The sequence below is a fragment of the Tachysurus fulvidraco genome, chromosome 18 (assembly GCF_022655615.1).
Source record: "Tachysurus fulvidraco isolate hzauxx_2018 chromosome 18, HZAU_PFXX_2.0, whole genome shotgun sequence".
Lineage (NCBI taxonomy): Eukaryota > Metazoa > Chordata > Actinopteri > Siluriformes > Bagridae > Tachysurus > Tachysurus fulvidraco.
In genome coordinates, this window is record NC_062535.1 from 20,905,629 (window position 1) to 20,977,717 (window position 72,089).

Here is a 72,089-nt window from a genome sequence, read left to right on the forward strand (position 1 = left end):
TAGATGAAAAATTTTCGGTGGATTTTTAGTGAATAAATCTAGTCCTAGAAAAAACTAAGAAGTCAGTACTGCTCAGATATGATGTATTTGCTACTATTGTTATTTGTGTGTGTTTTGTAGAGTAATGCCGTGATTTCAAGGTATCTTGTTGTGGCTAATCACACTCTTGGAACTGCTGAAATAAATGCAGTTGGTTCCAGCATCTGTTCGTTAGATGTCAGTTTACTGAAAACTATCACAGCTGAGAGCTTGATGTAAGTATACATGTATAAGTACAGTCACAAATATACAGACACAGTACATTTAAGGTACAATTTTAGGGAGCAATTTTAAGGTACAAATTTAGGGAGCACTGATTTGAGATTTGAATGATTGAAATCTCTGGCAATAATAAATAGCCTGTTGGGGTGAGCATTCTGCAGATTGCTAATAGCCCCACAGAGTTCACATAGTGCCTCCTTGGCATTAGTGCTGTAATGTACACTCCAACAATGAAAATATCTAACCTATATATAAAACCTACTCTTAATAACAGGAAAATGTCTTTTTTTAAAATATAAGTAATATTAATCTTAAATGTTTGTATTGTTAATGTTAATTTTAATGTTAAATGTTAATATTATACTTTTGGTATTATGATTCTTATGTTCCATAAAGCTGTTTTGAGACAATGCTTTGGTCCAGAAGAGTTTAAGTGGTTTTTCAGTGCTGAAGCACTGTGAAAAGGTTAGCCACAGAACTGTTCCTGATAAAGCAATGATAGAAATTAGCAAACCTCAGCAACCTTTGCAGCCCCTTGTTGGTGTTTGGTGTAGGCCACACAGTAACTGCTTTAACCTTGGTTTTGTCCATAGCAACTCCTTGTTGGCTGATTATATAAACCATGAATGCTTTTGACTCCTGGTGGAACTCACATTTCTCAACTTTAACATGCAACTGATGGTGTAGCAAGCAAGAGAGAACAGTGCGAACTTGAAGTATGTGAGCTTCCAGTGTTTTAGAACATTTGAGGATGTCATCAATGTAGACGATTACATGCTGGTTGAGCACATCTCTGAAGATTTCATTGATGAAAGCTTGAAAGACTGCTGGCATATGACAGTATGGCATAGCCAAATATTTGAAGTGCCCCATAGTGATGTGGAAGGCTGTTTCCATCCATCCATCCATTTTCTACTGCTTATCCGGGGCCGGGTCACGGGGGCAGCAGTCTAAGCAGGGACACCCAGACTTCCCTCTCCCCAGACACTTCCTCCAGCTCTTCCCGGGGGAATACCGAGGCATTCCCAGGCCGGCCGAGAGACATAGTCCCTCCGGCATGTCCTAGGTCTTCCCTGGGGCCTCCTCCCGGTTGGACATGCCCAGAACACCTCCCCAGGGAGCCATCCAGGAGGCATCCGAAACAGATGCCCGAGCCACCTCAGCTGACCCCTCTCGATGTGGAGGAGCAGCGGCTCTACTCTGAGCTCCTCCCGAGTGACTGAGCTCCTCACCCTATCTCTAAGGGAGCGCCCAGCCACCCTGCGGAGGAAACTCATTTCGGCCGCCTGTATCCGGGATCTCGTCCTTTCGGTCATGACCCAAAGCTCATGACCATAGGTGAGGGTAGGAACGTAGATCGACTGGTAAATAGAGAGCTTCGCCTTACGGCTCAGCTCTTTCTTCACCACAACAGATTGGTATATCAACCGCATCACTGCAGAAAATACACCGATCCGCTTGTTGATCTCCCGCTCCATCCTTCCCTCACTCGTGAACAGGACCCCAAGATACTTAAACTCCTCCACTTGAGGCAGGAGCTCTCCACCAACCTGCAGGGGGCAAGCCACCCTTTTCCGAGGACTGAGAACCATAGCCACGGCTTGGAGGTGCTGATTCTCATCCCGCCTCTTCACACTCGGCCGCAAACCATCCCAGTGCATGCTGAAGGTGACGAAATCCTGTAGTCCCCAAACCAAACTCCCTCCGGCCCCCGACTGCGCCTAGAAATCCTGTCCATTTAAATAATGAACAGGACCGGTGACAAAGGGCAGCCCTGTCAGAGTCCAACATGTACTGGGAACAAGTCTGACTTACTGCCGGCAATGTGAACCAAACTCCTGCTCTGGTCATATAGGGACCGGACAGCCCTTAGCAGAGGGCCGGAGACCCCATACTCCCAGAGCACCCCCCACAGGTCAACACGAGGGACACAGTCGAATGCCTTCTCCAGATCCACAAAACACATGTGGACTGATTAGGCAAACTCCCATAAACCCTCCAGCAACCTGGTGAGGGTATAGAGATGGTCCAGTGTTCCACGACCAGGACAAAACCCGCATTGTTCCTCCTGAATCCGAGGTTCGACTATCGGCCGATTTCTCCTCTCCAGTACCCTCGCATAGACTTTTCCGGGGAGGCTGAGGAGTGTGATCCCCCTGTAGTTGGAACACACCCTCCGGTCCCCTTTCTTAAACAGAGGGACCACCACCCCACCACCCGGTCAGCACAACCTATTTGCGAAATTATAAAATTCGCTCAAAAGAAAAAAAAAAGAGAATGCAAACAAAAACAAACAAACAAACAACAACGAAAAAAAAACAGTTGATATAGGGACCACATGTAAGTCTAACAGAATTGCAGCAAGGTTTTAAACAAAAAATAATATTATTTTCAAATAATTTTCAAAAATGCACTCTTTATGAAAAAAGATAAAGTACTATAAAAACATTATATGCTGTGTCATTTTACCAGGCCAAGGATATAACTCCAGAGATTAAGAAACTTTAAATTAACATGATGTTTTTGCTACCCCTGCATCTTTGTATTCGGTCTTGGAAAAAAAAAAAGAAAAAAGGTATTTTGTAATTTCCTAACTTCTTTTTTTTCCACTGTGCAGGATGGCAAATGCTCCGGATCTGTCCTTATGTTCTATTGAACAGAAATCTGCTCTGTACATCATTGGCAAGTCCTCATTCAGTGGACAAAACAGTACTGCGAAAATATATTACCAACTCATAACGCCCTACCTGGGTAAGAATGCCAAACACTATGATTAAATGCTCATTCCCTTAACAAGATAAACAAAAAATAAATAAATAAATAAATAAATAAATAAATAAATAAATAAATAAATAAATAAATAAATAAAAAACTCAGTCAATATTCCTGGACATCTACAAAGAAATTATATACTGGCCTACAACAGGAAAATCATAAGTTATATTAATCAAATAAATAATAATTCCTTATGCTGCCATAGCAATTCATGGCAAGGAATCTAAAGGAGCAAAATGTAGCAGTACTCTCTAGGTGGGAGGGCATCTACCATTTAGAGCTAGGCTAGCCAATCACAGGTAACTGTAAGATCCTGTATGTGAAGGAAGGCAGAGAGTGCTCTCCGGGAAGTGTGTTGCCATGTGATTCAGCATAAGCAGTAAAAAAGATGCTTTTTTCTGTCATGATGTGTCTTGGAGGAAACATGCTACACTTCACCAAAAAGAACTGGCTAAGTACTGTATGGGCATTGGTGAAATTAAGAGGAAATGGGATCAACATGAAAAAATTTAATAATGAATAATAATAGTATAGAACATAGAATAATAGTTGAATAGTACAAATAAAAATGTTTTTGCACAATTTACTCAGACTTACCAATTTAATATATATCTGTGTGTATAGGTGGTGCTCCTGTACAGGATATACACGATCTTTCTACCAAGAATGTTAACATGGACATCACAACCTTCATGAATCTAAACCCTGCTGTTTTTATGGTATGAAATATTAATATAGCCGATTAAGCAGATCCTCTCACAAGTAGTGCTGTCATTTTAACTATAAAGTCAAACTTAATAGCTGAGAATTTCATGCAAAATATAAGGAGAAAATGTTAAAAAATATATTTGATAAGAGGGTTATTATTTCAATCCCTGCCACCAAGAGCCTTTTACTCTCAACTTCTTGGTTGTATAAATGAGATAAAGGGTTTCAAAGGGTGTGTGCCAGTTGCCGTAAATGTAAAATGTAAATGTGTTGTTTTTGTGTATCTCAGTCCTTAAATGTGAGTGAAGTGCAAGGTCTACTTGGAATGAATTTGGCTGACCTGAAGCTGTTTGAGAACTCCTCAGCTGTTCAGTCCTGGGTTGTAAGGCAATACCAGTCTCATTTGAATACCCTGAACATTGGCCTCGTTGGGGGCAAAATCCCCTCTGTAACATCTCAACCAAACATCACTACTGTCACCAGCAGCCAGATGAACCAAACAACTTTAGCCAATAGCACAACTCAGGGTAAGAACAATGTTTACAACACAGTACACTGCTAACTTAAACCAAAGTATCTTATAACCAGTGTAGTGTTCAATTCAACATTTATTGCATTTTGTATCGTAATATATGATGTATTTCATTACGGATCCATTACTGTTTCACCTAATAACTAATAGATTATTTCCAAATGGGACTGTCAGAACAATACAATGCACAAATGTTACTCCTAGAAACCTGGAAATTTTATGTGACAGCCAACGAACTATCAGCTAAAGTTCAGGTTTACATAACATACCAGAGTCAGGAGCCTAAATTTAGCAATGTTCTAACCTTGAACATCAAAAAATTAAATGGTACAGTAAGCATTTTAGCAAAAGAAGAGATGGTTTTGTAGTAATGCCACACCATGAAAAGTGGAAGGGGAACAAATGAAAGACTAAAAAAAGGACTGAATGAATGATTTACTGGTAGTAATATCAAAACAAGATTATACTTAGTCCTAGTGTAATGAATACAACAGATGTTTAAGAAATGTCATCAAAAATTTTTGTCTGATTGTTTGTCTTTGTGTTTGTTTTTCAGCATCAGGAGCTCCTATGTTTCATGCTGGAACATGGTCTCTCTCTTTGTGTGTAGTACTCCTGACTATTGCACACACTGTTCAAACAAAATAATATCAACATTTAACTACTAAGTGCTATCTCATGTAATTTATATTATTCACCAAGTATGTGTTGTCTCAGAACTGCCGAGTATTAATTATTAATATATTAGTATTTATAGTAGTATAATATTATGCATTAATATAGTGTTAGTAATTATTATGACATAGACCGACATTTCTGCTATACATTTTCTGGAGATGTTTGTTTATGATGTCTATGTTTGTTCTATTATTTCACATACAAATTTTGGGGTAAAACTATTGTCATTCTTTATCTTCTAAATAATTGCTCTTTTGAATAATATATTTGTAAGAGTCATTTTTCATATTCATAGTTCTCTCAACATGAATTTAATAATTGTATGTAATCAAGAATAAAGAATTTCTAAATTTCTATTGAGCATTGATAAAGTTCTTCCAGAGATGGATTGGGCAGCTGTTACCTCCTGTCATAGAGGTAAGGCTCTGAGCTGTGCAGCTTTTAAATCAGACAGTGATGGAGGTGTGAGGATGGTACTGTACTTGTAGAAGATGCTAATGTTTGTAAAGACACCAACAGAAATTTTACTCTCTCCACCTCTGTCTCTATTGACTTATGTGCAATGCTGAGCACTTCTCCCTCTTCCTCTGTGGTTTGAAAAGCTGATGTTTAAATCTCCAACCAGCAGAATCTTCAAACGATGGCTAAAGACCTACTTCTTCCTGAAACACTTGAACAGGCACTTTTTTCCTTGTTTGTGTTTGTTTGATTTCTCTTTTAATATGCTCATAAAACAATCAAAAACCTTGAACAGAGTATTGGGTTGATGGTTTCTTAACATAGTGAACCATTGTTAATGTATTAACAAAAGTCAGTAGAGACATTTAACTATTATATATCGCTCTGGATAAGGCTGTCTACCAAATGCTGTTAATGTTTACAATCTGTAAATGTAAATGGTTCAACAATAGTCTCTCTTAAATTTGGACACGTGAAAAGTGGGGTTGATCTTTTAATTATCTCAAAATTATGAGATAATTTTTCATGAATAAAAAAAATCTACTCTGTTTTTCTGAAGTAAAGACTTAATTATCTCAAAATTATGAGATACATTTTTCATGAATAAAATTTTTTGGCTCTGTTTTTCTGAATTAACGACTTAATTATCTAAAAATTATGGCGGTCAGACGTCAGAGCGGGACAACAAATATAGCAGGCAGGTGTGTTTTGAGTAGTAGTAGGCTGACTTTGAAGATGCTTTCGGGTGTGGCAAAACGTAAAAAAAAAAAAAAGAAGAAGAACAAAAGAAGAGACAGCGGGGGGCTTTGCAAAAGTTTCTGTCGGGCAGCCGTCTGACAGCTGTGAACGCGGTGGAAGATGCGGCGGGAAATGCGGCGGAAGACGCGGTGGAAGATGCGGCTGGAAATGAAGCGGGAAATGCGGTGGAGGACGCGGTGGAAGATACGGCGGGAAATGCGCGGGAGACGTGGTGGAAGATGCGGCAGGAAATGTGGCGGAAGACGCGGTGGAAGATGCGGCAGGAAATGCAGAGGAAGACGCGGTGGAAGATGCGGCGGAAGACGCGGTGGAAGATGCGGCAGAAGACACTGTGGCGCCCGTGCCGTCAACAGAACAACAAACTGATGGAAGAACAGCAGCCAGCCAGAAGTGAGCCCAATATCGTTTTGCAGCCGCCTCTAGACCCAGAAAGGGTATTAACAAGCTACCCAGTCCCAATGGATGAGGATAATTTAAAAGCATTTAATAGAGCCGTGTAATGATGTATAAATAATGAATATCAAAAAATTTATATTTACTGTTTAATATACAAAATAGACTGTTTAATATACAACATAACCAATTTATAACTAAAGACTGGGCTATGTAAAATGTGAATTAACTTTTATTAGTAACTTTGGTCGGATAAGCGGTAGAAAATGAATGAGTGAGTGAGTAGTAACTTTGGTAAGTTTCAGATTTCAATTCATAAATAACATCGATGGAGAGGGGCCCAAAAAATGCAGCCTGCCTAGTGTAGTCCATTTATTTAATCCGGCTCTGTCTATAACACAAAAATAAAACGAGACATCGGTTACAGTTAGACTAAAAAAACAACAACACAATCATTTCTTTTCTTTCCAATATACTTTTAAAGGTCTCATAAGAGACCATCAAAAATTGCAACGGCTGACTCAAGTCATCCATGCGGGGTATTGGGTAAAGTTTTCAACCAGCAATGATCGCGCCTCGGATTGACCTCATAAGTTACGATATTGCCTCTGCGCAGGAATAAAGACGACGGTCACAACCACATATGCCAACAAGCAGAAAGCAGACGATCAAGGATGGTTAAGTCCAAAAACATCACCCAAGTGCTATTATATCAATCACAGATCTAAGACAAGAACGAAAATCCTGCCAGTATTTGAGTGAAAGAACACATGGTTAAGAATTTCCCACTAACAAGATGTCAAGAAAGGTACATCAAATGGCATTAAATTAAAACACTTACAAAAAAAATTGATAAAATTTGCCATTTGATATCTTGGAATTGAGGGAATATTTATTTCAAAACTTCTCTAAAACTATATAGAACATTTGGTTGGAAGAAAACTACGGAAGCGTATTGCATTCACTTGAGAAAAAAAAATCTACTCTGTTTTTCTGAATTAACGACTTAATTATCTCAGAATTATGAGAATTTTTCATGAATAAACATTTTTTGCTCTGTTTTTCTGAATTAACGACTTGCCAAATGATGCCAAATGATGTCTGCTAACTTTTCGCGTTACGACGTAAAACGAGGTTAGAATAGCTGTTTATAAATGTATGTTAACGATAATGTTACGGGCATATTTTTACCAAATACGTTAACTTAAGTTACACCATCAACTGCAGTTGATAGGCTAACTTATGTAACGTTAAGCTAATATTTACCATTAGTCAGCAAAAGGAACCTTAACTTTTAAGGTTGAGGGGATAATAACGTGTGATTTTTACGAGGAATATTACGTTAACCACTTTTCTTTCAGTTTGTTGGCTAAGATAAGTAAACCACGCTATTTGCTGTAACTTTAGAGCTTAATTTGTAAATCAAGAGGTCCTCGAACACAGCGAGCTCGGCTGCTGTCAGGGGGAGTGAAAAAGTCACGTCAGAAATCCCCAGTGCATGCAGCACGTTCGACGTCGCGACATTACATAACAGTAAACAAACATTCAGAACTTTGCCAGTTTCAAAGCCAGCAGGGATACTATTCCGATTAAGTTTTGCACAGACGTTTAGTATAGTGTTCAGCGTGCTACACCAATAATAATGTTGAATATATTCTGACATTGCTTCGGTTTCTTTAGTTGTGCCCTCTCTTTTGGTTTGTCACTATGCATATGTGTCCTGTAATTGTTTTATTTGTTGATATTTTTCTAAACTGTGTACTTGATGCATTTAATAATTTAGTAACAAAGCTAGCTTTTTGAAGCTTTCCAAAACGTTATATATTTTTCAGAAATTAGATTGTGCAGTGATCACAGATAAATGAGTACATAGCCTGTGTCTCAACACTTTTGACCTTCTTGAGTCTAGCCTTCTCTACAATTTGAGTAATGTTACTGTTTAAGGTGAGCACATTCAAATGCTTAAGACAGTTGTCTTAGTAATAAGAAGTGATAAGAAAGGCCTGTAGTTGCCTACCTATACAGTTGATGCATGAATCATCAATTTTTAGCAAGGTTATCACACTCTTGGCCAAAATACATTTTTGAGATATTTAAAGCAATTACACTTTTGAGTGTACAGTCCTAAATCTGTTTATATTTATGGTGCAACACATATTTACATAAATGCTGCCTTTTTCTGACATTTGTTCAGGGCCAGCTATGGCTACGTCTTCAAATACCCCCCTCCCACAAGATGATGGTCTGTGGATGTTTCTTCAGAGCCGAGGGATTCCTCAGAAAAATATTCAGAAAATGCAGCAAGATCTTGTAGGTGACAGCACATTCTTTCCTGCGATATATTAATTTTAATTGTTTTACATTTTACTGAATCTGCAGATTATACAAGTAATCATCATAAATCGTAACCCTATCACATTTAGTGCCAGTGCTTCTGATTTCTTTTTTATGCCAAGCACACCTGTCTCTCCCAACAATGCATTCATTTCTTCCCTATTCTAGTCCTGTAAAATAAAGTTTATAAGTATCTTTAGGAGTCAATTCACACTATATTTTGGTCTCTACCCTACATAAACAAGTAACAGTAGTTGTGCAGTAGCATCACCATTATACATTCAGGCAAAGTGCTGACTTGTATGTTTGAAATTATAAATAAATGCACAAACTAAATATTGTGCCCTAACAATTACTGCTGTCCATTTTGTTGTGATTTGATATTGTTTTAAAAGGATGGAGTAATGTTTAGATGCCAGCACAGGCCTTGGTTGGGAGCTGAAGTATGGAATCAATATGGAATAGCAATATTATGGAGTACATAATAGCAGTAATATAAGGGAGACACAGCATTTCTGGATGGGCAAATTCTGTGTGTGTTCCAGAGGTGAACAACATCCTGCAGTTCTATCTAAATATAAAGAAAAAGAGTGGGAAAGTAAGAAAATTAGTCCACACCATTGCAATACCACCTGCAGGCAAAATAAATGCTTATGGTCCAGTATGATACAGTAGAGCCGTTTCTCAAACAGTTTCATGCATGTTAAATTCTATATTTGAAAACAATAAAACTCTTTATGACTTGGCCCCCTTTTTGCAGGTTTTTCGCCTACATGACCTACCCAACAAAAAGTGGTACAGCTCCCATATACTTTAATACACAGGGGTGAGCCTGATCTCATTGGAAAGAAGAGATTCTCTAGTTTCAGAAACTAGTTCAGATTGATTCTAGGCCTTACTGGCACAAAGTATTAGAGGCTAGAATGGAAGGTTTTCATTTCCGCCTGAGCTGTTTACCTGATAAACTGATTAATCTTATTTTTCTGGAACATGTTAGGGACCAAATAACAACTGAGGGTCATAGCCACATGTCTTGGCTTTCACCAAAAAAAATTTCAAGTCAAAAGACCCAAAAATGGCTTCAATAAAAAAAAAATGGCCTAAAACAAGCAGAGACTCTCTGTCTACTACTCTGGTGTGAAAACAGGCCTGTAACTTGACACCCTGAGCTGTGAGAGTGACAAAAGGTCAGGGATTACGCAAGAATTCTTCTGCGCAGCTTTTTCACGCAGATCCAGGCACGTGGAGACGTGGAGACATGCTGCATATCGTTGGAATTGTCTCCTTATTGGCTAAAGAGCTGTAGAGGTCCGGCACCATTTCATTGCTATTGGAAGGAGCAATTGTCAGTCAAAAGCGGGTTCCCAAAAATTACGTCATGACATCATTGGCTTCTCAGCCATCTATCTCTGCAATACAAGCACCGATTGGCTCAAGTGAGGGCTTGTTTGATTCGTTAGGCCCTGGGCTATAAACATTTATAAACATTTATGACATAAATTTAGAATTTTTGAATACCCCAATGAGAAGTTAGAGCGGAAAAACAAGATGGTGGCGCACTACTATTTCCAGTTTTCGGAACACAAACGGAATATTTGCGGCGCGACCCAAGCGTTTTGGATTAAAATGCTTACAGATTTCAGTTCCTTGGACCTGTGGGGATTTTTGTGGAATATTTGTTTTGGAATATATTACCCCAGTGAAGAAAGGGAAGCATCTAAAGGTAAGGGAAAAAACGGTCTAGCGCCACCTAGGTCAGTTTTCTCCAAAAAATTTTTTGTGTGTGGGCTTAAAAAAATATTGAGAGTATAAACTTTAACAGGTAAATAGGTTTTTTCATGTTTTTAGAGGATTTAATGCTTTAAAGCTGAAATGACACTTTCTAAGAGTTTCCGCTACTGGCTTTGTGTTTCAAAGTGGGACAATTAGAAATGAGGTACCCAAGCTCATGAAAATAATAACACTCACGGCTTTCCTTACCGTCTATACTTCCCATTTTCTTATGCACCATAGCAGTATACTCAACAGTACACACTCGACTAGGAACATTATATTTTACAGGTGAAAATGCTACCCTGTGTGTAAGTACAAACTCATCTGAAAATATTGTGACTTCAGAAAGTGACGACACTTTCTGTTCATTTAAATACACGACAATTTTCTCTGACAGACAATTCTTGAATTCCTCCCGCAGTATTAACTCTTTAAGTTGCTCAAACGTGTCTATTTTATTTGTGGTACACCATCTATCAAACAAGTTCACTTTGTCTTTAGTGAATTCAACGAATGTTTGGTTAGGGGTTTTCACAAGATTTCAAAACTTTTTGTTTCAGGGACTAATTCATATGCACGCAATACCACATTTTTCATTACATCATAGTCTAAGCTCTGTTCAAGCATCAACGTGGATCAGACTTCTTGAGCTCTACCTATGAGTTTGCATTGCAGCAACAGGGGCCAAACATTACGTGGCCATTTCAATGTTGCAGCAATCTGCTCAAACACAGTGAAATAAGTATCTACTTCACTTTATACTTTTTATTTATCTACCTCCTTTTGGTTTTATTTTTATCCTTAATTCCATTCCTTTTCATGCTTGAATACTGGACAGACGTAAAAAAGCATTTCACTGCATGTTGCATGTATGTATGTGTATGTGACAAATAAAATCTGATTTGACTTGATTTGATTCCTTAGCCATCAGTGTAGCTTTAGGATGATGTTGTTTCATGTATCAACCATCTCTTTCCCTTTGAACTTTAGGCAAAAAATTCATTTCAAACCTCTTGGGTCTTTTTATGTTTCTCAGAGACTTTTGTCCTCTTCCTTTTCCAAAATGTATGGATACCTCCAAACATCCAGCTTGTTGCAGTTTTGATCAGTAATTACGCATTTTGCACCTGAGGCTATCATACCACACATTCAACCCTTATAGGAGTCAGGATGGGTATGGCAGAGTTTACTGAAGTCATAGTGACAATTAATTAAAAATGTCTTATTTAGTCTCCTTTTATATAATTCAAAACACATTCTTTGAAAATTGGCACATTATAAAAAAAACATTCTCACCTATCCTTGCTTATATGGCTTGCTTATATTTAAAAGTAGACAAATTCCATGTGACTTGGACAATGATATGGATTATTCTTGATTCTATCAATGCTTACATATGATGCTGTGAGTACATTTGTTGAAAGCAAAATATACACCACCTTCTCTGTCTGGATCAATTGCTTGAATAAGGATGGCAAATGAACATGTTAAGCTATCAGTCTATGATGCCAAACAGCCACAGCTTGTGGAACATTTTTGAAATTTCTGGTGTCAGAAATTAAGCTTTCCTTCAAAACACATAGGTGCATTTTGGATTAACTGTAGAATATTTATTTAAGATGCAGGACAACCACCTAATAATGCATTTCAATAGTCCAGTCTGGAGGTCATGAATGCATGAACTACAGTAGCTTCTCAGCATCAGATAGAGACAGGATGTTTCTCAGCTTGGCAATATTTCTAAGGTGGAAGATGACTGTGTTTGTAATATGGGCGATATGATTTTAAAAAAAGTTGCCGTCTAATGAACACTCAGGTCTTTCACTATTGAGCTAGGAGTTACAGTACATCCCTCTAAATGGAAGTAAGAGCTTCTATGTACTGGTTTTCAGACAGATAAATAGTATTTCTGTCTTATAAAAATTTAAATTACAGGTCAACTGGGTATCGTCAGCATAACAATATATAACATAAAATAGTACCTTGTACTTGTACATGTGTAATGACAATAAAGTTGAATCTAATCTAATCTTATCCCATGCCCTCAAATGATGTTTCCCAAGAGAAGCCTGTGTATTGAGAAAAGCAGAGGTAATAAAACTGACCGCTGAAGGACTCCAGATTTAACTGGCATTAAAATCTACAAAATGGTATCGATCACAAAGTTGGATCTAAACCATCTTATTGTCAAACTGATAAATATGTATGCAGTTGGGTGGTTTTCTGGGTCCATTTGTGCTAGGACAACCACAAAGAGAAATACGTGTTTGGTGTAGTCTGGGTAGGCTAGTGCTGTACTATCAATAGTGTTTTTAGGACGACAAGTATGTCATCATCCACGCTCATGCAGACCACTTGATTCCCTTCTTACACAGATGAGTCATTGTTGCATATTTACCTGTGTCGGAACTCAGAGCCGGTCTCCAAGTCGACACATCACAGGGTGATCTCCACACTTAGACTTTTTGGTTACTAAAGACTGTTTTAGTTAAACTTAACTGTTAACTCTATAATTACTACAAAAATACTGAGAAAACTCCTCAGACCTGGATGAGAACGACTTCTTTATTGTGGTCAATCAGCCAACAAATTATAAGAGAAATTGCCAAATTAAAAGTAACAAAGTTGCCAAATTAAAAGTAACAAATGAAAACCCCCAAAAAGAGCATGTCATGCAAAATCAATCAAGATAAACAAGAACTCTCGCGACGTCCTTGCTAAAATAAAAACACCCACCTTGACCCACGGGCACGCGCCCGCGCGAACGCACACACACACACACACCTTCGCCCCCGAAGAACCTAAAAAAACCTCAGATATCTTCTCAATATATACCCTGGCGCTCCTAAGAGCCCAGGTGCCATATCACCTTATTTACCGGCCTTACCTCCTATGTTTTCTAAATACACTGACCCAATTTCCCCTTATTTCCCATTACCTTTCACCCATATGCCCATTTATGGATTTTCCTCCACTTATTTTTCATGACCTTAGACTAAACACCTGGGCCTTCTTCAGTCTGCACAACAAGTTTATGAGCACCACATGCCCATTTATGGATTTTCCTCCCTTTAGTTCTCAGGGCCTAGGTCTGTGGACCACTGTTTTTTTCATTCTACATAACATGTTATTGCTATGGACCAAGGTCTGAGAACCATGGTGTTCTTCATTTTCCATAACAATTTATGAGCTAAGGTCTGGGAACCATGGTCTTTTCCCTTCTACATAACAAGTTGTTATTACAAATGTGCTCAGACTGACTAGGCCTGACAGCCCCGAATCTGGTTGCAATAAACATCTTTGGCCTACAACATCACCTACATATGTCTATGACAGCAATTGTAATATTTTGCAAGACCTAATACTTTACTTTGGTTATAGTATTGTAAGGAATAATATTTTAATTATTTCTACAAAGATTTTTTTGCAACACCTGTCCACTGTCTTCAGAAGGTCATCATTCCTAGAAAAGAGAGTACAACAACATGTACCAGTCTTTTTTGCATGCTAGCTGATTTCTTATTTTTGTAAGTCTGTAAGGTGGGGGGAAGCAAGGCACACGGCAAAGGCAGGTGGGGGGAGCAAGGCACATGGCAAAGGCAGGTGGGGGGAGCAAGGCACACGGCAAAGGCTGGTGGGGGGAGCAAGGCACACGGCAAAGGCAGGTGGGGGGAGCAAGGCACATGGTGGCGCAGCCAGAGAGGGCCGAGTGACGTCCACAGCCGAGCTGACGGGCCGCGCGACGTCCACAGCCGAGCTGACGGGCCGAGCGACGTCCACAGCCGAGCTGACGGGCCGAGCGACGTCCACAGCCGAGCTGATGGGCCGAGCGACGTCCACAGCCGAGCTGACGGGCCGAGCGACGTCCACAGCCGAGCTGACGGGCCGAGCAACATCCACAGTTGACGGGCCGAGCGCTACCCCTGACACACTGCGGCCAGTCCCACCTCTCAGGAACCAGGAACGGGGAGGGAGGGCGGGGAAGAAAAAAAAATCCACAAAACAGAAAATGCATAGGGGCAAAAATACGGGCCTGCAACACCCCCCATGGACAGGAAGTGGGGCAACGTCCTCCATGGAAAACAAATGTGAAGTGACGCCCCACACCAGACAAATGCAGGGCAATGTCACAGGGCACCGAAAAAACAAAACAAAACTCAGGCTGATGACATGACCTGCAACCAGGAAGTGAGGCGGCGCCCCCCCGCGGAGAAACCAGATGCGGAGCGGCGTCCCTCACTGAAAAAATGCAGACCGATGTCACCAAAGCCGTGAAGTCCAGGGGGAAAAAAGTCACATAAGAAAAAAAAATACTCCCAATCGGCCGGTCCAGGTTAGCTCTATCCTGGTTCGGCGGAATCTTCTGTCATGAACGCGGGATGAAAACGGACCCAAATGCAGGATAGCAAAACAAACAGGGTTTAATAACAAAGGAAACACAAAACTAGAGACAGGACAAGACAACAGTAGATTCTGTGCTGCACAAGGCAACATGCACAGTTAAATACAGTACACAGGGTAACAGGTGTGTAGACAGGGAGGAGCAGACGAAGGCGGGGCAGACATGTGATGAGAAACGTAAACAAATGCACGTGGGCAAAGTCCGGGCTGAGTCCTGACACATATGGGTTTTCTTTACAAGCAACACAACAAATCAAAATCTCTTAGAATCAGAAAGAAACTTTCTTTGTAAATCTGTCAGAAGAAATGCAGATTCTTCTGCCTTCTAGGTAGAAGCCACTTACTATACAACCGCCTAGGCAGCACACTAGCAACCACCTTGAAAAAACAAGCAACCATATAGCGAATAACTGGAAAAACTTCACCACCTAAAAACACAATTGTCTGATACTGATACTCCAGCCAGGCAACCATTTGAAATACCATAGATATCACCTAACACCACCCTGGTAACAACATTACATCTCAACCACACAACAACTACTCAATAATTTAACTATTGTAAAAAGAAATTAACATTAAAATTTAATGTATTACATAAACATTAATAACTAACCATAATCTTTAATATTTTAGTTGTGTTTAGTTAGCACATCCCATTATTCATGTTTTTTTCTTCCTCGTTTGGACAATTTCATCACAGTCTTGCCATCACAGTTATTTTAGACTCTATTAAGGTATACACGATTCCAAAACAATAAGCTAACTACAGCATAGTATCCATCTGGAATTTTGCTACTTTTACCATCTTTAGCAAACCCATACCAAGCACATAAAATAACATCAAGCAACACAATGTTAAATACTGTAGTTAACACTGTAATTAGCTCAGGCTGACCTTCAAATGAATTGCAATATTGAAATGTTTGTCATGCATGCAGTAATCTAATATTACTCAACATTTCAATGATACTATTTGGCTGTAGATGGGAGATATTAACAGATTAGTCATATGATGTTTAAGAAATGCCAAAGTAGCATTCATATGGCATTTGGAATTTAGTAGAATTTAGTGAAAGTTGAAAGCAAAATCTTCTAAGCAAGCTCAGTCTTGTGGTGCTCTGCTTTGAAGAGTTAACTGTAGATTTGATTTGCTGAATTTGTGTTCAGGAATAACTGTAGTCTAATTATATATGTAAACATATAATATATGATCATTTTCTCATGCTTGATGCTTATAACTTGTATATATATTTTTTGTCTTTAGCATGTCTCAGTGAGTATTAATAATGTATGTTATTTCTACAGTTCCCATATTGTCATATGGCTGTATATAATACTTATACTGAACTGTCAAATGTATGACTGACTGATGGGCCTTGACTTAAATCCACCTTACATTTTGGAATATACAGTACATTTTTAATAGCACACATTTTCTTAAAGCAATAAGCATGGACCGGGAGCCCTTCTCTAACCTGCCATTGCATCATCACCCAGCTTTTCTGACTACACTGATGTATTAAGAGCTTAATGTCTAATCCTCTATAATATGTTCCCAGTTCTCATTAAAAACTTTGTGCTTGTTGTGAACATAGAGCTGAGTGCTGAATTTCATTTTTTCTCTTTCTAAGTAGCATTTATCTTTTTCAGTGACATCTCTGAAATGGAGGACAAGATAGGCAGTCTCTTTAAGAAGGTACTTGATTTTTTCTAAGTAGAGTTTTAATTTGTCATTACAGTAGATCATATTTTATTCATACGTTCCAGTTCTTAAACTGTTCTTTAAGAACTATATTTTTAATATGATTCTTAATATGCTTCTGTTTTGTTATACTAGGTGAACAATGTGTGTCTTTGTTTTGAAGAGTTGTCAGTTGTAAGTCAGACTGATGAACGCTTGGTGATATGCTCAGAGTAGTTGGATTCTCTAGGGACTCATTTTGTTCTGTGCAAACATGGAATAATTTTGAAATGTCTTACTGCAATGTTCACAGATCAATATCATGAATATTAAGCTCTAATAGTTTTCTTAACAAATGTACTACATTGCATGTACATTGTATTGCAAATGCATAATAAATGTAGATATTTACATTTCTACATAAAATATGTACATAAATTATGGATTAATAAAATTAATTTCTGTGTTGTAAATTCTAACCCATTATTTATGGTCTCAATAACTAAAAGACAATACCTGTAATCAAGAATTAATATTACCTCATTATGTAACAACAAAGTATGCATTAAGCTGTGTGCTATATTGGTGTTCTGTGCTGTTTGCATTTGCTAATCCTATCCTTGGTGGTGATACTTATGGAAGAGACTTCATAAGGAAACATTTTCATTACAAAGAATATCTGCAGGGTCCTAGGGTATGTGTTGTGCTTTGTCCTGTTCAGCCGAGTCCACAGGTTTAAGGGACATATATTATATATATAGTTATATATATATATATATATATATATATATATATATATATATATATATATAGATATATATCTGACAGAATTAAGTACACCCCTCACAATTTTGTAAATATTTTATTATATCTTTTCAACACTGAAGAAATGACACTGTACAACAATGTAAGGTGGTGAGTGTAAAGCTTGTATAACAGTGTAAATTTGCTGTCCCCTCAAAATAACTCAACACACAGCCATTATTGTCTAAACTGCTGGCCATTAATGTATAAACCTGTCTTGGAAAACCTCTGTTTGATTCTGGCCACTGTACTGTAACTCAGTTTCAGGCTGTTACTGATCTTCTAGGCCATCATTGTGGAGAACAACAATTCTAATTCTCAAATCCTCAGAGAGTTCTTGCATGCACTGCAGTGGTCAGTATGAGAGAATTGTACTCAAATCATCAAATTTAACTGATCTCATACAAGATACACAAATTTGTATGGTTCTGTCAAGCAGACAAAATTAAATATGAATATTACAATTGGCTTTGCATGGTTAAATGACATACAGCTGTTAACACTTAAAGTGTACTTACTTTTGTTGCCAGCTATTTTAACAATGATGACTGTATGTTATTTTTATAGGACAGTGAATCTACACTGCTATACAAGCAGCACTTTGACTATTCTAAAATATATCCAAATTTCATGTGTATAGTATTGTCCCTTGAGATGATACAGTATATTAAATTGGTTGCTAATATATAGAAAGCATAAAAATATATACACACAGTCATCGCAGGGTGAATCGCACTTTTAGACTTTTAGCCGAATATTGAATATTGAATACTGTTTAAATTAACTATTTAAGTATTTACTATAAAATTAACTATTTACATTAACTATTAAACAATTTATCTAAACTAAACTTTACTGTTACACTATAATTGATACAAATTAAACAATGAGAAGACTTTCCAAACCTGGATGAGCATGAGCAAACTTCTTTATTGCCACCACTCAGCCAACAATTCCATTGACCTCAAGGAAAAATCTCTAAGTCAAAAGTAATTAAACAAAAGGACCAAACACATAGAATTCTGTTATTTATTCTCTAAATGTGTTACAGGAATTTGTAAGTGTATGGGTGCGGGATCCCCAGTTTCACAAAGAGGATTTCTGGCACACACGTATCGACTACGAGATCTGTCTTCATGTAAGGCCAATCCACCCACATAAGCATCCACACCTATAGTGAAGATGCAGACTTTCATGTGATCGGACATTGTGTAAAGCACTATATAACATTTCACTGAATATTTTTTTCTAATTTTTGCTTTCTATAAGACATCCTAAAGTACCTCCTATGTAAAATTAATTAATATAAAACTTTTAATGGACAAATTAAAATAACTAAAAATAATTTTTACTTACAGACATATCCCTAATGAAAATGGAATGTACAAGAATACTTTGGATAATAATAGAGGAGGATTTCTGTTTCTTCTGCAGACATATCAGCCAATCAGCTACTTACTGTAACTTATATAAGTTACATATTTGTAATATGAACTTAAATCCTAAGTCAGGTTGTCTAGACTTTTACATAGTCTCAGTCAGACATTTTACTGGGTTTTGGGGATACAGAGTACAAATCTGGCATTCCAATGTTCCAGAAATTGTTTTTTTAAATAAAGACATGCAATCACACTAAATAAGTAAGGAATGAAAATAAAAACAGAGATGTTGATTATTTTTCAGTGACAGCACATTCTGAAGTGTCTTATTCCTTACGTGTACCACAACCATTTGCTGGTTTTTGTTTCGTAAAGAACATGTTATAGATTCATTTTTCAAATCAGACTGATCTGGTTGGTAAAAATGTATTACCGTGGTCATCACTTTGGTCAAGATCATGGTGCACACATATTACAAATTATGCACAGACATTAAAAATTGTACCACAGAGCTTTACCATTTGATAATTTGATGCAAATTGGAAAGTGTCCTGGCACAGCTCTCTTGCTGTTGAACATTTAAGTTTGTTTCTGGTCATCTGATTTCTAAGATCAAGAATATCATCCTCTGTTTCTAAAACCTGAATATCATTTAAACAAATGTCTTGTTCAACATTTTCACAAATTAGTAGTTCACCAATGGTACCCATGGCTACTGTTTGAGGCTTGGTGAACTATTGTAGCTAGCTTGCTATTATTGCTACATACAGTAATCTGATCGGATTACAGCATAATAACTGAAATCTTTTAAGCACAAACAGTATTCTATTGCAAACTTTAATTTCCCTTTCAAGTTATTCTAATCAGTATATCCCTATTGTCGTCTTGCCCCGTCCCAACTTCCCTGAGTTGGGGATGCTGTGCTGGCATGAGTTTTAATTATGTAAAATTTTGTCAAAATATAAATTTAAAAATGGCCCATTTGGTGTGAGATCTAATCAAAATTATGAACTCATTCCAACCTCATCAGAGGTCCACCACCTGCTATATCCCAATTTAGCCTCTATAAGTCCGAAGAAAATCCTAGAAGAAAATGGGGATTTGAGCTTATATTGTTTACTTTTGTATTTACATGGGTCCTGGGGTGCGATGGGATAGGGGTGGGATGGGGGGTAGTTTTGGGAGGGTACTATTTTAAAAAGGTTATCTTTCCTTCTGTTGTGTTGTATTTTTGTGTGTTCTATTAAAATAAAAACAGTGAATTACAAAAAAAAAAAAAAACCTGTCACAGTAATGAAGTGGACATTAAAAATGACTTTCATAACACTAACACTAAAACAGTACATATTGTAGCAGAAAATTGGTAGTTAAACCAAATATTTCTGTAAAAAAACAATACATGTCAATACATAGTACATAATACCATTAATGTTTAGACATGCTATTTGGTGAATAGTACAGTTTGAGCTTTGGGCATTGGGCTTTGAAGTCTCAAATTGTTTTAATTGAATAAATATTGCCCAGCTATTCACAGCTATCGGATTAATCTCATTTCTGAAAACACGTAATTCTCTTTAATGGTTCTTTACTGATGTCTGTCTAAGCAGTGTATTTTTTATGTTCTGTTTCTTGTGTGTAGACCAATAGCATGTGTTTCCAGAAAAAGACCTCTTGTGTGAGAAGACGATACAGCGAGTTTGTGTGGCTACGTCAAAGATTGAAGGACAATGCTCTTCTTGTGTGAGTAAACTCTAGAGCATCCTCTTTTCTTTATGTGACCAATAACATGCGAACCATAAGGTATAAATTCCTAATTTTGATAATTAAACTGAGAATGACTACGCCACCCCCACTTTAACAACTTAGTGGGAGAAAATAAGACAACCCGATCAAGCAATTCAAATGAATGAATTAGAAGCCAGAGTACAAAGGAGTTTACAATTTATTCGACAGCGATGATAAAATACAAACTCCACATATACAAAGACTGTCAACAGCTCCCCCCTACTGGTTCAGATTTAAACACCCACTATGCATAAAGGAATGAGTTCTAGCATTAATAAAAAAAAAATAAACACACAAATCACATCAAAATTAAACCTGTATGAAAAATATTTCAATCACACCTCAAATCCAAAGAATAAACAAATAAGCAAACACAAATATGCAAATACACAAGAACTCAATTCCTACACAAACCCACAGCACAAACCCAAGTAGAGGGAGATTAAACTTATTAAAACAGGTGCATATAATTCCCTGTTCTCTTTCATCATCTCGTGTTCGAGATCCACCTATGGGAAGGGCATCCGTTCCTGACCTCTACAGAAGCATCCAATTGCACCAAGTCTGGTTTGACAGACAGGAGCGCGTGCTAAAGGCAGGTAAGGTAACGCCCCTTACCCGAGTGCATAATGCACCTGCACGCGCTGCCTTTCCTCAGTTCACTTTCGCTTCTCGCGACTTCTGCTCCTACCTCACAGCTCCCTGGTTTTTTGGACTGCACTTTCTGTCTTCAGGAGGACATATCGCTTGATCAGCCTCTGCCGGACGTGCTTGTCCTCAGCCAGATTAGCTTCACGAGCCGCCCACGCTCGCATTCCCCTTTTTTTACATAGGCTGCACGCCTGCTTTTTTGCCTTTTTTTTTTCCTCCCTATGGCACTCTCCAAAGCGGCTCCGTCTACTCCGGTGGACAATCTATCGCGAGCCTGCCCGGCTGTGTGTGGTGCGCTTATCGCCGCGAGGGAATCCCATCCCTTCTGCGTTGTCTGCACGGGTCTGAAGCATGCGCAAGAGGCTGTTGATCTGCCGGAGAACTGTAGCCATTGCCTGGCGCTTCCCAGTGTGTGTCGACTTCGAGCTGTCCGACTCGGAGGGGGAAAAAGGCAACGCCGCTGCACTCCCGGGGGCCTCCCGTGGCGCGGCTTCCTCTGACTGGGCCGACATGTTTCCTTCCCCGTTTGAGGATTTACTACCGGCCGACGATCACTTCCCCGAAGGACCGGCAGGTTCCGGGGATGAGACCGAGGCGGGCCTTCTCGAGGGCTCGGGTGATGAGGTAGACATCCCGTCTTCCGCGGCCCCTCAGGCTTCCCCCCGCCCCACCTCAATCGGTGCTGTTGGAGCTTTGCGAACGTGCTGCCGTGCGCCTCAACATCGAATGGCCGGCTCTCCTGAACGCTTTGGATCAGGAGAGGGATGTGTATGACGGAAAGTTTCTAGGGCCTCCTGCTGGCCCAAGGAAGCAGCTCCTGCCCATTCTCCCTGCATGTGCAAAACACATGAGGTATTTCTGGGGAGATCCGCTTGATCTAAAACACGGTCTCGCGGGGCTTGAGGTGAAGGATATGGCGGGTCTGGGCATGGGCGATCCCCCCGTGATCGAGCCTTCCATTGCCAGACACCTTAACCCATCCCAGGGCGGGCTGCTCGCCCCACCCAGGCCTGTCCTCCCGCGCAAGATGGATCGTTTCACCGCATCAATCCATCAGGTGACTTATAAAGCCTCAGCTCTTTCCATTCGAGCTCTCAATGTCTCCTCGCTGTTGTCCGCATATCAGGCTGAACTCCTGCTTGATTTGGGCCAGCAGCTGGAGAGTGGGTCACCATCCCCCGATCTCTGGAAGGAGATCATCATGGTCAGTGACCTCATCCTCCGCAATGCCCGTCAGGCTAGCAGGCGCTCTATGGCTTTGTCAATGGTCGGAGAACATGCGCTGTGGCTCAACCTATCTGGTCTCCCCGATAGTGAGAAGCGCCGCATCACTGGGGCGCCAGTTGAACCGGGTCAAGCTCTTTTCGGCCCAGCTGTTGTGCTGATGCAGCAGCACTGCGTTGATAAGAAGAAGGAGGACGAGGTCTTCAAACTGTGTCTTCCTAGGAAGCCGGCGCCGCACCAGACGCCATCTGGGTGGCCGCCTAACGCTCCTGCTGCAGGACGCCAGTCCCACTATGCTGGCCCAACAAACCCCGTGGGAAGCCACAGGCTCAGCAGCGCAGGCCCCCTCCCCCCCCGATAGGCCCTGGGGTAAGACGTCCTTCGCCGCGGCTTGGAGACCTCCTATCCCCGCTCCCTCTGTTCCGAAACGTAAGCAGCCAACCTGATATTCGGCCTCTGAGGGTCTTCAGTCCGTGTTCATGGGCGGCCAGCCCTCGGGCACCCGTTCTACCCTCCAGGTTCACCCGTCCAAGAGACGGAGAGTCTCCTTCAGTGAGGTCAGCCCCCCTCATCCTTTGTTCCGCACAGGCTTCACCGTTCCCTGTGTCGCCCGGAGTACATTCCCCGGTCCCAGTAGGGAAGGTCGTGGGATTGAGTGGAGAAGCAGTGTCACCAAACACCCCCCTTTGCACACCTCTCACATGTACAATAAAGGCTACGGCCCCAGTTTTTCACAAAAAAAATGATGAAAACTTCTCTGGTTTGGGAACTGAAGGGCGCCGTTGTGCCATCAATGAACGGTCCGGCCGGACCAGCCCCCGGCGTCCTGCCCTCCCATGTAGGGACACTCGGGAGTCACGTGACAGCCTGGCTGTCTGTCTCGGCCCTCGATTGGGTGATTCACAGTCACGAGGGGTTACAGACTTCAGTTTGTCCAATCACCCCCGCGGTTCAGCAAAGTGGTCTGGTCCCACACGGACCAAGGCTCCGCCCACATTCTGAAAGACGAGATCTCATCTCTTCTCGAGAAGGGAGCGATTCGAGTTGTACCGGCGCATATAAGCAATCAGGGGTTTTATTCTCGTTATTTACTGGTCCCGAAGAAGGACGGATCTCTCCTTCCTATTCTGAATCTCAGAGTGTTGAACAAACATTTACGGAAATACAACATCAGAATGTTAACACACGGCTCTCTCATACATTCGATAAAGCGGAACGATTGGTTTTGCTCGATCGATCTGAGCGATGCTTTTTTCCAGATACGCATCTATCCTCCACCCATGAAATTCCTTCGTTTCGCCTACCTAGGCATATGTTACGAATTCACAGTCCTTCCGTTCGGGCTCGCGCTGAGTCCACGGACGTTCTGTCTGTGTGTGGAGGCGGGACTTGCGCCGCTGAGAGTAGCGGGTCTCAGGATCCTGACTTACATAGACGATTGGCTTATTATAGCCGATTCGAGAGAGAGTGTGATTCAGAACACTGCCTGTGTGCTCTCACACATCGCTGCGCTCGGTTTCAGAGTCAATGTGTTAAAGAGCAATTTCACTCCCGCTCAGGAAGTCATATTCTTGGGTCTGGAGCTGAATTCTGTCGCGATGCGCGTGTGCCTAGCGCGGGGGCGCGTCTCTTCGTTCATGAACTGTCTATCGCGGTTCAGGGAAGGGGCGCGGATACAGTATTGCACATGTCTCAGATTACAGGGTCTTATGGCTTCGGCTGTCCATGTCTTGCCTCTAGGTCTTCTGAGAATGAGGGCTTTCATGAAGTGGATTTTGTCCCTTCATCTCTGCCTGATGCGCGATCTTTGTCGCTTTGTCTCGGTGACGCGCGCGTGCATGGCCACGCTGCACCACTGGAGAGCTGCGGAGTTTTACGCACATGGGACCCCTCATGGGGCAGACATGATGTGGAAAGTGGTCACGACAGATGCCTCCTTGACAGAGTGGGGAGCCACTCAAGAGGGCAGATCAGTGAACGGTGTGTGGCCGATCTCACTTCGCTCAGCCCATATAAATTACTTGGAACTCCTCACTGTGTGGAAAGCTCTGATGCATTTCTCACCCCGCCTGCGGGGACATCATGTGCTGGTACGCTGCAACATGACGGCTGTAGCATATATCAACCATCAAGTTGGCATGCGCTCCTCCAGGCTTCACGCTCTGGCTCACAAGCTGTTGGTGTGGAGCATGCGGCATTTTCTGTCGTTACGGGCGACTCACGTCCCGGGACTTTTGTACAGGGGTGTAGACCTTCTGTCGAAGGGGAATCCTCTGTACGGAAAGTGGAAGCTCCACCCCCAGATGGTGGGGCTGCTCTGGGAGAGGTTCGGCTAGGCTGCCGTCGATCTCTTCGCCTTGCGTGAAAACGCCCACTGTCCTATGTTCTTCTCGCTTCAGGACGAGGACAACCCCCTCGGCGTGGACGCTCTGGCTCATCCATGGCCCAGCGCGCTGCTCTACGCTTTCCCTCTGCTCTGCCTGATATCCCCAACCCTGGCCAGGGTCGTGGTGCAGGGTTTATCTCTGATCCTCATAGCTCCCAGGTGGCCCAAGGCACCTTGGCTAGCGGAGATAATTCCTCTTCTGTATGCAGAGCCGTGGCCCTTCCAGTTGCGTACGGACCTCCTGACCCAGGCGAACGGGGTGATTTTTAATCCTCACCCGGGCAGGGTGGCTCTCTGGGCCTGGCCCATGAGAGGGCGAATTTGAGCACGCTGGGGCTTGTTACTGCCATTCCACACGCTTTCTCAATGATTGCAAATGGCGTGTGTTTTGAGCGGTGGGGCGAGGAGCACCAGATTATCTCGTATCTGTGCTCAGTCGCTGATATTCTGGGTTTTTTACAGGGCCTTATCGATCGTGGCAGGACCTTTTCGACGATTAAGGTCTATTTGGCGGCTATGGCTGCATGTCACGCTGGTTTCGGCGACGCTACAGTGGGGCAGCACCCCCTTATCCGTAGATTTATGAGGGGCACGCGCCGCTCATAACCAGGAGTGTGATTTCGGATTGGGATCTCTCCATGGTGCTGGAGGTGTTGGCCCTGCAGCCTTTTGAGCCCCTGGGGGATATCTCCCTCAGGTTGCTGTCCTGGCTTTGGCTTCCGCCAAAAGTGTCAGTGATTTGCATGCGGGGACCGGGGAGTTGTCTATATCTCCCATAGGTGGATCTCGAACACGAGATGATGAAAGAGAACACTAGGTTACTGTCGTAACCCCGGTTCTCTGAAACATCGAGTGGAGAGATCCACCAAGTTTGCCCCGCTTGCTGCACGAAAATCGAATATGTACACTGAGGAAAGGCAGTGCGTGCAGGTGCATTATACACTCGGGTAAGGGGTATTACCTTACCTGACTTTGGCACGCGCTTCTGTCTGTCAAGCCAGACTTGGTGCAATTGGATGCTTCTGTAGAGGTCAGGAACGGATGCCCTTCCCATAGGTGGATCTCTCCACTCGATGTTTCAGAGAACCGGGGTTATGACAGTAACCTAATGTTATATTGTATCATGTATAATGGTGTAAAGAAATACAAAAAAAAAAATGGAAAAGAAAGTAAATGAAAAATACAAAAGGAAAGAAACAGTGGTTGCCCAGTCAACAGCCAAAAGTACTCCTATAAATAAAAACACCTTTAATACATTTCAATTAAAACAGAGCATCAAACATACACAGTATAAGACATGGGCATTTCACAAATCCAAATTACATACCTCCTTTTAAAACAGCCAGATTAACCAGGCTGCCTCATTTGAAGAGAAGCTTTTCCCCTTTGTCCAATATGAATAAAACTACAATAAACAGTTACATTTTAACATTACCGTCTCTCCATATTACACAATAAAAACCCCACACGTCAATAAGAATAGAAGCAGCATTATTACCTGGCTAGTGATATCAGGTGCTATTAAGCAATTGGTTATTTGTTACACATCCTGTTCTGGAAATCTGTGCGTCTGCATTTATGAACTGTAGCAACACAAACACTATTAATTTAAGCAATATCCCACAATTATACGTTTCAACTCTTGAAACACCACTGCAGCGTCTTTACCTGATAAATGACACTCCCTAAGAATGCCCAGCAGTCACTAAAGTCACTAAATCCACCAAATTGAAGAGGCAGAATATCCACAGCGACCTTTAGGGCACACACGTACCAGAGGAAACGAAATTAAACGATAACAGGAAACGATAGCAGCAGTCCTTCCAACGCACACACGTACCAGAGGGAACGAGATCAATCGATAGATTCTCAGAGTGGCGAGACTTTAAACACCTGTGTAATTATCCTAAACACCCTCCTAAAGCGAAAGTAGTCTCATTCCCAGTCTCAGTCACATTTAAATATGCATTATATACTGGGTGGTTGAAAGGTTCTCAACAATGTAATTTTGGAGCATCTCAGCCCTACTTGCATCACCCAGAATTAGAAATACCAGAAGTCAAGCAAGCAGTATTTTGCGTTGGCAAGAAGCAATGTCAATGAGGTAAAGCAAAGCATCTGATAGCTTCAGGTCAACAAGGAGACAGATGATGCCAGAAATATAATATACCACTGCTGAGGTAGTATGGAAGCCCAGGTCTCTTTGACGGTGGCCTTCAGGTCATCTGCATTTTTTGGTCTCTTGTTTCTCATTTTCTCTTGACAACAGCTCATAGATTCTCTATGGGGTTCAGGCCTGGTGAGTTTGCTGGCCAGTCAAACACACAAATACCATGGTCATTTAACCAACTTTTGGTGCTATTGGCAGTGTGGGCAGGTGCCAAATCCTGCTGGAATATGAAATCAGCATCTTTAAAAAACTGCTCAGCAGAAAGAAAGCATGAAGTGCTCTAAAATTTCTTGGTAAACAAGTGCAGTGAATTTGGTTTTCAAAAAACACAATGGACCAACACCAGCAGATGACATTGTACACCAAATCATCACAGACTGTGGAAACATAACACTGGACTTCAAGCAACTTGGGCTATGAGCTTCTCCATCCTTCCTCCAGACTCTAGAACCTTTTTTTTTTTCAAATGAAATGCAAAACTTGCTCTGCTGGTGAAGAGAAGTAATGTCTCTTTTCCTCTCCCATCTACTAATTTTGTGAATCAGATATATGATCAGTAAATGTCTTTATACTTGTCTTTTTTATATTCAGCTCAGATTTTCTAGGAATTCAACACAAAAGGGTTTTCACAAACAGATGCCACAAAAATGCTGTATTTTATACGAATCCCTTCCACATATTTATACTGTTTATTTGTGTCCTCAGCCAGTTGCCAAAACTTCCTCCTGCTAACCCTTTCTTCAGCCTCAGCAACCAGTTGTGGGTGGCACAGCGTATAGAGGGACTGCAGAAATTTCTGGAAGTGTATGTGTGCCAACAATTATTATGTCTTAATTGTCATCTCTTCTCATTTCTCTTGTAATCACTACATTTAACATTCCAGTCAAATGTCTGTCTCTCTACAGCAACTTGTTGAATACTTATGGATCAAGAGCCTGTAAATGTAGCAGGTCCATAAGTATTCACACTGGTGACACACAAATATCACTGCTTTTCATTCGTGACACATATAATGCAATATACAGACAACATTATTTTTGATTAGTTACAAGTTAAAGAAAATCTGCAGGGATTGTTTTTAAGAATTAAACCTTTTTCCACCTCAGTGTATGTTAGACATATGTGTATAACACTGTAGGAACCATGGTACACTGAAATTCATTGTACATTCTAATCACAGCCCTAAACTGTTTTCAGTGGAGTGATTACATTAAGGGCCTTTAGTTTTACTTTCTAAATTTAAGACTGTCTTAATAGTAATTAGTTATTTACTGGATTATAGTCTGCATCAAATTATGGACACTTAATAAAAATGTTCATGACAAACATTCTGTGAGGGTGGACTTGAGTAAAAGTATGTCCATATCTCTATCTTGTGAACATCTATTGCATAAGTGAAAATTGGTCACGTAAAGCACACAGCCATAAACAAATCTTTCAATCAATTTTTAATGAAGTATTAAGCATTAAATCAGATCTGTTTTCTCGGTTCAGTCATTTTCTGGACATTAGTTTGCAAGGAGGTTTACAGTATGTAACCTTAGTGCCACAAATTTTAGTTGAATGTCCATTTAATTGCTGTGTCTTGTATGTAAGCATGTGTATTCCTTTGCTGGGTATGTGTGAAGATGAATTACATGTTCAATTACAAAAGCAATCCAATGTAGGTTGTTTATAATTGATAAAATCGTGTTACACCTCACCATTGTGGTTTGAAATCAAAGGTTTGAAATAATTTTTTTTTTTTTTTTGTAGAGTGCTGAAGATGCCCCTTCTGTTATCAGACAGTCATTTGCACTTGTTCCTGCAGTCCCAGCTGAGCATTGCTAAAATTGAGGCATGTGTACAAGGCCAGACAAGTTACACTGTGGCTGAGGCTATTCATTGCTATGTATATGACACACACTTTCCTCTGGAGGATGAGCGCAAAAGCCTCTGCAACTTAGACTGTGAAAGGTGTGCATGTGTGTGTTGTGAGGATATTTAACAAGTAGTAATAAATTCATTCAGAATCATTAGAACTGAATGTCTGTTAAAGATGTTGATAATCATTGTGAACATTTTAACATCTTTATGTCTCAGCAGCACCTCCTCTTCAGGCCTGGACATTAGCATTGGCTCAGCTGCTCCCATTGAAATGTCCTCACAAACACAAGTCCTGGCAACCAATTGATGGCCATAGCACTAAACCCTGAACCCACCAGATGTTTATCTTCATCTCCGAGAGTCAGCAAGACACACATACATAACATTCACAAGGTTATGTACACAATTTCTTGTATTTCCATGCACACAAAAGCCTTGATTGTTGTTCACATCACCTATCTTGATTTTTGGGTGGGATCGAGTGAAACAGGTTGTTTACGCATTCTGTCTTTTTTTTCTGAAGGCTGAAAAGTAGTTTAAACCTTATGCTTGGTTATAGATAAGAGTGCAAAATAAACAACTTAACCATATCTGAACTGCTACATCATTAACTTATTCAGATAGATAAATTCTTACTATTTATAATTTCATTATTTAGAAATTAAATATATTGTCTAGATTAAATGACAAAAATGAAATTAAATTCAATAAAATAAAAAAAATTAAAATAAAAAAACTTCATTCAAAAGCATAATTTTGAATTGCATATATAGATCACTCAATATAAAATAATTTTTTAGAGATTGTTATTGTAGGTGGTATTCACAGTATTCTATGATATGAAATGTTTTGAGAGACAAAATTTGACTTCGTCATAAAAGCCATTCCATTATGGCTTTATTTATTTGAGTTTTTACATAATGTGACGTAGATACCCTTGATACCTCATGTTATCTCATCATGCCCCCGCCATCCAGATTGGTTGATTCATTTTAATTGTTGGTGTTTTTAGTTACATTATTAAAGTATTAAATGTATACTATGGATTACTGACGTCCTTTTTGTAACTCTTCTCATTTGAACAGAAAAAAAATATTCTATATTCAAAATCACACACACAAACACACACACATATATATATATATATATATATATATATATATATATATATATATATATATATATATATATATATATATATATATATTAGTTCAATGGGATTTTACATAATACTACTAGTGATTTTTGTTTATTAAAGGCTGAAATTTAAAGAAAGCAGGTACAGTATAAGGTATGGTTGAAACTTTAAAAGAATCTATCACTGTTGAAGTCAATAATTTGATCAGAACCGTCTGTCTCTGATGGATTAACAAGCAGAACAAGCCTGACTGTTCCTGCCCAATAACACCAACAAAGGAGTATGTAAAAGAAAAAAATTCATTGAAAACTATGGCATACAAATGGAAGAGTGTAAGAGATGAAAGTTGTCAAATTGTGTGCTCTGCTTAGTGAAAAAAGGGGGCTTTCTAGTTTTAGCTAATTGCTAAGCTAAATGCTAAGCTAAATGCTAAACTAAATACTCTTTAGTGATAAAAGACACTAATTTAAGCTAAAAAAACATGACAGTAAGCAATAACAATGATGCTGCACAAGGCATTATTTAAACGGGAGCTAGAATTCTATCGCATCACAGACCAAGCTTTTGAAGCCAGACAAATGGCACCGATCATATCTGAGCCTAATAGTGAATTGAAACTACAAATCTACCTGAAGGTAAGGTGACTTGAGGCAGTCCACCACCCACCCTGTTGTATTTTATAGCTACTGATTGAAAAAATAAAAACACTGAAATGTGACAAAGTACTATACAGCAGCAGTTCCCAAAGTGGAGTGGGGGGCGGGGGGTCAAGAGATTATTTCCAGAAACTTTATTTATTTTATTTATTTTTAATTATCACGGGTCATTAGCAGTCTAGTATTGGGGTTGAGGTCTGAGAAGTTTGGGAACCCCTGCTATATGGTAAAAATCGTTGACAAATGACATACTAAGTGGAAGAGTGGAAGAGATGAAAGCTGTCAAAACAAGGGGGCAATCTAGTTTTAGATAAATGCTAAACAAAAATATGTTTACATAATTATTACTACAAAAGAAAATAAAAAAAAACAGTAAATGCAATCTACCCTAAAAAAGTAAATAAGATTTATTAAATATTTCTAGTACAGCGACAAACAAACATTTAATGGATTATTAAGTAGTTTTTAATTGATTTTGCTAGGCAATTGATAAGAAGTAAATTTTACTTAAAAAAAAGTTTGTGCAAATTGTTACAAGGATTTTTTTTTAGTATATTTTACAAGTGCAGTGCAGCATCACCATATTAAACTGTTTACATAATGTTTTTGCTCTTTGAACATGCTGTGTTGCCCAATACAGTGATGCTCCAGCGGTTAAGGCACTGGGATCTTGATCAGAAGGTCGAGGTTCGAGTCCACAAGCTGCTGAGCATCAACGTTGGGTCCTTGAGCAAGGTCCTTAAACTCACCTGCTCCAGGGGTGCCATCCCTATGGCTTGACCCTGCGCTGTGACCCCATAACCTGGGATATGCAAAACCCGGGGTAAGTCGTGGCCTAATGGTTAGAGAGTCTGACTCGCAATCCTAAGATTGTGGGTTAGAGTCTCGGGCCGGCCACGACTGAGGTGCCCTTGAGCAAGGTACGAACCCCCAAGTGCTCCCCGGGCACCGCAGCATAAATGGCTGCCCACTGCTCCGTGTGTGTGTTCACTGCTGTGTGTATGCACTTTAGATGGGTCAAATGCAGAGAACGAATTCTGAGTATGGGTCACCATGCTTAGCCATATGTCACGTCACTTTCACTTTCACTTTACATTACAATACCTAATGTAACAGCTGCTGTAATATTAAGTTGTTTGCCCTGTCTTTTGTCTTGCACCAGATGCACTTTATATGGCTAGGACTAACTTACCTAAGTCCTTAGCTCTGTCTTCATTTTATGTAGCACCATGGTTTTGCATGGTGTACAGCAACAGCTATATATGGTTAAATTGACAATAAAAGCTTGACTTGAGAAAGTACCTTAGACCCAGTAGAGGAATAAAAAAACAATAAGAGGTCAATTTATCACAAGGCCGAGAAAGTAGACACCACAAAACAAACAAGGCAGCCAGAGATACCGGTTCTTTCATAAGAATACTGCATTATAGTCTAGAAAAAACAATGTAGATCTAAACTTAATCACAATAGAACATGCTAATAAACTGTACAGGAGTTGGTCCGTTCTTGCACTACACCCAAGCTTTCTAATATTTAATGGAGAATTTGGGGTCCAGGAGCCCCCAAGAGTGAAGAAGCAACTGACAGGAGCAGCTAGCAGCCCATTAGTGTCACTACTCATTGCCAATCCAGGTTGTGACCTAATAATCACTCAGTATTACATGGAAGGGTGCCATATTAGGAGATTTATACTGCAGTATTTAGCAGGAGAATGTATGGAATAAATAAATAAACTCATTGGAGTACTGACAGAAAAACCCAGTAAGGCCTGCAATAACTTAAGCAGATAAATGTACACCTGTTTTGGTCGAGAAGCAACCAAAACGTAAGAGAGACGAGTATGATAGGATTCAAGGAGTGTTGCAAAACCAAAGAAGGAACATTTAGAGAAAGACAGTGTGAAGAAGTGAAATGCTGAGACAGGAAAGTAGGGAAAGATGATGATAAGACCAGAGGGAAAAGGATAAAAAGGCTAGAAATACTAAGCTGGTTTGAAGAAGAGGGCAAGGAGATGAAGAAGAAATAAGAAGCAATACAGAAAGTGATAGAGAAAGAAGAAGAATAGAAGAAACAACAACAAAAAATGGTGTGGCAGGGAGAAACCCCCCACCCTATGTGAAACATTATGGACTACATACACGATGAAGACTGTGTCCAAACCCCACAGATTGTGGTAAAGGAAAACAATGGAGAATGGACAAAGAGAGAAGTACAAATTGAAGGAACAAAAGTTGGAGGGGTGAAAATGCTCAGAGAAGAAGATTAAGCAGAATCAATGGGCCCTCAGGGCAGCATAGCAGAAGGTGAAGATGTTTTCCCATGCACAGCAAGAAGGCTGAAACTGAAGGAGCTGAGAGAGGAAAGCAATGATTACCTAAAAGAGATAGGACTATTGAGATGGACTATCGAGACTAAGTAATATGGAACAAAAAAATCTAAGCTTATGGCCTGGTAGAAGAGAAAGAAGTGTACTTCAGAGAACAGAGACAGTGTAAAGAACTGCCAGAAGAAGACACTAGAGTCAGAACAACTCCAAACAACAGAGGTGAAGGAAATACAAGTGGACTAGTGGAAAGAAGAGTGACGGGAGCACTGTACATAGAACAGCAGCACTGAGAAGAAATGAGGATCAATCGCTGCAAGAGGAACTGTCACTCAGCTGGCTGGAACAACAGTTGAGGCAAGCTGATGAAATGGCAAGAGTAACAGAAAGAATACTTGAGAAAAGCACTGCAGAAATGGAAGAGAGAATACAACAAATAGAAGACAAAGTTCTATGGGGAGGAGAAGACCAAGCAGAACTGGAAAAGAAAGACAAACACAGATGCAAGGAATAACTGCCCAGGTAAAAGATGGACAGAAAATTAGCAAATGAGGCTTGAAGGGAGGGTTGAAGCTGGATTTACTGTTTGACACCTTTGGATCATTAATTCAGGTGCTGTTTTCCATGCATGGGTGATTATGAATGCTGGACTTGTTAAAAGGGCATGTAGTGCATGGGTCATGTACAAAGTTGTTGGAAGGCCCATACTAATTTTGGACGCTTTTTGATATGCGAAAGTGGCTGCCATTAACCCTCTATAACACAGAGGCATTCCCCTCTCTACATTGTCAAGAGATGTACAGAAGTAAACAATTGGTTGTTTACACTGTCCTGGTTGTTGAGTTAGAACAGTGGTCGCAAAGCCCTGCTTCACTTATCTATAGACATACAAGTGAAATGGTTTACTGTAATTGAGCCCAGCTAAAGCTGGCACAGAGCAAAGATCACCTTTTAACATCTTGATGCAAGTGCTGCAAAAGTGCCTCTGTGGTCCAGGTAAGGGACACATTTTCCCTTCTTTGATCTGCTGTGTGTATTAGGGCTCATAAAATCACTGTTTTAAGAGTGAATTCAAAGATCTATTCTCTACTATAGCCCACCATGCCTAGAAAGGAAAGCATCTGTTTTACTGTTTGAGGTTATGGTGCAGTGCCTCCACACGGACTGGAGTATGAGACTGGTTTGTCCCCTGTAAGACTCTGCCTAGATATTTTACCTTTTCTTTACAAAACTGCAGTGTTTCTCAGCTGAATTTGTGACAATTTTCTGCAAGCATTCTGCTACACTTGATTATGTTAGTTTAACAAATGAAAATGTATACTGCTCAAAAAAAATAAAGGGAACACTTAAACAACACAATGTAACTCCAAGTCAATCACACTTCTGTGAAATCAAACTGCCCACTTAGGAAGCAACACTGATTGACATTCAATTTCACATGCTGTTGTGCAAATGGAATAGACAACAGGTGGAAATTATAGGCAATTAGCAAGACACCTCCAATAAAGGAGTGGTTCTGCAGGTGGTGACCACAGACCACTTCTCAGTTCCTATGCTTTCTGGCTGATGTTTTGGTCACTTTTGAATGCTGGCAGTGCTTTCACTCTAGTGGTAGCATGAGACGGAGTCTACAACCCACACAAGTGGCTCAGGTAGTGCAGCTCATCTAGGATGGCACATCAATGTGAGCTGTGGCAAGAAGGTTTGCTGTGTCTGTCAGCGTAGTGTCCAGAGAATGGAGGCACTACCAGGAGACAGGCCAGTACATCAGGAGACGTGGAGGGGGCCGTAGAAGGGCAACAACCCAGCAGCAGGACCGCTACCTCCACCTTTTTGCAAGGAGGAACATTAGGAGCACTGCCAGAGCCCTGCAAAATTACCTCCAGCAGTCCACAAATGTACATGTGTCTGCTCAAACGGTCAGAAACAGACTCCATGAGGGTAGTATGAGGGCCCGACATCCACAGGTGGGGGTTGTGCTTACAGCCCAACACTGGGCAGGGCGTTTGGCATTTGACAGAGAACACCAAGATTGGTAAATTCGCCACTGGTGCCCTGTGCTCTTCACAGATGAAAGCAGGTTCACACTAAGCAGACATGACAGAGTCTGGAGACGCCGTGGAGAACGGTCTGCTGCCTGCAACATCCTCCAACATGACCGGTTTGGCAGTGGCTCAGAAATTGTGTGGGGTGGCATTTCTTTGGAGGGCTGCACAGCCCTCCGTGTGCTCGCTGGAGGTAGCCTGACTGCCATTAGGTACCAAGATGAGATCCTTAGACCCCTTGTGAGACCATATGCCAGTGCGGTTGGCCCTGGGTTCCTCCTAGTGCAAGACAATTCTAGACCTCATGTGGATGGAGTGTGTCAGCAGTTCCTGCAAGATGAAGGCATTGATGCTATGGACTGGCCCACCCATTCTCCAGACCTAAATCCAATTGAGCACATCTGGGCAATCATGTCTCGCTCCATCCACCAACGCCATGTTTGCGTGGGCAAGACCTGTATAGTTGGCACAGAGTGCCGGCCAATCAAATTGAAGCATTTCTGCTGCTCTCCCAGGTGCTAAATGTACGTCACGTAATTTTTTTTTTGTAAAATGTTTAGACCTGGGTTGGAATCCCACACAGTGCAACTTTGAAAATAATTTTGTGAACTATAAACTTTGTGGACTATAAACAAAAATACAGTAATACCTCGAGATACGAGTTTAATTCGTTCCGTGACCTTGCTCGTATCTCAAATTGCTCGTATATCAAAGCAATTTTCCCCGTTTAAATTAATTGAAATCCCATTAATCCGTTCCAGCTCGCAAAATTCCACTCCAGTTGTTTTGTGTTTTGAATATGAAAAATGTACAGTACCTGCATTTATAAATGACAAATATTGTATAAAAACATACAGTAATAAAAGAGAATGTTAAAAAAATAAACTGGTTTTACTTTACAGAAGATACACACGGAGGTTGAGGGAGGAGTAAACAGGTGGAGGAGTAAACAGGCGGAGGAGTCAATTTCTGTTTCCTTTACATTAATTTTGCTTAATTTTCTTCATTGCTTTTCTCTTCACTTGTTTTTGCCTTTTTTGTCACTCTTTCCTCACTACCATCTGCCGGTCATTTTAATAAAAACCTGTCCGGTCGGCATATTGCATGCCGTGTAGTCACACAAGTTAAAATTTTTTAATGGATCCAACACTCAAAACGGATCCGAAAATTATGGATACGCAGATGGTCGGCACCTCACGCAGCGCCTTTACGACTCTCCATAGGAAATGAATGATTGCCAGTTTAACGGCCGTCGTTTGTCGTGTGCAGTGGAAAGGCGGCTTTAACCGAGTGAGACGCGGGAAGCTGAGGCGGGGGAAACAGAACTCACGTGTTTGTTGGGGATCTTTGTTTTTCGGTGGCGGTGGCTCAGATGCTCATATCTCCAAATTTTTTTCGTATCTCAAGGCAAAAATTTGGTCGAATCACAGCTCGTATCTCAAAATTCGTACAAGTTACCCAAAAAATGTACTCAAGTAAATGTAATTCGTTACTACCCACCTCTGCTAAGCAGAGCACACAAATTGACAGCTTTCATCTCTCACACTCTTCCATTTGTATGCCATAATTTTCAAATTTTTTTTTTTTTAAATTAGTACTTGTCTAAATGTTAAATGTTTTTATTTTTTCAATCAGTAGCTATAAAATAAAACAGGGTGGGTGACGGCCTGGCTCAAGTCACCTTACCCTCAGGTAGATTTGTAGTTTCAATTCACTATTAGGCTCAGATATGATTGGTGCCATTTGTCAAAAGCTTGAAGGCCCATTTAAATAATGTCTTGTGCAGCATCATTGTTATTGCTTACTGTCATGTTGTTTAGCTTAAATTAGTGTTTTTAATCACTAAGGAGTATTTAGTTTAGCATTTAACTTAGCATTTAGCTTAGCATTTAGCTAAAACTAGAATGCCCCCTTGTTTTTCACTTAACAGAGCACACAATTTGACAGCTTTCATCTCTTATACTCTTCCACTTAGTATGCTATAGTTTTCCAAGATTCTTTTTTTCTTTTACATACTCCAGTGTTTTTATTTTTTCAATCAGTAGCAATAAAATACAACAGGGTGGGTGGTGACCTGGCTCAAGTCACCTTACACTCAGGTAGATTTGTAGTTTCAATTCACTATTAGGCTCAGATATGATCGGCGCCATTTGTCTGGCTTCAAAAGCTTGGTCTGTGATGCGATAGAATTCTTGTTATTGTTTACTGTCATGTTTTTTTTAGCTTAAATTAGTGGTTTTTCTATCATTAATAATAAAGCTATTACCAAATAAATGTAATCACTGTGTCTATGCTTTCAACACAAATCACAGTGGTTAAATACAATTAATTTTTTTATTTTTCCCCAATGGTATCAAAACATTTTGCACAAAACAGCCTTATTAAAGATGTTAAACGCTCTAAATAAAAGTACCTGAAAACTGGAAAAAATTATTACTAAAAAAAAATTACTTCCCACAACTATTTGCCTTGTTTAAAGTAAATACAAAACACACAGTACAAACACATCGATGTTTCTAAAGTCTGTTCTATGTTGGTGCTAAAAGTTTGTGATAAAAGACAGTAAGTGTAACAAGTCTGTCTGTGTTTTCCCTTGTTTCTGTCTGCCGTCTTTCCCTAGCTGTTACCATGGACATTAACTACACTCATTCTCTTCCCCAGGTGTCTTGTCTTAGTCTGTGATTGCCTCTGTCTTGTGATTGGTTCTTGTTCCCTACATATACACTGTTTGTTCATTCCCCTGGTGTGAGTCATTGTTGGTGTTTGGTGTTTTCTCTTGGCTATTCCTGTTCCCTGTCCTGTTCAGTGTTATGACCTGTTTTGCCCGCCTGTTTCTGTTTTGTTTATTAAATTAGTAGAACTGCATTTGGATCCTCACTTGCCTTTGTTTCACCATGTCACATTGTGACAGAACGACTCAACCCATGGATCCAGCAGAAATACTGTTTTGTCTTCGTCAGGAGGACTCCCCGGTCGAGGAATATACGGAGGTATTCGTGGACCTGTGCAATCAGGTCAACTTCGATGAGAAGGCGCTCAAAGACATTTTTAAGCATGGACTAAGGGACATCCTGCGGTATTTGATGCCGTCTACCCGAGAAATAAAAACATTCTCGGAGTTCGTCAACTTGGCGTTGCTCCTGGACGGGTCCACGCTAACCTTGAGCAGTGTAGAGATGGAAGACAGCTGTAAATATTTTTTTGAGGGGGGGAACAAGCATCTGGATTCGTGGGCTACAGAGCGGAACCAGCCATGGACGTCCGAATGCCCTACAGTGCCTCCATCCAGCCCAGTCCCGCGCACACCAGTGACCGAGCCAGGTCTCATGGCTACCATACCGGCGAGCTCGGCTGAGGCCCGTGCTAACCGGCTGGTCTCCCCTAAGCCGCCAGCTGGACCAGCCGGGTCGCCGGAACCAGCCGGGTCGGCAGAACCAGCCGGGTCGCCGGGAAACCTGCCGGGTTGACGGAACCGACCGGGTAGGCAAAACCTGCCGAACCGACCAGGTCGACGGAACCGACGGGTCGACGGAACCTGCCGAACCGACCGGGTCGACGGAACCGACCGGGTCGACGGAACCTGCTGAACTGACGGGGTCGACAGAACCTGCGGAGCCGACCGGGTCGACGGAACCTGCCGAACCGACCGGGTCGACAGAACCGACCGGGTCGACGGAACCTGCTGAACTGACGGGGTCGACAGAACCTGCGGAGCCGACCGGGTCGACGGAACCTGCTGAACCGACCGCTTCGACGGAACCGACCGGGTCGACGGAACCTGCTGAACCGACCGGGTCGACGGAACCTGCTGAACTGAACGGGTCGACCGAAATGACTGAGTCGGAGAACGCAGTCGACATCGTGACACCCAAACTCGCTGAACTCTCTGCCTGGCCTAAACCTATGTATGTTCCTGTTTTATCCGTCCTGCGTTTCGTTTCGCTGGATTTGCCGGCCCTTCTACCTCCTGTCCCTGTTTACAGGCCCAGAGCACCACCCTGGCTGCCAACTCCATTATGGTCCCTGGCTCGGCCTCCAGCACCACCCTGGTCTCCGGTCCTGCTCTGGTCTCTGGCTCCACCTCCAGCACCACCCTGGTCTCCGGTCCTGCTCTGGTCTCCGGCTCCGCCTCCAGCACCACCCCAGTCACCTGCTCTGCCGGCGCCGCCTTGGCCTCCTGCTCTGCCAGCGCCGCCCTGGCCTCCTGTTCTCCCGGCTCCGCCCTGGCCTCCTGCTCTGCCGGCGCCGCCCTGGCCTCCTGCTCGGCTGGCGCCACCACTACACAAACCCGACCCGCCCTCCCACCCTGGTTGCACCTTCGCTCCACCCTCCTGGACTGGTTTTTGTGGATGTGGGAGCTTCTGGAAGCCGCTCGGGGGGGGGTAACAAGACTGTAACAAGTCTGTCTGTGTTTTTCCTTGTTTCTGTCTGCCGTCTTTCCCTGATGTTAATTGTTGACCCCGCCCACCTATCTGTTACCATGGACATTAACTACACTCATTCTCTTCCCCAGGTGTCTTGTCTTAGTCTGTGATTGCCTCTGTCTTGTGATTGGTTCTTGTTCCCTATGTAGTGTCTTGTACCAGTCATTTTAGATTTCATGTCCCAGGCACCCTAAATTTCAACATCTACTCCTCAATTAACCAATGAGCAACCCAGTTTTACACACACACCTGGCTCCTGAATGTCTGGAGTCTCCACAAAGACCAGATAACCCCATGCGGCTCATTGGGGCCAGCAAACAGAACACACACACACACACACACATCATTGTTTTTGCTACATGGTGGGGACACCTGACTGGGAGGTGACACGTGGGGACACCAATTTCTAAATACATTAAGGGCACAATTTTAAGTCAGATGTCTCTTTTGGATTTTTTGGTTCCCAAAAATCATCTTAATTTTCAGAAATACACAAGTTTAGAGAGCTCAATTTTTGTCCGGTTTTTCTATTCCTGTGGGGACGTGCCTATTTTGTCTTACCACCAACAACCGCTAGGTGTCACTATTATAAATTATCTGCAGATTATCCAATTTATATGCAATTATAACTGTGTATAACATTAACGAAGATAAAGGTTAATCTCTGACCATAACTAACGTGTTGTTTAAAAGGGAGAATTTAACTGTTTTATTCATAATCTCTTGTATTTGAATAGACAATTTCTAAGAAAGTAAACAGTAAAAAAGCCTTACCTCACTTCCTGTTTAACACATTCAATTCTCTTCAATTCTGAGAGTCTGAAAAGTTCCACATTTTGGAATCTACAACACTCATGTTATATGACAAGCAGGAAATGTTCATGGTCATTAACACCACGATGGTCTATGATAAATAATAATCTGTGCATACTGGAATATATTTGAATTAAAACAAAACATGCATGTGATCAACCGTGTTGCAAAATATATTGCTATATAATATATCTGTATAAATATTAGGTAGAAGTAGAAGATATTTGATGTACAACTACCTGAAAAGTTTGGACATTTGGGGAATTCCACAAAAACAAGAATCTGTGACATCTTAATGCTCTTTAACATTTATTTGTCAGCCACTTCAACCTGAACTAAAATGATTCTGAACAAACATATGAAACATGGAATCAATACAATTTTTTACACAAAATGTTTTTAACAAAAATATGAAAAAAAACAAACATAAATTTAAGTCTTTTCACTTTAACATTTTTTTGCTTTGTGGAACCAATGTGATTTTTTACGCAAAATATGTTTAACAATCATATGAAAAAAAAACATCCATTAAAGGCTTTTCACCTTAACATTTTTCGCTTCATGGAATCAATGCGATTTTTAACATAAAATTTGACTGCATCCCAACCTCTACCTTGAAGTGCTGCTGGGGATTTTTCAATGCACTCCATGCACTGGGCTTTACCAGGAACCTTGCCAGAACTGATGTAGTCCATCAGAGTCTTTTCCACAGCCTGGATCTCCTCTGTAGACCACTTTCTCCGTGGGTTTTGTGAAGATCCTAAATAAAATAAAAGAAATTAGTAATTGTGATAAAAGTGACTCATAACAAGCTTCAGTTTGTCTTTTTTAATTGTTTTACAGTTTTATAGACACATTTGTGCTGAACTGCTCACTTGCATAGTTGTAATTCTGGCACCTTCACATGGTCTTAAGTGTAAATTCCTGCACTGTAAATTGGTTATAACTCAATACAGGAGGACCTTTCCCTTTCTTTACTCTTCTCAGGATATTAAAATATAGCATAAGAAAAAAAAATAATAATCAAAGCAAGTAAAAGACATTCAAATCATAAAAGCCCTGAACAGAATGCAGTTTCTTTACCAGTACAACGTTATCAGATGTTTTCAGTATCAGAATATTGTTACCTTTAGCTGGTTGATGACTTTGGTGATGTCCAACTTCAGCAGTCGACTTATTTGATTTGTCTGGATAAAAAAAGCTCTTTCATTAAATGATTCAATAAGAACTGCTAAATATCATTAATCACTTAATTGTTTTCTTCCAGTAATATTTCACCTCTAGCTTTCCCATCATTCCCTACATTAGCTGACTACATACCTGCAGAATTTGAGGGTGGAGGTGAAGCATCGTTTTCTTTCTCGTCTTCAGAGTCTGATCCTTCACTGTCCATCAGTCTCTCTAGTAAACACAGCAAGCACAGAGAAAATGATTATAGTTAAATAAGTGGAGAAATATTTTTCAAACTGCTACATTCATCAAATAATCTATAACCAACGATGATGTTTGTGTTAATCATAACATTTTAAAACATCTTAATTTACTCAGGCCTGTTTTACCTTGTGGATCAATCTGGATCTCATCTAGATTCCTTCCTTTGAATTGAGATAATTGTCCTCTCTCCATGGCTAGAAGAACTTTACTTATCTTCGCCAGCTGCAATGTACCTTCAGGTAGCCTGTAGTACTGCCGATGCACCCTGATGTCGTGTCCTAGAAAGTCAGCAAGGTCATCCATTTCATTGTCTTTCAAATTAAGGACCTTGGACATAGTGGCCATGTGCTTTCTCAGTCTAGTGGAGGATAACGCTTCAGGGTGTTCTGCTCCACAGCTTCGAGCAATCTGTCGAATAATGTCTGATCCTCTGAAGTGACTCAGTGCTTGTGGTCGTCCAAACATGAACACGTTCTCATCAGGCACATCACAGTTACTGCGAGTCTTTACAAGTAACTCCATTGAGGTCACCATATTAGGGGTGAGAAGAACTGGGACTTTTCGTCCACGTTTGCCTTTTATCTCAATTCTCTGGAAGTGCTTACACAGTTTCTTTTCAAGATCTGTCAGAGCGAGCTCTACATCTGGATGAGTCAGTGAGGTGTCCCTCAATGTAAAGGCAGTAAGAGACAGCTTAGATACCTCTCCTTCCCTTCTACGATTAAACAGAATCACCTGACAGAGTGTCACTTTTGCAACTTCTGCCCAGTGCTTGCTACTTGGTTCTTTTTCAAGTTTAGTTTGGCTCTCGTTACACTGTCTGTCAAGATACTGATGCATTTTTTTCACATCTTCAGCAAAAGGAAGAAGTTGTGGAGAGTTCCATTTTGCCTCGCTCAAATTCCGAATGGCTTGGGATGAAACACACTCACTCCATTTAGTTTCACAGATTTGTTTGAAGGCTTGCACATTTCTAATGGTGTTCTTATCACCTGACATTATCGCCTCACATTCAACAATGTTTGCCATTTTCTTGAGGTTCTGCCCAAGCTTCAGTGCTAAAGATGGTGTTTTGTAAGTGCTTGTCTCCTCATTCAAGCCGGCCACACTGTGAACTGCTTTAATGACATGAGGGAAATTAGCCGGGATGAAGAAATCTGATACCTCCTTCAACTTGCTGTTTTTTTTCCCTTCGATGACTAGACGACCTGTCTCTCGCAATTTTTGCCTGATATATTCGTGTTTTGTGACATCATGGCCGTGCTTATTAAACAGATGTTGCCCTAATTTCAATATGACTTTCTCTTTCCGGACAACATGTGTTATCTCATCGTCATGCATGTCCAGTAGCATTCTCCAAAATCGTGCATTCACATTCTCTGGAACTGGTTCATTATACATACAAAGGGCTTGAACTCTAGTTTTTCCTGGCTTCATTCCTTTGACTTTCTGGTTTAGATGGCATCTCTGCATGTGCCTCCATAAAGACCTTCTCTTCAGGTAAGCCTCACAGTTCACACAATGCAAATAATCATTTGCTGTTACTGGTGAAATGGATTGCTGTTGAGGTATCACCATTCCTTTCCCTTCTTTAAGCACCTGAGTATTATGGAAATGGTTCCCTTTATTTCTCAGTAAACTCAGCTGTAATCGTCGCTCTTTAGAACCTTTTGGAAACGCAACAGCTCTTGCCACCTCTGGCTTATCTCTGTGCTTTGATTCTAAGTGACGCGCCATTTTACTGAATGGTTTAGTGCAGAACAAGCAGTAGAACTTTTTGTTGTACAGCCTGCTGCCATCCGTTTTCTTCTTCAGCATCATGACCTTCACATTTGAATTAACAGGTGAAGATGATTCTCCGCTGTCATCTTTGTCAGATGAAGACGAGGATTCTTTGGTTCCACTGCTCACAAATGAACTAGAACATGTCACACGCTTTCTTTTATATTGTTGGGATTTTGATGTTTTTGACTCATCCCTTCTTTTCTTATGTTGTTTGACCTTTTTTGCTAAACTCTCTTCCTCTGCTGAACTGCTACTGTCTGACTCTTCTGTCTTTGGTATGTACTCATCCTCACTGAACTCTGAACTTGACTGAGATTCTTCTGTTGCATATCCAAGCATTTTCCTGTTCAGCTATAAATAAAAGCTTAGAGTTAGAACTCAGAAGTCTTGATCCAATATGCCGAAACAAGCGAAATATTAAACCTGTAAATTCCTGTCCAAAGTGAAACATTCATGAGAAACGAGTAAAGGCAGAGAGGAGTGATACACAATGTGAAGGGGTGCAATGTGGTATTCAGAAATGTTTCAGAAGGTTGGCAGATCTGAGAATGTACTGCAGTACAATGACTCAATTACTTTTGTCTTAATTGTTTCTAATATTGGAATTCTGCTGTAACTTTTTTATTTTTGTGTCCTTTGTCTTGATACTGGACACTTTTAATATTAACAAGTAAAGATGTTTAAATAAACGTACGATTACACTGTCGGTTCTTCTAAGCTCAGGTACACGTGAGTCCGGGTCCCGAGCTGGTGTGAGGTCAAGGATCACAGTATCATCAGTCTCATCAGAGGACTGTTGTACTTGCTGAAGAATAATCAGAAAAATGCATTCAAAATCACATTTTTAACTACAAAAAAAAAACAAAAACAATAAATCAGGTGTACTGTTTCACTGTACAGCGTAGCAGATCTCATCAGCATTGGGAAAGGCAGACTGCCACCAGAACTCCCTATCGTTTTTATTTAAACTGTAGTAGATCATCTGGCAGGGTATTTTTGGGAGTCCTGTAGCTCACTGTCTAGGGTCCATAATGAGCTATGACCTGGGGTTAAATCTAACCCAGAGCTTCTACTGCATTACCAGTTTGTGGGATAACTGCTCACTAGTGTGCTGACTGAAAAACACAAGCTTGGTGTGATGTTGAAAAATGCCACAAACCTTAGACTGACAAAGCCATACAAAAAACACTAACCTTCGCTTTCATGCGCTGATATAAAAATAAAGTCTTCTCCCGTTCATCATTTATAGATTTTGTGTACGCCTTCATGTATCGTTCTTCACAAGCGTTGTGATGTGCTCTAAGTTTCTGCAGGTGACTCAAGTGATGGTTTTGAACCTACAGAAACAAAGAACTAAGTAAGTTTTCAGTATTTTTGTTACATCCAGAACTGAACCTTTTAATTAGGACTTATTGTTGACAGCAGAAAATACCAGGAGAGCCATACAGGATTTGCTGGGGTTCAGGTGGTTGCCTGACCCAAATTTTTTGCACACATTTTGCTGGTGCAGATTGGCTTTTGTAATTACTTGGGTGAGATAGTAGCATTGAAAAAAAAATCCAGATCTGTGAATCACTAGTGTTTGCCTACCTTTGTCTTCTCTTCAAGACCATCCGACACATCGTCCACTGCAATGTAATTCACAGAAACTAAAATTATATTTTGCTTTGAAATGAACAATCGCAACTTGAGGTTGTACAAAAGGACAATTGTCCAGTTTTATTTGTACAATTTTATAGAAGCCATTAGAAATTAGTTTTCAACAAAAAGCATTTCAAATATTTACAGGTAGCTAGAAATACTGAAATGGCTTTTGAAATGTTCATTTTCACTAAAAGTAGTAATTGTTTAAAAATAAACCTGTAAAGATGTATGATAAATGTGTAATAAATGATACATGTATTTAGAAATAATGTTTTTGTGATAATGTAGTGACCTCAGTATTTCTTTTTCTCCAAAGTTGAGCTCTTTAAAGCCGGGGTCACTCTGACACATAAAGCTGCATATCTCTACGCTTTAGAACTGATTTAGAACAATATTCCACACTTAGTCATGTTCTCACCTGTGCATCCAGAGCTGCCATCCAGAGATGATGTGTAACCAGTTTTATCTTCCTGTAAGCAGAAGTGTCACTCAGTCAAACACCAGGACTAACATCATAATACACTGTATTTTAATCTTCAACTGAATCATTTAGCAAAATATTAAAGTAATTAACACTGAAATTAGTGACAATGTGATTAGTGACATTTTCATAACGTTTTGACAAATAAACTGCGCTTTCTATTCGAGAGAACTGCATTATACAAGTAAGGAAATGCAGTTGTGACGATATTAAACTCGTCTCTCGCGTTATTAAAGATAATTGTGGAGTTTTATGTGGAAAAGCTGTGAATCCCGCCGGGCCTCAGAGCCGCATGGCTGCACGTGCAGGCCGCTGTTTACTACATACGTCATAACTCGGGATCATTTCACATTAATGCTACAAAGAAATGCGCTAAACATCTTACATATAATTTTCAATATCTTGGTGAAAATATGTTTTTCAAAAAGAACGTGAAGACTATTTTAAAGTAAAGCGAATTTAAGTGGATTAACGCTATAAAATGCAGATTAACCCTTGAAATTCTACATGTGGCCTTAAAAAATGACATTTAGACTCGTAAAGATCTAAAACCCTTAGTGACTTATTGTTATTAACATTGTTGTTATTTTAGTACATTAATCTGTATTTTCTATAGCGCTGATTTAAGATTATGCTAATTGTGGATTTTCGGGAATAAAACGATTTTTTACTGCAATAAAGTTTCAGGTAAACTTTTAATGCTCTGATACATGTTTCAACCGCACGTGAATAAAATAAACAGCATGATATTATGTTTAAAACCTTAAAGATGAAGTTAAACACTGACCTTTTTCTCAGCCATCGCGTCTCCTCCGCACGCGCGCGCACGTATTTAGCATCCGTGAGTGTCGCAGGTGCGAGTCCAGGGGGTAGGAGGGAGGGGGGAGAGGGGGAGAGGGGAGCGCGTGGGGGATGGGATCATAGTCACGGTGAGGACCTGAAACGTCAGGTTCTGTGTGAACTCGGTCTTTACCGAGACTCAGTGAGCGCGTTCTCTCGCTGCCCCTCCCCCTCCCCCAAACTTTTCTTCGTTTGGTGTATGTTTTCTTTACTAAACGGTGGATCATCATCATATCTGCTCTAACAGAATAAACCCATTTCCTGCTCAAAGTCAGATGTAATGACTATTTTGTAAAGTACACAATGTAGATGTAATGTCGGGATATTTTATATTTAAAACAATACATGAATGAAGGGATATAATTTAAGATTAATGAAATTAATGAGGATTTATTAAACAGTTCACAGAAAGATTTATATTTATAAAGTGTTTTGAAACTATTACAAGCCCTTGTAATCTACAGAACAGATATAATTTTACAGGGAAGATCAAATTAAATAATAAAGGGCCAAAAGAAGTGAGGCCTGACTTGAGTTAGACCAAACTATGGATGAGGCCTCCACCTGAGGACAGACAGATTCCTGGTTCTCAGATGGTTTCTTGCATTTGATCAAAGTGACTAGAGCATTTCAAGACTGGTGTTATAAACCCATGAACTTGCTTGTTCCTGCTTCTTTTAAACTATTTCAACACAACACCAGAAAGGCTTAAGTTGTGGTTAACATTAAAAAGACATTAATGAATATGTTCTAAAAAAAAAAAAAGTTAACTTTTGTTGGATTCTTAGAAGTGACTGAAAATAAAGGAGTAAAACAGGAAGTGAGCCAGGGCTGTTGTTCTTGTTAACATCCTTAGAAATTATATATATTAATTCTGAAACTCTTTAACAGCATCCTCCTAACTATTTTCAGGATAAATTCTCTCTCTTTCACATGTATTCCTCTCCTTGCTTGTAATGTTCTAGACAATGATTGAAACCATTGATAGCACCTCTCTTGCTACTGCCTCCTATAAAAGGGAATTCCTTCGAATTTGATGAAAGCATCTTCTATATTAATAAATGTAAATGCATTTAGGGTGGTGAGAATGGGAAAAGACCATCCTCAGTATTCTCCTATTGATATACGCTATGTCCCTCCTCTGCACATGTCCAAACCAACTCAATCTTACCTCCCTCACCTTGTCTCCAAAACGTCCTACATGCACTGTCCCTCTACTAAACTAATTTCTAATCCTGTCCATCGTCGTCACTCCCCACGAAAACTTCAACATCTTCAGCTCTGCTACGTCCAGCTCCATCTCCAGTCTTTTACTCAATGTCACTGTCTCTAAACCATACAACATCTCAGGTCTCACCTCAGTCCTATAAGCTTTCCCTTTCACTCTCGCAGATACTGTAACCTTCTATCACAAATCACCGTTCCTACTCTACACTTCACTGCTGTCACACTGTCCTCATACATGTCCTGCACCACCCTCACATACTTCTCTGACACACCTGACTTCCTCATACAGTACCACAACTCCTTTCTCCACCCTGTCGTACGCTTTCTCTAAATCCACAAAAACACAATGCAGCTCCTTCTGACCTTCTCTATACTTCTCCATCAACATTCTCAAAGTAAATAATGCATCTGTGGTGCTCTTCCTTGGCATGAAACCATATTGTTGCTCACAGATGGTCACCTCTTCTCTCGGCCTGGCTTCCACTACTCTTTCCCATAACTTGATGGTGTGACTGATCAACTTTTCATTCTCTTAACCGCTGCTCCTTACTAATACTATCCACTTCCTGCTTCAACATCTCCACACCATCCAACCTTCTCTGTCTCTCATTTTCCTCATTCATCAGCAGCTAAAAATACCTCCATCTTCTCAACACACTCTCCTCACTAGTCAACACATTTCCATCTCCATATTTTTTTGCTCTAACTTGCAGCACATCCTTCCCATCTCGGTCCCTATGCCTAACCAATCGCTACAAATCCTTTTCTTCTTCCTTAGTGTCCAAACTCTCATACAGCTCCTCATATGCCTTTTCCTTGGCTTTCATCACATCCCTCTTCACCTTCTGCTGCACCTCCTTGTACTCCTGCCTACTTTTCTCATCTCTCTGTTGATCCCAATTCTGTTTCTCCAACCTCTTATGCTTTCCTGCACTTCCTCATTCCTCCACCACCACGTCTCTTTGTCTTCCTTTCTATTTCCAGATGTCACACCAGTACCTTTCTATCTGTCTCCCTTATCACTTCTGCAGTAGTTGCACAATCATCCAGCACCTCTTCAATACACAGAGCCCATGTCTGACCTCTTCCCTGAATCTCAAACTACAGTCTTCCTCCTTCAGTTTCCACCATCTTATTCTTCTTTCAGTCTTCACTCTCATCCTCTTCTTCAACTCCAGGGCCATCCTTCAGACCAAAATCTGATTCTGTCTAGCTACACTGTCCCCTGCCCACACTTTACAGTCCCCTCTACTTCATGAGCAGCACTAACATCTTGATGCTGGATCAGTAGATTTTTAAAAATTGGATCCGGATTGGATTATATCTGTACTATTCACCTCTTTAGCTTTATAAAGAGATATGTATCTGGCCCAATTTCCCTTTCTCCATTAGGTCATGCCAAAGCTATATCATGGCATCACTACTAGCCAGAAACTGCCAGATATGGACTGAGGGTATAATGAGTAGCTCTGTTATCTAAGTGGTTAGCAATTACAATAAATTTATATATTTATAATAAAGTCATGAAACATTTATATGAAAATAGTGTGTTAGTAGTTCACTTTTAAGGCCTACAATGGACCGACTTACGATTTTTCGATGTTACGATGCCAATAGCAATACGACAAAATATGTGTCTCAGTCTCAGTGTGTATTTCTTTCTGTTTTAACCTATTCAGGACCTCACCCCCTTTTTGCAGGTTTTTTACCTACATGACCTACCCAACAAAAAGTGGTACAGCTCCCACATACTTTAACACACAGGGGTGAGCCTGGTCTCATTGGAAAGAAGAGATTCAGATACAAGTGTCAGATTGATTCTAGGCCTTACTGGCACAAAGTTACAGAGGCTAGAATGGAAGGTTTTGATTTCCGCCTGAGTTGTTTACCTGATAAACTGATTAATCTTATTTCTCTGGAACATGTTAGGAACCAAATAACAACTGAGGGTCATAGCCACATGTCTTGGCTTTCACCAAAAAAATCAAGTCAAAAGACCCAAAAATGGTTTCAATAAAAATATTTTTCTACAGACATGTCCATCCGGTCATGTGTTTCTTGTTTACTTGTTTACTGTATAACCTTGAATTAAAAGACTGCATGCTCAGTTTAAAAGGCCTAAAACACACAGAGACTCTCTGTCTACAAGTCTGCTGTGAAAAGAGGCCTGTAACCTGACACCCTGAGCTGTGAGACTGTGAAAAGGTTGAGGATTGCGCAATAAATCCTTTGCGCAACTTTTTTGCGCAGCCTGAGGCCTCGGAGAGAGGGGATGTTGCATATAGTTGGAATCGTCTCCTTATTGGCTAAAGAGCTATAGAGCTCTTTATTTCATTTCATTGCTATTGGAAGGAGTAATTGTCAGTCAAAGGAGGGTTCCCAAAAATGATGTCATGACATCATTGGCTTCTCAGCCGTCTATCTCTGCAATACAAGCACCGATTGGCTCAAGTGAGGGCTTGTTTGATTCGTTAGGCCCTGGGCTATAAATATGACGCATCAGTGTAATTTTTGAATACCCCCAATGAGAAGTTAGAGCCGAAAAACCAGATGGTGGCGCACTACTGTTTCCAGTTTTCGGATCACAAACGGAATATTTGCGAGGCGACCAAAGCGTTTTGGATTAAAAGGCTTACAGATTCCAGTTCCTTGGACCTTTGGGGATTTCTGTGAAATATTTGTTTTGGAATATATTACCCCAGTGAAGAAAGGGAAGCGTCTAAAGGTAAGGGAAAAACTGGTCTAGCGCCACCTAGGTCACTTTACTACAAATTTTGTTTCAAATAGTATGACGGCTATGAATCATATTATGCTTTGTGTTTGGGCTTAAAAAAATCTTGAGAGTATAAGCTTTACTAGAAAAATAAGTTTAACCGTGTATTTAGAGGATTTAATGCTTAAAAGCTACAACGAAGCTTGTTTCTGGCTCATCCCCTAGTGGTCAGCGACCATAAACTGGTTTATGGTTTCAAAAAGCAATTCAAGTGATAAAAGCATGTCTTGCAAATGCCCAAGTATGTCTAGTGCTGGTTGTACAAAAAAAGAAGAGAAAAACCATCAGTTTAGAGCAGAAAATTAAAATTATAAATCAGCATGAAACCGAAAAGTCATAGTACCATCTTTAATTTACGATATTTTTGACTTACAATGGGGTCGTCATAGCATATTTCCATCGTAAGTGGTGGACTTACACCATATATACATAAACACCATTTGTATATATTGTAGAGAGATATCAAAACGATAATCCAGCAGAGTTAAAATATCAGCTGCCAAGTATAGGTACAATGATTGTATATTATCAAGGCCTGGTGGTTTGTTAAAAAAATTCTGTGAAGTTTATTAGTGATCTGTTTAAAGTAAAATCTTTGTGAACTTTGTTTTATGTAAGCAGAAAGGCTCAGCCAGAAAGTGGGAAAAAGTGTATTAACATTTAATTATTATGATTTAATAAAATTATAATAAATTACTACTACTAATAATAATAATATATTCCATTAACTAAATGACATTAAATTATTTTTAACCTAAATTGACAATTAATTAATGTAGATTCCCTGGCATTCAACAATCCATGCAAAATTAGGATTGAAAGACCTGGAGTTGGCCAACTTCTTTTTGATTAATTTCCTATTACCATTAAGAATGAGTGTTTGAATATAGACAGATTCACCATAAATTACATAAAAGGCTTCAGTTTTAACAGATCTATTATATTTCATGTAATCTAACAAAAATAATTTGCTTAGTAACATAATTTGTGGCTCAGTGTTCCCAGAAGTTTCATTCTGGTGCAGCAACAGTAAATGCACTTAATTTAGTTAATTTTATAAATTAATATACATTTATGAGTAAATAGTATAATAATCTATTGTGTAAATACATTACATTTATATTTTATTACTGACCGATAGTTGGCGCTAGAGAGTGGGAAGGACGTGACACACACTTCCAGAACAATGTAACGCTGGGGACGGCAGTACCGTGTGTGACCTCTAGGGGCGCATAGATTACACAGTCACACAGATTTGGTCTTGAAATTTGACCCCATGGGGACTTCAGAGAAAACCTCACTGGGCATGTCTAGACACTGTTTGGGAGGTGCTTGTATGGCTTTGCCGGTGGGGACCTCAATTCAGGTCCCCACGGTGACATGGGTCCCCATGAGTCAGTGTGCATTCAGGTCGAAGTCCCCACCAGGATAGGAGAACAAGAACACACACACACACACACAACACAATGAGACATTCCGTTTACTAATAAAACCCAAGATAAGGTACTCTAAGGTTCTCATTCTTATAACCCTTTTTGTAATGTGTTTCTTCTTTAAGGCTTGCCTGACTTAAAATTATTTGCTCCTTAATTTCCTGACAAGGGTGTATTTTATTCATGTGTCAGAAAACAACATTGTATTTTAAAATCCGTTATACTCTATCATCATATCTTACTGATCATGGCATGTTAATGTATACCTGTTCTAATGCCGTATGCCATTTTAAGGTCTGATGTCAGAATGTATACGAAGCTATCGTTTTCTTTTTACTTCCCTAATGAAAGTGCATCTTGTTTATGTTTCATTTTTGTTTCTTTGCCTTTATCTTTGCCTTGATTAATGATCTATGTATGTAATGTACCGCTGCCTTCATACCGTCATTACCCTTCATGTTTAGTATCCAAATGACCACAAAATTATCGGTTACTCATTTTTCAAGCACTGGTGTATTTTATTTGAGCACGAAAGGCACCATACCGTCTTAATACACCTTGGATAAAATTTTAAAGTCATCTAAAAGTTTGATAGCTAAACCACGCCCACAGACACCTGAAACAAAGGGAGTTTTTCCCTTCAAAATCCTGACCGAAGTATTGGTCATCTTCCCAAAGATGGGTGGAGTTCGCGACCTTTAAATTGTCAGAAACACCACTAATCCGTGGTCAGACTTCCAGAACAGCTTCAAGACGACTCCATCTTCCTTCAAAGAAGTTCCAGGAGGCTTCACTTCCAAGAACAACAACTACTCTGATCTTCAGGAGAACTTGGAAGAACGTCTGACCCCACCCTAACTGACTTTTCAGAGATTTCTCTGTTGCATCCGGACTCTTGTGCAGTAAGCCAATGCAAGTAACCGTTTCCTTTACCAACCAATTTAGATGCGTAATTTTAAGTAGGAATCTTTCATTGAATCTTAAGGTGAATTTAAGTTTCTGTGACGATTTCCCAGTTAGGGTGTGATTTAATTTTGAAGTCTAAGCTTGCCATTCCTTTCCTTCCTATCTCTAGTTTCTTCTTTCCAGTCTCTTCCTCCCTTTCCCCAATTTTAATTTCTTTTGCTTTTCTTTTATTTTCATTTTCGTTTTCCCTATTTCTTTTTTTTTGTTTGTGTAGTTAGTTTTATGTTGTGTTTGTCTCATTCATTAAATGTCATAATTTTGAGCCACAGGTGATTTGTCTCTGAGTATCGCTCACAAATTAAGGTACCTGCAATATCTGGTCTGAACTACATGCTCTATTAAGTTAATTTAATTTAAATTACGGTATACAGTAAAAGGAGAGCGAATCTTTCTTGGCCGGGAAGATACCGCCTTCATAGAATTAATAAAGGTACATGGCCTGTTCGCCGGACGAACAGACCAAATAAGCGTAACGTTAATTCCAGTACCGTTAATTTCAACTTAGGTTAAAATATTTGGAAGTCACTATAACACGTTATAGTTGCTTATAAATTTTTACCTTGCTTCGCGAGCCAAAATCGCTACACCTATATATACACTGTTTGTTCATTCCCCTGGTGTGAGTCGTTGTTGGTGTTTAGTGTTTTCTCTTGTTTATTCCTGTTCCCTGTCCTGTTCAGTGTTATGACCTGTTTTGCCTGCCTGTTTCTGTTTTGTTTATTAAATTAGTAGAACTGCATTTGGATCCTCACTTGCCTTTGTTTCACCATGTCACATCGTGACAGTAAGACCAGGGTGGTTATAAGGCATAAAATTGAAAACTAGGGATGCACCGATCCGATATTTTGGATTTGTTGGTGCTTGACCAATCAAAATCCGATACCTGTGGTCATGGGCGTCGGAACCATTATATGTGCGTGGAACAGGACCCACCCACTTATTAAAACCAATAATATTGGACCCACCCACTTTTACCATCTCTATTCAGCGCATGTGTCTTTTTTTATATTTCTTTTCAGAGCGCCGCCAGTCGAAACCATTCTGTTTGAAGAATGCTCTAATAAATTACCTACAACATTGACCACGCTGCTGCTTCCTGAAATTCATGGGCATCAGAGCCATTATATGTGTGTGGGACAGGACACGCCCACTTTTTATTTATTTCCGACGCCCGTGGTGGTTGATTCATAATCAGCAAACATCATAGACTATTGCTTAAACTTATAATAAAAATACACTTATATATTAAATTACATTAATGTAAATAAATTTAATCAATTCTATAGTAAATATGTTGCAGGCACCCTTTCCGTTTACCTCAGCGCGTTAAACATATTGCTCATTTGGGTGCAAGGTTTACTGTTTAATACATTTTATATTGTGTTTCAAGAGTTCTAATATAAGATTCTCTTTAAAATATTGCCTTTTCTTCAGAAAATAATTTACTTTAATAATTGCAGTATACTGTATATGGTGAGTGTGTGTGTGTGTGTGCCCTGCGATGGGTTGGTACTCCGTCCAGGGTGTATCCTGCCTTGATGCCCGATGACGCCTGATATAGGCACAGGCTCCCCGTGACCCGAGAAGTTCGGATAAGAGGTAGTAAATGAATGAATGAATGTATATGGTTTAGATCAGAGGTCACTAACAGGCGGACTGCGGTCCGGGTCCGGACCCAGTAGCTGTCCAATACGGACCCGGACCTACGGCCAAAACAAAAGGTTATGCTTTAAAACTTGACGGGGCGCTTCTATTTTTTAGGTGCAGCTTTTGCAACCTTTACGGTAAAGATAGTGGAAACACACAGACCAATTGCATGCGAGTTAAGCCATCCCACATGATACCACTCAGCCAATCACGTTCATGCATTCCTGAAGTAAACACTGTGACTCAACAGTGCAAGACAGATGAGAGAGAATTAGAGTAAAGTTACACATGGAGGAAAGATAGCAACACACGCAGAAAACAAAGGGAGAGAAACAGACAAGTGAGACAGAGAAAGGGAGAGAAACAGACAAGTGAGACAGAGAAAGGGAGAATAAAGAACAAATGCCGCTCTCCAAAAAAAGAAAAGTAGACAGCGAAAATAGAGCATTTAATCCAGAATATACAGACTCATTTCTGTTCACAGAAACCAGTGTGTCTCATATGTGGCATTTATTAAAAGTGGCAATGTGAAACGCCATTATGAGACAAAACAAAACGGTTTTGAACAAACATATCCACTTAAATCTGAAGACAACGTCCCTGAGACAGCTTTCCCAGGTCTGAGGAAAGTAGCCCTATACATCCTGACCATGTTTGGCTCTACATACAACTGCTAGGCAGCTTTCTCTACAATGAACATACTCAAAACTAAATATCGTTCCAAGCTCACTAATGAGCAGCTCCGCATGTGTATGAAAACGGCCCTGACTCCATTCAAGCCCAGGTTTCAAATCCTGGCAAGCCAAGCTAGAGCTCAGTTCTCTCACTGAGCAAAAAGTGGGATATAAAAGGGAGAGTTAAGCACTTTATTTAAACATAAACAATTTTCACATTTTATTTATCTTCTCTTATTTTGAAATGTAGCCCTACTTTTATTTATTTAATGAGAGAATATTATACATATCTACAATCATACTGTACATATGTTCAGTTCTATGTTACGTGACCATAAATATTGTCAAAAGGTTTTTGAATTCTACTGAATTTATTTGATTTGACAATCAGGTATTGATTGCTTGCAGATGTTGATACAACTACTAGGCTACTTAAATATATATCACACTAACTAGTTAGACATTATGATCTTCCAGACCTTCGCTTCAAGAAATTTTCTCTTACTAGCCCTCTTTTAATTTTAGATTGTTGTCGGAAATTTTGGAGAGCCCCCCTCCAAGTGTACATATCGCAGGGGTGAATTACAGCCAAATGAATAGTCGATAATAGATACGTCAATAATAGTCTTTCACACTTAATGCTAAAATAATTATACTTAATACTAATTAATAATACTTAATTAGTAATACTTAATTCCTATTAATATTTAATACTAATTAAATAATCACACTTTAAACTTTGTACTTAATACTATTTGAATTTGAATAATATGACTTTCCAGATCTGGATGAGAATGAGCAAAACTCTTTATTGGTGCTGATCAGCCTCTGCCAAACCCAAACAGTGCATCCTCATACCACCCCAAAGAGTTCGAACACAAAAAAGCAATCAAGCAGGAGCAAGATCGCGCCCTCCAAAGGAATCTCCTCAATATATACCCTGGCACCTCTAGGTGTGTCTATACCTTCTTACGTCAATCCACCTGACCCGTCTGGGTTTTTTCCCTGACTCTATAGAATCACCCCGTGACCCCCCTCATTTCCCCGAAAACAAGTCTGCCTTTTACCGAAAACCAAGTCTGGCTTTTTGTTTTTTCTGTTGTTTTTTTGTGTTGTTTGTTGTGTTGTTTTTTCTGTTGCAGTACTTCTGCCTTATTATTAAAAAATATGCTGCGTTGTAAAACTGTTGTTAAAAATGTGCTCCCGGTTTAATCATCCTATCGTCCACATAACGCCACTGCACAAGAGCGACCTCATCGGACAAAAAATAGAAGTGACTAATGTTGTAAACACCTGAGAATATGAAGTTTAAAAATTCTGCAGGATCTCTGATCAGAGTTGTGTTTGATTTATCCGGTCTTTGGCACATCTTGCCCCACAATGAATTCAGTGCTAGTTTAGCCACAGATCTTTTGGCAGGGTTAACGTTAATGTTATTTTCAGCCAATTTATTTCCCTCATTACACTCATAATTTTGAATGGATTCACGTTTTATGGATTCATCGACTACCCAGGATGGATACCGTGAACTTTCCTGCTCTGTCTTGAGAAACATTTTAATGTAGTCTCTAAAGAGGTTTTCGGATCTTTCAGGAAAATACCAGACTTCAAACAGTTTTAATATTTAGTAACCTTTCTCGACGGCTTTTGCTAACTCAATGGTGGCCCACGTACCCATTAGAGCTCGTGCTTTGTCTGAATGATCACAATGCTTTAGTGGTTGCTCGCAGCATGTTCTGCACAGAGGGAAAAGGAGTTTATTATTTACACAGTACAGAAGAACTGGAGACCACAGGCCTCTAGGCAGCAGAGGTGGCAAAAGTACACATCCTTTACTCAAGTAGAAGTACAGATACTCATTTTTTTAAAAGACTCCAGTAAAAGTCGAAGTAGTGACTACACTCTTTTACTCAAGTTAAAGTAAAGAAGTTTGGGCTCTGACATGTACTTAAGTAAAAAGTCGGCGATACTACTACCTGTTTAGTGTCATGCTGGTAACTGGACGTCATGTTTTTATACTCTCTCTCTCTCTCTCTCTCTCTCTCTCTCTCTCTCTCTCTATATATATATATATATATATATATATATATATATATATATATATATATATATATATATATATATATATATATATATATTGGAGTGTGCTGATGGATATTTGTGTTCATCAACCACAAGAGTGTTACGAAAGGCAGGCACTGATGTAGGTGAGGTAGGGTGGAGTGTTTTTTGGGTTGACACAATTCGCAAGGCATTCGCCAGGAATTCTTTTGACGCAGATTATTTCAAACATCTCCCTCATATATGGCCATGCGTGTTCAGGAATGTCCTCGTTGTTAGTTATTTTACATACCTGCAAACTCACAAGAGGTGAAAAAGGTGACAAGGTTCAAAATACCCCCCCCCCCCCAAGAAAAATTGAGAACAAAATTAAGCACTCTGACATGAAGATGAAGGGAAAAGACAACATTTGCTTTAAGTGAAAAAAGCACCTTTATTAATCCTATTTTTACCAAAATTTATTGGAAATAATTTTTCTCTGTACAATTTGAGTGCCTTGGAACCTGTAAGCTGCTGATGTGCGTGACAGCCTCAATCCACTCAGTGCTACTTTGTCTGCAGCCAGAGCTTGGGTCAGCTTCACCATCACTGGGGCAAAGGTAAAAGAAAGTGAATGTTCTGCAAGAGTAGCGAGAACCATAGCCTAGACAAAAAAAAGATTAAAAGATTAAAAATTAGATTTCATCATTAAAATTTTTATTACAAACCTGTAACTGTATGGTTTAATATTTGTGAAATGTTATTGTAAAGCTAGTTGTAGCCTCTATGTATTTTAAATATGTATTTGATGTAGTTGATCTCTAGATGTTTATCCCACATTGCTATCTCCTGACTATTTACTATGGCAAATTTCAAGTAGCCTATCACTTTATAATTTAGTGACCCAAAAACCTGAAAGGCTATTTAGTCAATACACACCTCTGCATTAGCAACTCTCTGAAATGTATGTACAGGTACCCAAACTTGCTCTCTCATAGCTTCAGGGCCCTTAGGAGCAACTGCACTTTGGGATGGGACCGGAAGGACACTGGCTGTAGTCATTATAATGCACACTTTTTGCCGGGGCACCTCGGTTTGGCAGTGTGCCAAGAGGGCATGAGAACCTTTGTTGCTGTAATTTTTTTTTTTTAAATCCACTGTGACAGCAGAAAGCTGTGCTGCACTCCTTTAACCTCTGTTTTGGTCTCAAACTTCAGCCAGGACCAGCCCCATCTGCACCTCAGCCCTGACTCAATCTGTGCTACATAAACAGCATCATCCTCTTTGAGCTCTCTCATTCTGCAAAAGAACTGTCCAGATATCAGCTGGAGTCATGGCTCCTTTTCGATCCTCATTAAACAATGTTAGGGCCAATTCCAACTATATCCAGCTAATTTAAATAATCTGCCAGAGTTTATGGTTAAGTTTAAAGCAGGGATGGGCAACTTGACAGTGAAGAGGGCCAGTTTGTTAATCCACATTGTTTTCGTGCTGTTCTGGTCCATGTAATGACAGATATAGACATATTTACACAATACACAATTATAGACGTAAAAAGCCCATGGCACATTATCAAATTTGTTTCTCTGAAGTTTACGATTAAAAAAGGGGGTTCACTCAGTGATTGACAGCATGATGCATTCGTGTTCCCCTCCAACAGTACAAGCATAAGTTTTAGATTTATCTGTTTCTCTTAAGGTTATTAAAAAATGAATAAATAAAAATAAGAATTATTTTAGATTTGATTTATAAATTCCCAATTAAAGTTAATGACAGATATTCATTACCATTATTATCAAAATATTACAGCAATTTACTCATATTGTTACAAAGATATGCAGTCATCACACGGGTACCAATTGTGTGGTATACACAAGACACTAGAGGCACGGTGGATTTGGTCCCTCTTCAACTCAGGTGCATATATGTGTGTCAGATGACCTCTCTGTCCTTTTACCTCGGGGCACCAGCTAAGGAATATGGGTCATACAAATGGGTCATACAATAAGAAAAATTATGTGCATTGGAGTAAGGAAATCAGATGGTTTATCTAAAGGGTTTTGAGATTTGGTTTGTGATTACCAACACAAGAAAGACACAGTTATAACACGAAAAGAAAAGATTAAGATTAAGTTAAACACTAGACATGCAATGAAAAAAATACTGCATGGCCTGCAAAATTGTATGCTGCATCTGTAGGTCAAAGGGCCTTAGACTGAAAGTAAAATGAGAATTTGGGTAAAAAAAAAAAAAAAGGTGAATCTTTTGGACCAGTTAAAAAGCCCTCTCCTGGGTGCTCGGATCGCCTTTTTTGGTCAGGCTAGATGTCTGGTAGTTGTCTTGCTTCCTTATCTGATATCACTGGACATTTGTTTGTGTTAGTCCATTGGCATCCAATCAAATTGTAGCAAAGAATTCTCAACTATAGCAGTTAAAGAGGGCCCATTTTATAAACTGGGCGCCCTGGTAACTCATCTTGTCTGCTGGTGCCCACATGCATATGTTCATATTTCAGCAAAGCATGCTGATTTGCATCTAAAAACTTCATTGACACAATGGCCAAAAATGCCATTCACCTGCTTAATCACATTATCAAGGCTTGCTTAAAAGCTATGAAAGTGTTTCCATTAACAAATATTTGTGCTGTGGTAGGTAGGCTATAATGAGTTTGTTTTAGTGCAACTATAAAAAGCAATGCATTTAGTCTTATCAAATGAAAAATGTAAAAAACATGTTTTTCAATAACATGAAAAGTTCAGGACCATGGACAGTGACAGTTCTGCAAGACTGTAAATATTGATCTGAGAATATTTATTATGATATTGAGTGAGTTTAATGTCAGATAAATACTGAGAACAGCAGAAACATAAAACATAATATTTATGTTAATTCAACACCTTGTCAACAATATTACATACCTCATTATAAGGATCACAGCTCTGTATTACACAAAATTACAAAAACATAAAAGGCAAATATATGTACACTCTTCAGTCTTATTTGTCTCAAAGACCAAATAAGCAATTTGCAATCTTCCTTGGATGACTTGATCTGTTTTTTTTCCAGACCTACTGAACTGTTTCAGGTGCCAATGAAGAAACCAATGCAAGACGCTGGGAGCATAAAGCAACAACTCTCACAATAAAGAGTTGTAGTATGTTCTTTTAATTGAGCTAAACATTTTACATTTTTCTGTAGTACAGTACAATGTTGCTGAAGTGTTGTGTGTTATTTAATGTAAAATGAATATTATACAATGTTTACTGGGTAAGTCAGTGTCTTCCTTCAAAAGACATTTACATAACTGCAAGAAACCCAAAGAAAACAATGATTGTAGAAGTTAAATATCTAGAGCAGAGGTATTCAACTAAAATTGAAAGAGGTCCAGTAAGAGAAAATTTCTTGAAGCAAAGGTCTGGAAGATCATAATGTCTAACTAGTTAGTGTGATATATATTTAAGTAGCCTAGTAGTTGTATCAACATCTGCAGGCAATCAATACCTGACTGTCAAATCAAATAAATTCAGTACAATTCTAAAACCTTTTGACAATATTTATGGTCACGTAACATAGAACTGAACATATGTATGATTGTAGATATGTATAACATTCTCTCATTAAATAAATAAAAGTAGGGCTACATTTCAAAATAAGAGAAAATATAAAATATAAAATAACTCTCCCTTTTATATCCCACTTTTTGCTCAGTGAGAGAACTGAGCTCTAGCTTGGCTTGCCAGGATTTGAAACCTGGGCTTGAATGGAGTCAGGGCCGTTCTCATACACATGCAGAGCTGCTCATTAGTGAGCTTGGAACGATATTTAGTTTTGAGTATGTTCATTGTAGAGAAAGCTGCCTCACAGTTGTATGTAGAGCCAAACATGGTCAGGATGTATAGGGCTACTTTCCTCAGAACTGGGAAAGCTGTCTCAGAGACGTTGTCTTCAGATTTAAGTGGATATGTTTGTTCAAAACCGTTTTGTTTTGTCTCATAATGGCTTTTCACATTGCCACTTTTAATAAGTGCCACATATGAGACACACTGGTTTAGTGTGAAATGGGAAGTGTGAACAGAAATGAGTCTGTATATTCTGGATTAAATGCTCTATTTTCACTGTCTACTTTTCTTTTTTTTTTTGGAGAGCGGCATTTGTTCTTTATTCTCCCTTTCTCTGTCACACTCGTCTGTTTTTCTCCCTTTGTTTTCTACGTGTATAACTATCTTTATTTCCTGTGTAACTTTACTCTAATTCTCTCTCATCTGTCTTGCACTGTTGAGTCGCAGTGTTGACTTGATTGGCTGAGTGGTATCATGTGGGATGGCTTAACTCGCATGCAATTGGTCTGTGTGTTTCCACTACCTTTACCATAAAGGTTGCAAAAGCTGCGCCTGAAAAATAGAAGGGCCCTGTCAAGTTTTAAAGCATAACTTTTTGTTTTGGCCGTAGGTCCGGGTCCGTATTGGACAGCTTCTGGGTCCGGACCCGGACTGCAGTCCGCCTGTTAGTGACCACTGATCTAGAGTAAATAATAGCACATTAAAGACTTGTAGTATGTTCTTTCTGGTCAAACAAATATTTTACAACTTGCACTGCAGCACTGGGTCCTTCCTTTCAAAAGTTAATGAACTGGATGATGCATCATTGAAGAAACCCATAAAACACAGTGATGGTACAAACTGAATATATATGTAAAGCGCAAATTATTTATAAACCATCTTGAAGAATGTTTTTGAAAGTGTTCACTCAAAATAAACATCCTGTTTGCTGTCATGATTTCTGAGTACTTGTCTATAATCTGACAGAATTAGTACCATTGACAGTGATATTTTTGCAGGACTATAAACAATGAATACACATAAATTGTGATATTATGAGAGTTTAATATTAAATGAAGATGTCACACAACAGGGACACGTAAAAGTTTAGCCTTTCTTTTCATTGACCACATGTAGAATGCTGTTACACTGTCAAGTCTTTATCACACTTAAAACCAGAGAAACAGAGGTAAATAAAACAGCAAGACATGCGCTGCAGTGTGTTCTGTAGGGTCCAAACAAGATGTTCCAACTTGATTTGGAGCAGTCGACCCATGCTTTCCAAACCTACTGAAATATATCCTATATCATAGTCACATATCACAGTTCTTGTTCATTTTGAAGCAAATAAATAAATAAACAAACTAAATAAACAAACAAACAAAAAACCAACCAACCAACCAAACAAACATTTAATTATGTTCAGGAGATTCCAGGAGATATTCCACTTGTCTGGATTGTTACCAAATAACAATTCATGTACGGTCATTCTTTTTTTCATTTCCTAAACATGATTTCAAACACAGTTATTATAATCCAATTTTTATTGTTGTTATAGAAAAACCTATATGCATTAGAAGACATAATGTGAGTGATATTTGCTGATACATCTGTAGTATCATCTGTAGGCTAAAATGTAGCTGTCTGTTTGCACACAATGAAAAAAAATGACAACTTTTTAGACGGTCCCTATCTTGTTATAGCCACTACGTTGGATACTGAGTGGATGTTCACCAGTAAGTATGCAACTAATGCTCGATTGTGAAAAATGTAGTAGATTGAGAATCCTGTCGCTGAATAGAATTAACCAAAAATTACTTTATTGCACATTAAATTAGAAAGTTATTGAAACCGGAAGTCCGAATGTGTAAATATAAAACCAACTTTACTTTTTTCACTGCACACTACACACTGCACACTACACACTGCACACTACACACTGCACACTACACACTGCACACTACACAATGGAGATATGGAGTGTGAAATAAGGACAACTGCATGGAGAATTAATCAGTTCTACATAAAACACAACTCAATATAAACGAACACATAAACTGATAATTCTCAGCGTGTTTAAAACGTGCACCTTCCCCACATCATGTCTGGTTACCTCTGCTGTGGGCTGGCCCTATTCCACATGATAAAAACCTTTTGTCATACAGATGGCACTGTTCCCATTTATGCATCATGTAATATTTTTACCCTCCATTACACGTGACATACGGCTAAGTAGCGACCTATACTCAGAAATCGTTCTCTGCATTTAACCCATCCAAAGTGCACAACCACACACCACACACACACACACACACACACACACACACACACACACACACACACACACACACACACACACACACACACACACACACCGTGAACACACGCACGATCTGTCATATGGGTCATTCTACGAAACGGGTGCCATTTCCACTTTGCAGTTGTCCACATTTTCATTAAGAACAAACTTTTTTTTTACTTACAACTTTAAATATTATGTTAATCCTCCAAAAAACATATTTTCCCACCTCAGGCACAAAATCCTTAATAATATTATCAATTTTATTCTGGCAAGGGAGTCTTTTTTTTACCACCCTGTCACAGACAACATGTATGCCATAAGAGTAGTAAAACAAGAAATATATTTTTAAAATCTAATGTTTTCCTAATAGTAAAATTTCCCTTTTTTGGAAACCATCAATAGAAAGTCTGTAATTTAATTTAAATAATTATTCTTAGTTTTTTAATCTTGAAATATGAATTTGACATTTCAATGGCCTCATTGTTTGTACTTAAAAAACAAATACACTTAAAAAATACAAATAAAGTTACATTTATTTGATTAGTCCACACGACAAGAACATCATTCAACATTAATTTATGTAAAATTTATTTTCTTTTACATACATTTTTAACAAAATGGCCCCGTGACGGGGTGGTAACTGATGCCACGGAGTGGTTCACTGTGACAGGCTTGAATGGACAAAGTGTGTATCTCTATGGTATGCTTCTTATAAACTTTATAAAACGGGGAGGGGAAACATTAACATTGGAAATTTAATGGAAAACTTTGGTCATGCTCTGAAAAACTAAAAAAAGAGCATCATTACAGTGACTGGGAGAGTCGCATCCACATCCCTTTGGATTTCCATGTGGCGGGATGTCACAGGCCGTGGTGCTTGAGTGATTTCGAGCACATCATCGAAGAGATACCACATCAAGTCATCTTTTGGAGGCCAGAAGAACCTGTTGACACCTACACGGTGCATACACTTTACCAGGGCATGCGTTTCATCTGTCTCCATGATGATCCCAGGATAAAGGTCATTGTCATATTTAAGCATGCACCACTTCCAATGAGATCTCCACTTTCCCAAGCAATTGCTTCTGTTGGCACCTTTTGGGCTGTCATGTTAAAAGTAAAATGATTTGTTGTGAAGCATTGACATCTCAGCTGCTTTTGCGTGGAGCACATACAACTTATTTCCCGGTAAAGGATTTCTCCTGGAGTGGATGTGACCACTTGGTAGGTTTTCATTCTGGATGGCACTGGTGGAATCTTGCCTTTCATCTTTTCCATTGCCTGCTCAACAGCTTCAGATGATACATAAAACAACTTAACAGTTGTAGATATTTCAGTTAGGGCCTTATATAGCTCATGGGCATCGGGTATGTCGCAGCCGTTGGTCACCAGCTTGTCCGCTGTTCTTTTCAAGGTTCCCCCAAAACTGTCAGGGGACCCCTTGCCATGGCTTGCCTCAAAAAAGTTCCTTGTTCCACACTTTAGACCTCGTCTTGCTTTCTCTTTTATCTTCTTGTTCTGCTTCCTCCACTTTTTATGCAGCTGATGCTTGCCTCTTTCACATAGATCACTAATGTTCTTCTTTTTTCCTTGCTCTATGTCCCGTCTCCATCTCTGACACTCACTCTTTAGATATTTTTGCTTCCTCTCAGGATCAGCATCCCGACGTGCACGGCATCGCCGTTGTCTCTCAGCAGCACTTAATGGAGCCATTATGGAGACAGATCTATCTGCAAAGTTATCAAATGTAACATTCTTCATTAAACACAGATAGTGAGTGGGTGAGTGAGTGAGTGAGTGAGTGAGTGAGTGAGTGGGTGAGTGAATGAGTGGGTGAGTGGGTGAGTGAGTGGGTGAGTGGTTGAGTGAGTGAGTGAGTGAGTGAGTGAGTGAGTGAGTGAGTGAGTGAGTGAGTGAGTGAGTGAGTGAATGAGTGGGTGAGTGAGTGGGTGAGTGGTTGAGTGAGTGAGTGAGTGAGTGAGTGAGTGACATAGTGAGTGAGAGAGTGAGTGAAAAAGAGAGTGATTGAGTGACATAGTGATTGTGTGACATAGTGATTGAGTGATTGTGTGACATAGTGATTGAGTGACATAGTGATTGTGTGACATAGTGATTGAGTGATTGTGTGACATAGTGATTGTGTGACATAGTGGTTGTGTGACATAGTGAGTGAATGAATAAACAAAACAGGGTTAACAGATACAAAATATTAACCTATATCAGAATCCTTGATTTCACACATCTTCACATTCAAATGGGAAGCTGAACCACCCCGTCACATTCCTTACCACCCCGTCACAATAAAAACATGTGACAGGGTGGTATGTGACGGGGTGGTATGTGACGGGGTGGTAAATATCATCCCAAAATGGCCGCATGTCTCCCATGCGGTCAGGTTCCTCACCTAGCATACATGCATTCTATCTGAAATATAATTTTATTTGCATTAATAATGTTAAAAAATATATAAAAATGAGTTTTCCCTCTCTATCTTATTCTTTAAGAATAGTGTCTTTATTATATATCATGTTAACAAGAACACTTCAATGAATAACTTTAAGCTTTGTAAGCACATTTTGGGACATTTTTGTGCCTTATGCAGCTCATCAAATGCTGCGGACCAAAATGGCACCCGTTTCGTATTTAATACTCCTACTGTCTATATTGTCTCACATCGTCTGTCTTGTCTTGTGTAATCCAAGCTAAATGTATGTTATTTATATCTGTACTTTTCAGAGTCACAAACAGCTGGAACCAAATTCCTTGTGTGTGTCATCATCAGGTCGCTAAACCTGGTTCTGATTCGGTAGACGCGCGCGCTATCGTTCTAATTCTCGAACTCGCACACCCCCGTTTTATCGTGCACAGTGGTACAGTCCAGTGCTACAGGCGCTTATTGCTCAGGTACAAAGTGTGATTGAGGGGAGCGGCGTTAAGATGGCGTTTGGAAAAACTGCCCGTTATCTCATGATTATTACTAATCAACCGGACACTTATTTTACACTGCTGATTCTCTTCGGCATCGCATGCGGTAGGTGTCTTTATTTTAAAAGTTACTATGTTACAGTATGTGTTTGTAGCCATGTGTTACTCCGAGGATATAAACTACATAGTTAATAGTTAATAGTAGAGCATCTTCCATACTATAAATGAGTTATGTTACTATAGAAATTGTAACATATTAGAAGATATGATATAACATTGTAAAGTCATTATATAACAATGACGAACGCTGAAACATTTTTTGTTTCTGATCACAAGCTAAAGAGGCTATGAAGGAAAAACCAGGTTAAAGATTTATAAATGTTTTTTTTAAAAGACATTATTGTTATACAAACAACCAAATTCCTTGTGTGTCAACACACTTGGCCAATAAACCTGATTCTGATTTTTGCTGTAATGCTGATTAGGAAAAATGCACAAAAAGTGTGAAACAAATTCATAACCTAGGTTATAACCCAGTGTAAGAAATAAAAAATGTGTAAAAATAAGACGCTGATGGTGAAGATCTTAATGAAGAACAAGAAGTTTATTTCAGTATAGTAGTGACAAAATACATGTACTTTGGTTCATCAGAGTCAGTAAGAACCCAGAGCAAATCCTGCTCAAGCATTTTATATTGTTTTTCCTTTTTGTAGTTTAAATGAGGTTCCGCTTTGAAAATGTATTGAGCGTAAGAACTGAGTGTCTCCCAAATGGCTGGGCTACACCTTGTTGTCTAGCCGGATGTCTTTAAATGTTAATCAAGGTCACGTACACCTTGTCTTGATATTGTTACAGTTGTTATCAACCAAATGGTCACTTTACATGGTAACTGCAGTCATGTAGACCCTTTGTTCGTATTGATCCTTGATGTCCTGCTGCCGCTCCCATACTAACGATTGAATCAAGTTTATATGTTTAGAGTCCTAAACATATTACCTTATAAACATATTACCTTATAAGCCTTTTTAGGAATGAACTCTTTTAGATGTGTATCTTGGAATGGAATTTGGGTGCAGTTATCTGTAATTTCTTATACCAGCTAGAATTGGAACTGCCAGCATTATATTAGATTTATATAACAACCCAACTAGCCTTTATTTATTTCTTTGAGATGGAACAAGTTTAACAGTATTAGCCAAGGCTGAAATATTAAAAAGCCTGTCTTGCTAAAATTGGCAGGGTAGCTAACAATAACTATTTAACATCATGTTTGCTTGTGTTTTATGGAAGATTTATGGATTTACTTGCTGGTATAATTACAGTAGAACCATGTTTTACAGCCATGATACAGCCATGTTCACTATGCAGTCTATTATCATTGCAGTTAAAAGTTAAGCTGTTTAAATCTTTGTTCATGCAACTGTACCAATATAATCATCTCCCTCCTCTGTACATGTCCAAACCATCTCAATCTAGTCTCTCTACAACTTTGCACATCACCCTTGTTCTTAAAGATCGACACTACAACACTTCTCCTTCATTCTTCAGGCATCTTCTCACTCTCAAAAATCCTGTTGAACAATCTAGATAGAAACTCCACTGCTCTCTCCTAGATACTTCCACACCTCCACAGGTATGTCACCTGGACCAACAGACTTTCACTCTTGATTCTCCTCAGATCCTTCCTCACCTCATCCTTTATAATCTTTGCTATTTCCTGCTCTACTCTTCCCCCTCATTCATCAGCTCTTCAAAATACCCCTTCCATCTTTTCTGCACACTCTCCTCACCTGTTAGCACCTTCTCATCTCTATGTTTAATCACCCTTATCTGTTGCACATCCTTTCCTTCTCTATCTCTCACTAATCTTTCTCACCTTCCCTTGTGTGTAACCTGGCATATCTGTTTGGCCTTCGTCGCATCCCTCTTCACTCTCTCTGACCACCACTTTGCAGTCATTAATCTCTCTCAGATTGCCTCGTTTATATAGAATGTAGTCTACCTGCGTACTCCTACCTACACTCTTATATATAACTCTATGTTCCTCTCTCTTCTGGAAATAAGTGTTAACTACATCCATTTCCATATGCTTAGCTAAGTCCACCACCATCTGTCTCTCTGGGTTCCTTTCCTTAACACCAAACCTGTCCATCACCTCCTCATTATTTCTGTTCCCCTCACCAACATGTCTGTAGAAGTCTGCGCCAATCACTACTCTCTCCCATCTGGTAATAACTCTCCATCACCTCATCTTTCTCTTCTCTTCTAACTCACAGCCTACTTGTGGATCATAACCACTGACCGCATTCAATATCATCCCTTTAATTTCTAACTACAAACTGATGACCCTGTCTGACACTCATCTTTTAGAATCACTCCTACCCCATTTCTTTTCCTATCCACACCATAATAAATCAGTTTGTTTCCCCGTCCAATAATTCAATTCAAGTTTATTTGTAAGGCGCTTTTTACAAGTGACATTGTCTCAAAGCAGCTTTACAGAACATAAACATAGAACAAAAGGTTAATATAAAGAATGATATAAAGATTAATATAATACAAAATTCAAGATTAATATTAGATATATTTAAATGTCTTTGTATTTATCCTAAATGAGCAAGTCTGTGGTGACTCAGGTGACTGTGGGGAGGAAAAACCCCCTTAGATGGTAAAGGAAGGAACCTTGAGAGGAACCAGACTCAAAGGGGAACCTCATCCTCATCTGGGTGACACTGGAGGTGTGATTATATATATACAGTCTGATAAATGTTTTATTGATGCAAAAGACCACATGGAGTTCACATCTCCTCTTTAGTATCGCAGAGTCTAACTGGAGCTGGTAGATCTCTAGATGCCTCAGGATCCTCACAGAGTCTGCCTCATCTCAGCGGAGTTCCAAAATCTTCATGACAAGGAAGCAATTGGAGCTGGTACAATTTCTGGATGCCTTGGGACGGGTAGAAAGAGAATAGCAGTGGAGAGGGATTAATGTAGCTGCTTTTCCTAATATTGGCAAGCATACTACGTACGTTGCTCCCCTTCCACCTGGTCTCCTGTACACACAGTATATCTGCCTTCCTTCTCTCCATCATGTCCACCAGCTCTTTCTGGTGTGTACCTTTCCCTGTCATTGTACTAACAATAAGGGTGTCTATTGTCAGACCTATACACTTGCCTTTCCTCTTCTCTCTCTGTCTACGAACCCTTCTCCCCATCTTCTTCCTCGACCAACAGTGGCCCAATTTTTGCCAGCACCCTATAGATCATCAGCACCGGTGGCGGTCGTTGTTAACCTGGGCTTTGAACAATCCCATTTTGGAATTCCCATTTGCGATTTGCATGTTTATATTTGGAACCCCTTCCTGACACTACCCTCATTTTTTTCCAGGTTTGGGACCGGCACAGAAGTCACTGGCTTACAACCACTGTGGCTAAATTAGCCACATATAATCAAATGATTATAAATAATAGGTGAATAATATCTAATCATTGGTTAATGCCTCTGCCTTAGGTGTGTCTGGATTTCAGGTGCTGGTGCCCCCCAAGATAAATGGTGAGCTGGGGATGAGTGCGGTTCTGAGCTGCAGGATTCAACTGGACGTCGGCCAGAGTCTGACGCAGTCCTCATGGGAGAGGCGCCTGCCGTCTGGCTGGGTCACCGTGGCCGTCTACAACCCCAATTTAGGCATCTCAATCCAGCCTGAGTATGAACACCGTATGGTCTACCGCAAGCCTTCCATCCATGATTCCACCATCATTCTGAATGATTTAAGATTCTCAGATGTTGGCGACTATAAGTGCAAGGCGACAACTTTTCCTTTGGGCATCGAAAGAGCCTTCACCACCCTCAGCGTTCTCTGTGAGTTTTAAAGTTTTTTTTTTTTTCTTTTTCTTTAAAGTTCTTCTGACTGGTGTAATAGCATTGTGGACATTTTTACAGCTGTTATCTGTTTAGAAACTGAAATGATTTGTATACATCAAACACGTAGCTGTCTATCGTTGAGATTCACACAGCAATTGTGAATTCTGAGAGTTTAGATGTTTTATAAGCAAGCTTTAATTTTAAACTTTTTACATCTGATGTCATCATATTTAGGACTATTTGATGTGACACAGTGTAAATATTTTGGCATTGGTCTAATTCAATTGAATTCGATTTTATTTGTAAAGGGCTTTTAACAATGGACATCGTCTCAAAGCAGCTTTACAGAACATAAACATAGAACAAAAATGTAACATTATACAAAGATTAATATAACACAAAAATGTAAGTTTAATATTAGACTTATATTTAAATGTGATTGTATATATCCACAATCAGCAAGCCTGAGACACCTGAGAACTGCAGTATTAAATGAAAGTATTATTGAAACCTAACAAATTAGTCACCAAAGAAAATAGTTTACTGTACATAGCCCTGCATCAATATTCAAAAAGTTCTACTGATGCCTACAAAAATAATTTATGTATTTATATTGTATTCTTTTGGTGTTTTTCACAGCTAATTGGTTAAATTTGGCTTTTAACAATAATTAGACAATTATCTATAATCTCTAGAAACAGGCGACGATTTTTCATTTTAATTTTTTTTATTTACTTGAGACCTAAAACTCGAACTGCTGCAGTAGATACAGAACGTAGCTTAATGTAATAAAGTTAACATTCACTGCATTAGATAAGATTAGACAAGTTCATGTGATAAATATCTGGATGTATTTGGAATTAACATTCTATTTTTCTTTGTCTAAACCTCCTCCGTTCCACCCTCCTTCCCCTCCTCCCTCCTTCTTTTATTAGCTCCTGTTTCCATCACCATTAAGCCTCCTACCACCCCTGTGCTCCATCTTAATCCCAAGATCTCTACCACTGCAGTGCCTGGCAATAAGCAGCGACTCCTGTTCACCTTCCCGGCCCAGGAGCCACTGAACGAATACACCCTGTGCATCATTGTGGGTGGGCTTGTAAGTGGAGCTCTTTTCCTGTTGCTGCTGGTTCTTGGTGTGGTTTGCTACAAGCGGTGGCAACATACTTTCCGTGGAGAATACAACACCAAGCAGAACCTTGCACCTTCAGACATGCAGGAAGCACAGTCACCTCCACCACACAAGCTTCACATCCACACCAATGCTGCAGACAGGGCCAGTCCTGACACCAAGCTTGAACCCTGCCAGGACATCAATGGTGCCATCCAGGAAGGTAGTAGAGCTTGGCAGCTGAACCACCAACTAGACCACCAGAGCTTCCTCTGCACCCTAAACAAGCACAGGAGCTCGATGGAGCCTGAGTTCTGCACATGCCCTCATGTTATGGAAAACGGCTCTCCCTTACTGCGAGAGGACTGCAATTACACTGACTTTGTGTTGCACACAGATGGCTCCATTATATCCCGTTGGGAATTGCACGTCTAACTAGGGTGGTACTGCAGAAACTGACGGCTTAAAGCAGCAAAACCCTTCTGCAGAAGACGTCAAACTTGCAACAGTATATGATGGTATAAATATATATTTACTGAAGGACAAAAATACTGAAATGCACTTTTTCATCTTTATAATCTGTGTATCATTCATTTTGTTTTTGAAAAGTGAAAGCCTTTTGCAATAAAAAAATCATTAAATAGTTCATTTGTATTTAACGAGCTATTATATTTTATATTATTTACCATAAAATAATGTAAAAAAG

General features: G+C 39.8%; 4 protein-coding genes and 1 non-coding gene across 8 annotated transcripts in view; 3 read left to right on the plus strand and 2 right to left on the minus strand.

Annotated features, from left to right (window-relative positions):
- LOC113636972 overlaps positions 1-5,878 on the plus strand; it is an 80,305-nt gene extending 74,427 nt beyond the window's left edge. The window contains exons 115-119 of the mRNA XM_047803078.1: positions 121-254; positions 2,879-3,012; positions 3,661-3,755; positions 4,034-4,271; positions 4,833-5,878. Of these exons, the coding sequence (XP_047659034.1) occupies positions 121-254; positions 2,879-3,012; positions 3,661-3,755; positions 4,034-4,271; positions 4,833-4,924 (693 nt within the window). The 3' untranslated portion in view covers positions 4,925-5,878. The remainder of the gene's footprint in view (positions 1-120; positions 255-2,878; positions 3,013-3,660; positions 3,756-4,033; positions 4,272-4,832) is intronic.
- A 1,172-nt stretch (positions 5,879-7,050) lies between these two features.
- On the minus strand, positions 7,051-7,185 carry LOC113634900. The gene has a single exon (XR_003438672.1). It is a non-coding gene; the product is annotated as a U4 spliceosomal RNA (small nuclear RNA).
- A 9,500-nt stretch (positions 7,186-16,685) lies between these two features.
- On the plus strand, positions 16,686-29,451 carry LOC113634899 (sorting nexin-10A-like). The gene is made up of 6 exons (XM_027134081.2): positions 16,686-16,772; positions 18,613-18,699; positions 20,580-20,680; positions 27,862-27,960; positions 28,912-29,112; positions 29,242-29,451. The coding sequence occupies exons 1-6, from the start codon at positions 16,740-16,742 to the stop codon at positions 29,327-29,329; spliced, it is 609 nt and encodes a 202-aa protein (XP_026989882.1). The 5' UTR covers positions 16,686-16,739; the 3' UTR covers positions 29,330-29,451.
- Positions 29,452-39,961: 10,510 nt separating this feature from the next.
- On the minus strand, positions 39,962-46,992 carry LOC113659136. The gene is made up of 9 exons (XM_047802921.1): positions 46,553-46,992; positions 45,703-45,754; positions 45,231-45,268; positions 44,834-44,977; positions 44,335-44,445; positions 41,981-43,991; positions 41,742-41,822; positions 41,549-41,608; positions 39,962-41,181 (listed from the first exon to the last, which is right to left on the minus strand). The coding sequence occupies exons 1-9, from the start codon at positions 46,565-46,567 to the stop codon at positions 40,961-40,963; spliced, it is 2,733 nt and encodes a 910-aa protein (XP_047658877.1). The 5' UTR covers positions 46,568-46,992; the 3' UTR covers positions 39,962-40,960.
- Positions 46,993-66,360: 19,368 nt separating this feature from the next.
- Positions 66,361-72,089, plus strand: part of LOC113634888 (nectin-3-like protein) — a 6,913-nt gene continuing 1,184 nt past the window's right edge. Inside the window, exons 1-4 of one of the 4 annotated variants that reach the window (XR_007138384.1) lie at positions 66,369-66,516; positions 67,887-68,043; positions 69,922-70,269; positions 71,208-71,901. Coding sequence is in view for 1 of the 4 variants with exons in the window: in XM_027134072.2 (XP_026989873.2) it covers positions 66,423-66,516; positions 69,922-70,269; positions 71,208-71,818 (1,053 nt within the window). In the remaining 3 variants the exon portion in view is untranslated. Of the gene's footprint in view, positions 66,517-67,886; positions 68,044-69,921; positions 70,270-71,207; positions 72,030-72,089 lie in introns of those variants that run through there. The other 3 variants (XR_007138385.1, XR_003438665.2, XM_027134072.2) reach the window with 3 other exon arrangements.

Excerpts from the sequence above, each read along its gene's own strand:
- LOC113659136 (XM_047802921.1), bottom strand. Across the intron at positions 45,269-45,702 it reads TGGCAGCTCTGGATGCACAG|TGGACGATGTGTCGGATGGT; the intron begins GTGAGAACATGA and ends ATTACATTGCAG. Across the intron at positions 44,446-44,833 it reads ATCAGCGCATGAAAGCGAAG|CAAGTACAACAGTCCTCTGA; the intron begins GTTAGTGTTTTT and ends ATTATTCTTCAG.
- LOC113634899 (XM_027134081.2), top strand. The coding sequence starts at position 16,740 with ATGGAGGACAAGATAGGCAGTCTCTTTAAGAAG. Across the intron at positions 16,773-18,612 it reads TAGGCAGTCTCTTTAAGAAG|GAATTTGTAAGTGTATGGGT; the intron begins GTACTTGATTTT and ends AATGTGTTACAG. Across the intron at positions 29,113-29,241 it reads TGCAACTTAGACTGTGAAAG|CACCTCCTCTTCAGGCCTGG; the intron begins GTGTGCATGTGT and ends ATGTCTCAGCAG.